The sequence below is a fragment of the Nicotiana tomentosiformis genome, chromosome 6 (assembly GCF_000390325.3).
Source record: "Nicotiana tomentosiformis chromosome 6, ASM39032v3, whole genome shotgun sequence".
NCBI classification, from domain to species: Eukaryota; Viridiplantae; Streptophyta; class Magnoliopsida; order Solanales; family Solanaceae; genus Nicotiana; species Nicotiana tomentosiformis.
In genome coordinates, this window is record NC_090817.1 from 147,566,738 (window position 1) to 147,638,826 (window position 72,089).

At 36.9% G+C, this 72,089-nt stretch overlaps 5 protein-coding genes across 5 annotated transcripts; 1 reads left to right on the plus strand and 4 right to left on the minus strand.

Annotated features, from left to right (window-relative positions):
* The first annotated feature begins 3,115 nt into the window (after positions 1–3,115).
* On the plus strand, positions 3,116–4,141 carry LOC108948761 (uncharacterized mitochondrial protein AtMg00810-like). Its single transcript, XM_018778075.1, has 2 exons — positions 3,116–3,271; positions 3,473–4,141. The coding sequence occupies exons 1-2, from the start codon at positions 3,116–3,118 to the stop codon at positions 4,139–4,141; spliced, it is 825 nt and encodes a 274-aa protein (XP_018633591.1).
* Positions 4,142–4,940: 799 nt separating this feature from the next.
* On the minus strand, positions 4,941–5,303 carry LOC138894915 (secreted RxLR effector protein 78-like). The gene has a single exon (XM_070179652.1). The coding sequence runs from the start codon at positions 5,301–5,303 to the stop codon at positions 4,941–4,943; it is 363 nt and encodes a 120-aa protein (XP_070035753.1).
* A 10,067-nt stretch (positions 5,304–15,370) lies between these two features.
* LOC104117651 (protein trichome birefringence-like 10) lies at positions 15,371–20,196 on the minus strand. The gene is made up of 4 exons (XM_009628722.4): positions 19,506–20,196; positions 18,376–18,765; positions 16,849–17,007; positions 15,371–16,143 (listed from the first exon to the last, which is right to left on the minus strand). Exons 1-4 carry the CDS (start codon positions 19,958–19,960, stop codon positions 15,768–15,770), a joined length of 1,380 nt encoding a protein of 459 aa, XP_009627017.1. The 5' UTR covers positions 19,961–20,196; the 3' UTR covers positions 15,371–15,767.
* Positions 20,197–35,809: 15,613 nt separating this feature from the next.
* Positions 35,810–38,109, minus strand: LOC138894916 (uncharacterized). The gene is made up of 5 exons (XM_070179653.1): positions 38,098–38,109; positions 37,405–38,000; positions 36,863–37,019; positions 36,736–36,761; positions 35,810–36,536 (listed from the first exon to the last, which is right to left on the minus strand). The coding sequence occupies exons 1-5, from the start codon at positions 38,107–38,109 to the stop codon at positions 35,810–35,812; spliced, it is 1,518 nt and encodes a 505-aa protein (XP_070035754.1).
* A 4,628-nt stretch (positions 38,110–42,737) lies between these two features.
* LOC104117649 (small nuclear ribonucleoprotein SmD1b) lies at positions 42,738–47,018 on the minus strand. The gene is made up of 4 exons (XM_009628720.4): positions 46,894–47,018; positions 46,727–46,803; positions 43,080–43,271; positions 42,738–42,955 (listed from the first exon to the last, which is right to left on the minus strand). The coding sequence occupies exons 1-4, from the start codon at positions 46,905–46,907 to the stop codon at positions 42,894–42,896; spliced, it is 345 nt and encodes a 114-aa protein (XP_009627015.1). The 5' UTR covers positions 46,908–47,018; the 3' UTR covers positions 42,738–42,893.
* Between the last annotated feature and the right edge of the window lie 25,071 nt (positions 47,019–72,089).

Below are 72,089 nucleotides of genomic sequence, written 5' to 3' on the forward strand. Positions count from 1 at the left end.
CACTCAAGGTTCTATTCTTATCTCAATTCAACTTCAAGGTTCTGAAAATTACTCGATTTGGAGTAGATCTATGAAAATTGTTCTTTACGGTGAAAACAAATTAGGATTTGTGTTAGGAACCTGTAGAAAGGAGATGTATGATGTTAGTCTACACGAGTTGTGGGATAGGTGTAATGCAATTGTGTTAGTATGGATAATGAACACAGTCTCTCCAAGTCTAATTAGCACAGTAATATATGCTTCTAATGCATATAAGGTGTGGGAAGACTTAAGAGAGAGGTTTGACAAAGTGAATGCATCTAGAGCCTGCTATTTGCATAAGGAAATTGCCACACTTGTTCAGGGAGTGTCTTCAGTATCTGTGTATTTTTTGAGATTACATGAACTATGGGATGAATATGAAACTCTGGATCCTCCACCCTCTTGTGGATGCCCTGAGTCTAGGCAATATGCTGAACATTATCAAGTTAAAAAATTGTATCAATTTTTGTCAGGTTTAAATAAGTCTTATGAGAATGCTAAGAATCAAGTTCTCATGATTAGACCACTGCCAAACATAAACCAAGCTTATGCTATGATTGTTAATGTTGAGAGCCAAAGGAAAACAAGTGGAGGGAATGCTAGTGGTGTTGGTGCTGAAATTGGAGAACATGCTGCATTCCTAAGCAATAGAGGAACACGTGGAGGTAGCTACAGACCTAGAAACAACTATGGGAATGGGAAGGTTCCCCTTTATTGTGAATACTGCAAGTTCAAAGGTCACACAAAGGATAGTTGCTATAAGCTACATGGTTATCCAGCTGATTTCAAGTATAAAAAGAAAGGATGAGGACGTAACAACTATGCCAATAATGTGATCAATACAAATTCAGCATCTTCAGCACCTGATATGTAGCAGAATCTATCTCAGTCCAGTTGTCAGGCTGCTGGGAGCTCTTTAACTACACAATTCTCATCACCTGCTCAATTCTTCATGCCAGAACAATACTCTCAGATTTTGCAAATGCTGAACCAAGGAAAAAAAGTTGAACTTGTAGCCAACACATATAAAGTAGGACCTGCAGGTATTACTATAGCTCTTATGTCTAATCTAGTCGACAATAACTGGATAGTTGACACAAGGGCTACTAATCACATGGTACACAACTTGGAGTTACTTAGTACATTCAAGGAGTTTACAGGTTTGGAAATAAACAAAGTACATCTACCTACTGGAGAACAAGTAACTATTCAGAAAACTGGTGATTCGTATATTTTTCAAGATAGAACTCTTCATAATGTTCTATACATTCCAGACTTCAAGTATAATCTATTATTAGTCTCTAGGATCACCAAAGAGCTAAAATGTCTAGCAACATTCTTTCCTGATTTCTGCTTATTTCAGGAACTCTTCAGTGGGAAAGTGATAGGGATTGGTAAGGAGGATCAGGGTCTCTACATACTGAAAGCCAGTTCACAAGTACGACTCAATTCTGATTCTGCCAGTAAACATTGTCTGCCTGCCTCATATGTAAATAACTCATGTGTAAATAATATTTTTAGTTTCAGTACTAAGAATAAAACTGAGGGTGAACATACATCTTGTGATAACATATCTTTGTGGCATAGAAGACTTGGACATCCACCCCTGAAGGTTCTGATAAGCATTAGTACTCTGAAAAACTTACATGTGAAAGATCACAATTGTACTGTATGTCCTATTGCCAAGCAAACAAGATTGCCCTTTTCCTTAAGTAATAGCAGTTCTACTTCTGCATTTGATCTTATTCATGCTAATATTTGGGGTCCATATAGAGTCCCAACATATGATGGTAAAAGATACTTCATGACCCTGGTAGAAGACTACTCAAGATATACTTGAATTTTTTTAATGAATAATAAGTCTGACTCTGTTGTTATTCTGAGAGATTTTCTTGTATTGACCAAGACTCATTTTAATTGTGTTGTCAAGTGTCTTAGAATAGACAATGGATCTGAGTTCTTCAATGAACAAGTAAATTAGCTACTTAAGGAACATGGAGTGATTCATCAAAGCTCTTGCATCTACACACCTCAGCAGAATGGGATGGTAGAAAGAAGACACAGATATATCTTAGATATGTCTAGAGCATTGAGGTTTCAAGCATTCATTCCCTTAAAGTTTTGGGGAGAATGTGTCACAACTGCAGTGTATCTTTTGAATAGGCTACCTACCATTCTTCTAAGGGGTCAATCTCCATTTGAGCGACTGTTTTCTAAAGCTCCTTCCTTACAGCATTTAAAGGTATTTGGTAGCTTATGTTATGCTACTAATGTGAAGAAAACTGACAAGTTCTGTCCTAGAGCAATACCTGTTGTGCATTTGGGGTATTCTGTTACTCAAAAAGGCTATCATTTGTATGATCTCAGTAGTAAAGATTTTTTTGTTAGCAGAGATGCAATCTTCAAGGAAGACATTTTTCCTTTCAGAGACATGAAGTCTCAAATCACACCTTTATTTCCTATTCTAGAGCTTAAAGTGTCTGATCCTGTATCTTCTGCCATTTCTAAGGAGATTCTTCCTTCCTCTTCTACCCTTGCTTCTCCTGGTATCTCTCTTCCACCATCTTCCTCTACTTCTTCTCCCAGTTCCTCATTACTGTATCCTTTTGCTTCTTCTCCCAATTCTTTATTACCCTCTCAATCTATGGTTCAGCCAGTTGTAGATGCTCTTAAAAGATCTTTGAGACCGTCTAAACCACATGTGTGGATGCAGGACTATGTAGTGCAGTCTAAGCTATCCTCCTGCCCTTATCCTATCTCCTCCTATGTTTGTTATGATTACCTCTCCCCTACCTATAAAACCTTATTGGCTGCTTACTCCGCAGTTCTTGAGCCTTCATCCTATGCTGAAATATGCAAATATCTTCTCTGGGTTGATGCTATGAAGGCAGAAATAACAGCACTTGAAGAAAACCAAACTTGGACCATAGTTGATTTGCCTCGGGACAAATCTTTCATTAGTTGCAAATGAGTGTTCAAGGTGAAATACAAATCAAATGGAGAGGTTAAACGATATAAAGCCAGGCTTGTAGCAAAAGGCTATAGTCAACAGGATGGATTAGACTATAATGAGACATTCTCTCCCATGGCAAAAATGGTTACAGTTAGGTCTGTGGTGGCTCTAGCAGCAGCCTCTCACTGGTACATTTTTCAGATGGATGTGCATAATGCATTTCTCCAAGGGGATCTTTCTGAAGAAGTCTTTATGCAAATTCCAGATGGCTTTTCAAGCCAGGGGGAGTATAAGAAGGTATGCAAGCTCAACAAGTCCTTGTATGGACTAAAACAAGCTCCTAGACAGTGAAACTTGAAGTTAACAGAAGCTCTATTGGATATGGGGTTCAAACAATCTCATTATGACTATTCTCTCTTTACACAACAAAAAGGATCAAATCTGGTGGTCATACTTGTCTATGTGGATGATCTCCTAGTAATATGAACTAATTTGAAGCTGATTGAGCAAGTGAGGAAGGACTTACAAGTCAGATTCAAAGTGAAAGACCTCGGGGAACTAAAATACTTCTTGGGCATTGAATTTTCTAGATCAGAAAAAGGAATTCAAATGTGCCAAAGAAAGTATGCACTTGAACTAGTTTCTGAACTAGGTTTGTTAGGTGGAAAGCCAGTAACTACTCCACTGGAGTTCAATCACAAGGTAACTTCTATGGAGTTTGATAAGGTTGTCACCAAGAATGGTAGTGACAATGACAATGAACTTGAAGACAAAGGGAAATATCAGAGAATAGTAGGCAGACTATTGTACTTAACCATGACTAGGCCTGACATAGCCTTTGTGGTTCAAGTACTTAGTCAGTTCATGCATGCTCCTAAACAGTCTTATATGACTGCTGCCATGAGGGTCATCAGGTATATAAAGGGAACTCCAAGTCTAGGTCTGTTCATGCCAGCAGATGGAAATTTGAAGTTAACTGCCTACTGTGATTCAGACTGGGGTGTTTGTGTGGAAACAAGAAGATCAGTAACTGGTTATGTGATCAAGTTTGGAAAAGCTTTGATATCGTGGAAATCAAAGAAGCAAGGAATAGTCTCAAGAAGCTCAGCTGAAGCAGAATTCAGAAGCATGGCCACAACAGTAGCAGAAGTTACATGGCTAACATGACTATTCAGAGAGCTTAACATTGAGGTTGAAGTTCCGATACAACTTTTCTGCGATAGCAACGCTGCTATTCAAATTGTAGCACATCCCATCTTTCATGAAAGGACAAAGCATATTAACATAGTTTATTACTTTGTGAGGGAAAAAATTCATGAAGGTCTGATTCAAACGCAGCATATTGGAACCAAAGAACAACTTGCAGATGTACTGACAAAGAGCCTATATAGTCCACAACATGATTACTTAGTGAGCAAGCTGGGAATGAAGGACATGTTTTCATCCCTCAACTTGAGAGGGAGTGTAGATAACTCTAGGTGTATGGGTGTACAGCTGTCAATGAGATGTAATTAACACCTATAATTAAGTAAAGATAGGTAGGTTGTTAGTTGTATAAGTAGTAGTTAGTTAGTTGGTTATAGGATTGTACAAATTTTATTTTTCACTGTTCTTCTTCTCTCTTCTCTCCGATATCTTCTGTGTTTGAACTCGATAGACTCCATAGCTGAGCTCTTCAACACTTTCATCTTCTGGACATGTGAGTTCTTAACTGGCCAACACTCATCCCCATACAACATGGCCAGTCTAACAACCGCTATACGGTGTGTGACATCCTCGTCGATCTCCCCATCCCCATGTATAACTGACCTAAGGTACTTGAAACAGCCCCTATTGGGGATGACCTGTGATTCAAGCCTAATTTCCAATCCTGCTCCATCGGATCGGCGTTGAACTTGCACTCCAGGTATTCCGCCTTAGTCCTGCTCAAAATGAAAACCTTAGACTCAAGAGCATGTCTCCAAACCTACAACCTCTCATTAATGCCGCCATGCATCTCATCAATCAGAACCATATCGTCAGCGAATAACATACACCATGATACCTCCCCTTGAATATAGTGTGTCAATGCATCCATCTCAAGGGAAAATAAGAATGGGTTGAGTACAAATCCTTGGTGTAACCCCATAACAGCCGGAAAGTGCTCTGGGTCGCCTCCCACTGTCCTAACCCAAGTTGTCGCTCCATCATACATGTCCTTAATCGCCCTAATGTAAGCAACCGACACATCTTTTGCCTCCAAGAATCTCCATAGAACCTCTATATGAACCTTGTCATACGCTTTCTCCAGATCAATAAACACCATGTGTAGATCCTTCTTCCTATCCATGTATTGTTCCACCAACCTTCTAATAAGGTGGATAGCTTCCGTAGTAGAACACCCCAGCATGAACCCGAACTAGTTTTCGGATATAGATAACGTCCTCCTCACCCTCACTTCTACCACCATCTCCCAAACTTTCATGGTATGACTCAGCAATTTGATACCCCTATAGTTATTACAACTATGAATATCACCATTGTTCTTGTATAACAGAACTACCGTACTCCACCTCCACTCATCCAGTATCCTCTTCGTGCTGAAAATAATATTAAACAGCCCAGTTAACAACTCCAAAATTGCTCTACCCACACACCTCCAAAATTCTACCGGAATTTTGTCTGGCCCGGTAGCTCTGTCCCTACTCATCTTACGCATAGCCCTCACGACCTCCTCAACCTTGATGCTCCTATAATATCTAAAGTCACGGTGACTCTCGAAATGCTCCAATTCACCTATCACAATATCCCCATCCCCTTTTTTATTCAGAAGTTTATGAAAGTAGGTCTGCCATCTCTGTTTAATCTGGTCCTCTCCTATCAATACCCTACTGTCCTCGTCTTTGATACACCTCATTTGGTCCAAATCCTGAGCCTTCCTCTCTCTCGCCTTGGATAGCCGGAATAACTTCTTCTCCCCGCCTTTGTTCCCCAGATCCTCGTACAGACGAGCAAAAGCCACAGTTTTAGCCTCCGTGACTGCCAGCTTCGCCTCTTTCCTTGCTACCTTATACCTCTCACTGTTCGCTCTCCTCTCCTCCTCGCCTGTGCTCCCTACTAACTTCAGGTACGCCGCCTTCTTCGCTTTCACTTTATCTTGGACCACTTCATTCCACCAGCAGTTTTCTTTGTGCCCACCAGAGTAGCCCGTCGAGACCCCTATCACCTCTCTCGCCGCCTCAAATATTAAAAAATTTAGTAATTTGAATTTGTCTCAAAATATTTGATCATTTAAAAAATATAGTAGTATTTCTTTCTTCATATTTTTCTTTCCTTTTCCAAATTTCCAATTGATGGATTATTAATCAAGTAAGATGTTTAAGGAGAGATAAAAGATAATTTAGCTAGATACTTTTATTATAATATTTTAGGCAAATTTCACAACAACAAGATATAAAAAAATATTAGGTATTTAAGTAAGCAAGCCCAAGAACCTAATGAGATAAGCTATTACATATGATATCAGAGTCTTGCACTTACAATCTTGTACAGTAGTAAGGGCAAATATAATGCTTTGAGATAATATGAGCGAAAATGATGAGCCCTAAGGGGTATGTAAACTCCTAAGCAAATCCATATTATCAAAACATGAAAAATTTATTGAATATTTAAGGAAGCAAACCTAAGGAAATATTGACACGTTTTAAAGTAATACAAGCTCAAAGGCGGAGCTGGAGTTCAATCTACTGGTTCGGCAGAATTTGATAGTTTTGTCCAAAATTCTATATTTTTGTTAAGAAATCATATAACTTATCCAGGACTCAATAAGTTACTTTTAATAAAATTCAAAACCCTTAAAAAAAATTATGGATCCATCAAGTTAGACCGTTACACTCATGATCAAGAGTATATGAGCGGGGCTGGTAGTAAGTAGTGAAAGAGGAGAAAGGCTACTGCTTGGCGCTTGTTCGTGATTCTATTTGAGCCAATATTTCTGTTCGCAAAGCTAAAATAGAATCAACTCCCAGACAGAAATATCTGAAAATGAAATAAACAAGATACAGCCACAGTTCAAACTATGGCAGATAATTAGTTTCCAAAATGAAACAGCGAACCACAAAACTTTTTCATATTAATCAGCGCTAAAGAAGTCAACAAAAGTCATACATTAATGTTGTAATATTGAATTGGCAGCCTACCTGTAAGAAATTGCAAAAGAAAGTATTATTTAGAGATCTTCTGCTAGCCCAAGATCGTTAACTAAAAATAGGAAGATTCAACTAAAGAAAATGAAGCTTTGAAAAGAGAAGGAAAGTTTTGGAGATGAGAACTTTATTTAGGAAAGAAGGCTTTCTTGATTTTGGCTTAGTTATAAATGCCTAAGACCACTCATATTTATACTTCTCTAAGGATGGTTCTAGATAATATTCTAGAACTTGTACAAGAAAAATCTAGTTAACCTTATCTTCTCATAATACTCTAGAATATCTAGATGTGTCTACTAGATAATATTATCTTTCCACAATATTCTAGAACATCTATATGTGTCTACCATAAAAATATCAAGGATACTACACTAGAACATTCTAGAGAAATCTATGTTTTTTCCAAAAAATTAACTTTACTTTATTTTTCTCACACTCTCCCTTAAAGTGATTTTTTGGAAACTACTCCAAGCTTGTCACGGGAGAACTCGAACGAAGCTTTATCAAGTGACTTGGTGAAGATATCAGCAATATTCTCCTGACTTCGTACTTCCAAAGTATTGATAGTTCCATCAAGAACCTTTTTCCGTATAAAGTGGTGTTCCACCTCAATGTATTTAGTTCTTGCATGGAATACTGAATTATTTGTAAACTTGATGGAACTTTAATTATCTCCAAAGATCACAGTTGGCTTTGATATAGGTAGATGTAAGTCTTCAGCAAGTCTTTGTAGCCATACACATTCTTGAGCAGTAAGAGCAACTGCTTTATACTCCGCCTCCGTGGTTGACAAGGAAATTGAGTCTTGCTTCTTGCTACACCAAGAAATACTTGTTCCATCATAGAGAAAAATATAGCTCGATGTAGATCTTCGGTCATCCAAATCACCAACAAAATTGCCATTTGTATAACCAGCTAACACCAAATCATTCTTCTTCTGGAAGAACAAACCCATATTTGATGTTGAGTTGATATACTTTAGAATCCTTTTTGCAGCTTCTAAGTGAGGTTTTCTTGGGCTTTGCATAAATCTGCTGACATATCCCACAGAGAAGGCAATGTCTGGCCTTGTAATAGTCAAATACAAGAGACTTTCAACAAGAGCTCAAAAAGGCTTGGGATCTGCAAGAAGTGAGCCTTCGTCCTACCTTAACCTTGTACTTATCTCAAGAGGAGTAGAACATATTTTGCTTTGCTTCAATCCAAACCTGTCAACAAGTTTTTTAGCATATCATTCTTGAGTGACAAAGATCCCTTTGTTCATGTTTGTCACCTCTAAGCCAAGAAAATGATGTAGATCTCTCCCAACTTTTGATGTCAAATCTTATGGAAAGCTCATCTTGAAGCCTAGCAACTTCATCTTCATTGTTTCATGTTATTATCATATCATTCACGTACAAAAGAACAACCATATGCAAGTCTCCTTATTTTTTAACAAATAAGATAGGATCTGAATGTGACACATCATAGCCACAGAAATGTAGATATTGAGCAATTTTACCATACCATGCTCGTGGAGCTTGCTTGAGGCCATAAAGGGCCTTCTTAAGTTTGCAGACATAATCAAGATGTAAATTAGAGATATACTCGGGTGGTTGGTCCATATAAATATCTTTGCTAAGCTCTCCATATAAGAAAGCATTATTCACGTCAAGTTGCCATAACTTCCAATTATGCGAGGCTGCCAAGGCTAGCACAATTCGGACTGAGATCATCTTAGTCACCGGACTGAAGGTTTCTTTGTAATCTTCGTCTTACTTTTGAGAAAATCCTCGAGCAACCAACCTTGCTTTATATCTATCTATGCTGCCATCTTCTCTTCTTTTGATTTTATAAACCCATTTACAGGAAATGAGATGTATATCCTTTGGCTTTTGGTACAAGGCTCAGGGTTTGAATTTCTATCAGAGCCTCCATTTCATCATCCATAGTAAGCTCCCACTCTTTGATTCCTTTAGCTTCTTCGAAGGAAGAAGGTTCTTCATCATCAATTGGTCCTGCAAAGAAACAGGAATCCGTACAGATAAAATTTTCATCTCTTAAGCGAGTTGGCTTGATAATAGCTCTTCTTGGCCATCCCAAACCACTTGAATAATCTTCTTGTTGAGTTTCATGTTGTTGAGGTCCAAGGCTCCCCATTTATCTTAACTCCTCGTCAGCTGTATTATTTAGAGAAGCACCTGCAATGGGCAGGCTTGAATCTCTATTATTTAAGGTTTTTGAACTCGCTGCATCCAATGCAGCTCCATATACAAAGACACTTCGTCGAATATGACATCCCTTGAGACAACAAAGAGATGAGTTTTAGGATCCATATACTTCCATCTCTTTTTTCTTTAATCATATCCGACAAAGATGCATTTCCTTGCCTTGGCATCCAACTTGCTCCATTGAGAATTCAGAATGTGAACATAACAAATAGAGCCAAAAACCCTGAGGTGTTTAACGTTGGGCTTTTCTCCAAATATTAATTCATAGGGAGACTTCATATTGTTTGGAGAAAGCGGCATCATGTTAATCACATACGCTACACATTTCATTCCTTCAGCCCATAAGGCTCTAGATAAATTCTTGGCATGAATCCAACTCTTACATGTCTCAGTTAAGTGCCGGATCTTCCTTTCAGCCACTCCATTTTGTTGTGGTGTATCAGTCCATGTGAGTTCTCTTTTAATGCCATGCCGACGACAAAAGGAAAGAAATTTATCTAAAGTAAACTCACCGCCATTATCAGTTTGCAGCCGCCTTATTCTGGAATTGAGTTCGTCTTCAACTGTTTCTTTGAACTCCACAAACTTATTAAAAACTTACTACTTGTGCTTTACAAAATAAACCCAAGTGAATCTAGTAAAATCATCAAAGAAAATTAGCATATAAGAATAGCCTGAGAATAAAGGAGTTCTCCTGACCCCATCAAGTCACTGTGAATAAGTTCTAGTGAGGTATTGCACCTTGACATGGATCTATCAAATGGAAGACAATGTGCCTTTCCATATTGACATCCTTCACAAACCTCTCCTCCGCCAAAATTTCTTAAGTTAGGCAATCCTTTTACCATGGCTTTTAATTTATCCATGCTAAATGTCCAAGTGTAGCATGCCAAAGATTTGTGTTATCATTGCTACTCGTCTTCTCAATATATGCATTAGAGGCAGATAAGACATATAAATCATTAACTCTCTTACCTGAGTGAATGATATATGCCTTGAGCACCTTGATATTTAGGAGAAACTTCATATCACGTTGGCCAAATAGCAAATAGTTTCCGGCATCTATAGCATTTGCAACTAAAAATAGATTTTTATTCATACCTGGAACATGAAAGACACTATTGAGTGTGCTAGTGTCTTTTTGTTTCTCGTTGATCACAACAATGCCTTCCTTCTCCACATTATGGACCGTATTATCTGCTGTAACAATGACATCATGTCCGTTATATTTGCGAAAGGTAGAGAATTTGGATTGATCTCCAGTAAGATGGTGACCACATCCTGAATCCACGATCCAGTCTCTTTCAAAATTTATGGAAGCCATGGAATTTATTGCTTGAGTCTCCGTTGCGAAGCACTTTCCCCAGTCTTCTTCTTTTTCTTCTTCTTTAGCAGCTTTCTTTGTTTGAGCCATATTTCTCTCTTTGGCTCGACCTTTTTATGTGTCCGACTTTGCCACAACGGTAATATTTCAAAGGCTTTTTACCGTTACTGGAAGACTCCCCCATCTTTCCTGGCGAGCTTGAACCACTTGAGAATCGAAAGTGCATGCTATCTCTTGATTTTCCTTTAAAGTTCCTCTTATTAGCGACAAGAGCATTTCCTTCCCCTTTTTTGATAGATACACCAGCCACCTGCTTGGCTAGTAGCTCCTGTGATGACAGCAAATTCTCAAATTTTTTCAAAGATGGTTGTTGAACCTATCCTAGAATCGATGTAACAAAGGGAATATATTCTGGCTGTAAACCATGAATAATAATTCTTCTTATTCATGCTTCAGAGATAGCCTCGTCCGGATTCAATAGAGAAATTTTGGAACACAGATTTTTAACCTTCAAAAAATACTCGATGATAGAGAGATTACCTTGAGTGGTGTTAGCTAACTCATTCTCCAAAATCTGTAGCTGAGCTTCATCCTTCTTGTTGAACAGCCGATCGAAGGTCCTCCATATTTCATGAGCTAATTTACACCTTATAATATGATCAAATAAATTAGGAGAGATAAACTTCTTTAGGATAAACTCCGTCTTAGCATTAATCTGCTTTCGCTTCTTACGCGCATTGCTATTTTTCGGTGCGTCAGTAGGAAGACTTGTCTTACTCCCATTGACAACAAATCCTCACCAACAAGGTATGACTCCATACAAGTCTTTCATACCTTGTAGTTGGACCGGTTCAATAACTCCATCCAAAATCCGTTAGCACGACCACCCAAATCTATTTAGAGAAACCAGTTGAATCAACCACTAACCCGACCTTTCAAATATATCTAGAAGCCAACTATGACTCTGATAACATGTAAAGAATAATAGAAGAAAAATATTATTTGGAGACTTTCTGCTAGCCCAAGATCGTTAACTAAAAATAGGAAGATTCAACTAAAGAAAATGAAGCTTTGAAAAGAGAAGGAAAGTTTTGGAGATGAGAACTTTGTTTAGGAAAGAAGGCTTTCTTGATTTTGGCTTAGTTACAAATGCCTAAGACCATCCATATTTATACTTCTCTAAGGATGGTTCTAGTTAATATTCTAGAACTTGTACAAGAAAAATCTAATTAATCTTATCTTCCCACAATACTCTAGAATATCTAAATGTATCTACTAGTTAACCTTATCTTTCCACAACATTCTAGAATATCTAGATGTGTCTACTAGAGAAATATCAAGGATACTACACTAGGACATTCTAGAGAAATTTATGTTTTTTCCAAAAAAATAACTTTACTTTATTTTTCTCACACTAACAATTAAAAAAAGGAAAAGACACTAATATCCCCTGAACTTATAGTTACACACTTATATTTTATGGGAGTCAATTACCTTCGTGGACTTTTTCGAACTAGAATAAATACACCATGATATTGTAGAGAAAATGTGTTCACTCTCTTGACAACATGTGAGAGAGAAAATAAAAGCTTAAAACTGATTTATATGTACACAAAAGAACTTTTTGACCACCTAAAAGATATTTATAAGTAAATATCCGTAATAAATCGAATAAGTTACTTTTAAAAAAAAAAGATAAATAACATATTATAACAAATAACATTGCACTGGCAATATAAACAATTTGTTATAGTATATAATATCAAGTTAAAGTCTAAAAAGAATAGTTCCCATTCTCGTGTGAAAAAAGGAATTTTGTAATCACTTAGTTTCATATGACAAATTGGCAATACTCTTTTTTTTAAAGTAATAATAAAAAAAATAACACCTTATTATATTTAGAAGTAAACTTATTTTAAACTTCAACTTTTATTTTTAATGTCATATATTTATAAGGACAAAAATGTCGTAACATATTTAAACTAATAATGTACAGTCATATACCGTTGAATTTTGCACGCCCTAGAAATAAAAAAGTAATCCATGTCCAACCAAATACCACATTCCGCGGAAGATAGGTAAAAAATCTAAACAAAGCTGACCAAATTTGGAAGCTGATGAATAGGAGCCGACGCTTTTCCTTTAGCATTGGCCCCTCAGTTTTATACAATCACGACTCAGTGGGAATTGGGAGAGATTAGAGCTTCTACTTTTTGAAAGTCCAAAGATTTATATGCCCTTACGTGTCGAAATACGAGCCAAAGTATCCACTATTTCTATCATTATAAGACTACGTTTCGTGTTTCTATTGGCTATAATTTGTGTTTCTCTCACAAAGTACACCACACTCTCGTCATAGGTTTCTTCTGTATGATGATTGCTCTTATAGGCTTGTAAAACGAACATGTAATAATCAAAGTAAATCTAGGTCTCTTTTTTCCCTTTAAAACTATACTTTGTAATGTTCTAGCTAGCTTGTGCCTTGTGCTTACTTACTACATGCTTGTTATCTCTTAACCAGCATAAATAAGAGATAATTTGTCTATCAAAACTCAAATGACAACAAATTACCTAATATTTTTATTGTTGCTCAGGTTTGAACCTAAAATTTTATAATTAACACTCACTTTGTTAACTACGAGGTCACCGTTCTTTTTGTCATGCGTATCATTTTCTTTCACATCAGCTACGTCCGAACTTGTACCATTATCTTTTACTAGGAGATGAAGACAATAATTTTGAGAGGGACCTATCTTTCCAAGAAATGTCATAGGACAAAGATTTGCTAGATCTTCTACACCGTGGTCACTGTCTGAATGTAATGGCTACAGTTACGAGCGAGCATCAACTTACTCTTAGGAGGAAAAAAAAACTTTGCTCTTTTCCATTTTTATATTCGTGATATTCGAGTTAGCTTGTGACTAATATTACAAGGATAACTTAATTTATTCATTAAAATTTAGACAGACGAAAAAAACCACATAATATATATAATTGCCTCCATTGGATATATGGGGAAAATTATTTATCGACTTAATATATAAATTGACGCTACAACTTTAACGGTTTTGTAAAGGTGGCCGGATGCTTAAATTTTTCTCTCTAACAAGATACCTCTACTTGACAAAAACATAAAACTATAGTAATAATAAATATCTTTGACCATGCGAGTTCTTCAATTATATCACAAAATTATCATTTATCCTTGATACTCGCATTGTTTCACTTTATGTAATTTTATTTGGCTGACTATTGAGTTTAAAAAAGAAAGAATGGCTTTTTAATTTGTTGTCTTATAGTATGTCATAATATTTGTATGACAATACGACTTTTAAAACTTGTAATTTTAAATGTTGGTCCAAGTGAAGGTTTGTTTTGAAGATTGACAAAGGAAGCTCAGGCATGAACCAAGTCAATCCCTTGTGTGCATAGACACGGGCAGATTCGAGCATGTGGGATACACGTGAAGGAGATAAGCTTAACCTGGTATAATTGATATCTCCTAATTGAAAAGGTTGCATAATTGATAAGGAGAAGGACTCCTTAATCAAAGAGAACACTATTCAAGATAAGGGAGGAGTTAGAAGTTAGAGATCAACTAGAACTCTTCCACCAAGGAAGAGTAGCATTAGAACTCTAGTTATTTCTTCATCTACTAACTCTATATATTGCAGGATATTCTCATTCTACAGGTATGCACAAAAGCAGAAGTTAAACGTGAATTGAGAGCAAAATAGCAAGGCATTTTACAAGCAATTCGTGCGTGATTCAAGTGTGCAAACCTGAAGCTACATGAACTACATAGAAGAATCAGTTCCAAGTATTTGTCTTTTATTCTAGTTCAATTGTAGTAGGTGTTTTCATATTGTACCTTTCAACTTTATCTAGAGGCAATTGTAATAGGTACTCAGAGTATTCAAGTTAGAGTTAACTTGAAGTTGTCGCAGCAGTTAGAGGCTGGTTACCACAACGGGGTTAGAGTTAATCCTAGGTTTACAAAAGTATTTTGTAAATGCAATTTTTGGCTCAGTGATTTAGTGGAGAGTTTGGAAAAATCCTACTGAGAAGTAGGTCGTGGTTTTTTCACCTTTTGAGCCAGGTATTTTCCACGTAAAATACTTGTGTTCTTTACTTTCCGCATTTACTATTTCAGCAATAGTATGTTAAGGAGCACTTAGAAGAACCAGGTCCTTCCATAATCAGTTTAAGCGAAAAATTGGACACCACATAAATTTCCATCCTCCCCCCGCCCCCCTACATTGAAGTTAAAACATCATATTAAACATGTCATAATAGTTGTGGCTTTAGAAGTTTGTCATTGAAGATAAAATTAAGTTAAATTTTTTTTATATTTAAAAAATGATCCCTTTTCTTTTAAATTTGATTAAATACGAAATAAATTCCCATAAAATGAAACGAATAGAGTATATGTTTTCTCTTGCAGTTGCAGGGTAATAAATTGTTGTTCCGTGCTGGTAATTGGATTGCTTCAATATCTTGACGTGTCGATTACTCATCTAATCACCCAAAAAAAAGGAATTTATGAAGCTGTACTACCCAAAAAACATTGTCTAATCAATTGACATTATGAATTAACATGATGAACATTGCATATGACAAAGATCAATTCAACTCAAGTTGTGGTAAAATAAAAAGATAAGTATTTACAATTTTGCAATTGCATCAAATGCACAGGATTTTGTATAAAAGTTAATGTCTCTGTATACAACACACAATGCTATGTACAAAGATTCTAAATAATCCTAAGCATACAAACTGCATAAGTTGTATATCATCAGCTCAGGAGAGAATGCCCCTACTAATATTTTCAAATTTAATCTTGAAAAAGGACAGATTCCTTATGTTTAATCTCCATAGCAATACACCATTTGGCGCAAAAGTTGAGGATTTTCTAACTCGAGTTTCCTTTCAGAGGTACGCAGTCTTATAGTCCTTGAGACTGAAAGAGTACTAGGATTAGGAAATCCTAGTACTTAAAGAATCAACTCCTCTTACATTTGGTACAAGACGTAACATTTGAAATGTCGGGGACAACTTGTTGACATGGTTTCTCTTTACCTATCATGAGGGAGATCAAGAAGTTTATTTGCACGAGCTAACTCCCGTTTGAGGAAGGTGGCATACAGAAGCTCGTTCCATGTATCAGGGACACCGGGGAGACACCAGTGGCTGCAGTCTTGGCGGTGGAGAGGAGCCGGTCCAACCTTAGGACCTAAGTAATACAAAGAAGAGTGACCATCTCTTCTCTGAAATGTCATTCCTGTTACATTCAGTAAATCCAAGTTCCACGCTTTTGATTTCTTCTGTTGCTCTGACAGCACATTAATCACTGTGTTATATTCAAATGATGTCTTCAGCGACTCTTGGGACGATCCTATATTAGGTAGTGTCTCCAGATGACAGTTACCACCAGTCTTCCAGTCCCCACCTCTATTCATCAAAGTGATTCATTAATCGCTTGTTGACTGAATAAATACAAGTAGATGTATAATGAAGCAATGAATAAACTAATCTGCATGTATATTATATCGTCACGAAATATGTTGCCAGCTCGTGAATTGAAAGATGTAAGCATGGACTTTGCCATCTGATTATTGAAAATAGCGTAGTAACAGCAGATATGTCCATGTTGGAAACAGAAATTCGAACACAATCAATGCCACTGAAATATGCATGTCGAGAGACAATTTGGGGAAGAGGAGGTTATGAATTATGACAAATTGGAGTGGAGATCTTTTGACCTATTATTTTCTTAAACTGTCTGTAAAAGCAAAGGAAACATTGAATGTGGGGTAGAGATACACACTGACTTGCGTACAGATATATGGACATGCATACCGGGTGTGTGTTTTCTCAAATTTGTATGACACGTACATACACTCAATATCTTCCATTTTTACAGTATAACACAAGTACAACCCCTACCAATAACAACTCAGACCTCACTTAATACGACCAATAGATACTAAGGATTATGAATCTCATAACCTTAAATGTTCTCATCTTCCTTTTCTTCTTCTCTTTTTATTTTATTTGTGATAATCGAGAAATCTCCAAGGGCTAGCTAGATCTAAACTCAGTACCTACGTCTTATAGAAAGTCACCTTCATTCAACAGATCAAGACCAAGACATACCTGAAATGGACAGGAGCATAAGTTCGAAATACAACATGCGTCTTGGTCATGTTCACTTCATGACCTATCCAATCAACCAATCTCAAAATCGACTTTTGATATGCAGTCTCAATACTCATGGTCATGTTGACTTCTCCACCTTCTTGAAAGTAACATCCCCTATCAAGTAAGCAAATCAAGAAGTCACAACTATATTAGACCTATTAGTATTACAGGTAATCAAGAGTTACATGATTCACAAAAGCAACAAACGTTGATAGCAACCTTAAAGTGCTTAATGTTAATACACTACTTAGTGATGAGAAGCAACAAATCTAAACAGCTTGAGGAATAATATTTACTTGATGAGGACAATAGAGAACTAAATCCAAGTCACCAGCTTCATACAAACCTCTTAAGCTACTTATCTAGAAAAATTACGTTGTTTTTCCCTAATAAATATTGCTAGGGAATACATAATAGTGGTAGCATTGTTTAGCTAATAGAATCCAACGACAAATCCTAATCACTCATACCTCACTGAACCCTTGCAATTTCAGAAAGAAGGCCAACCTCAAGGCTAACACAAAAAAGGCCAAATGAAAGAGCTAAAACATATTTAAAGAAGCTTCAATATGCGGATATTCAAATTTACCACCTTCAATTATGCATATCATGAATTCATGATAGCTTTTTTATATTTCCTATTGATACATGACGGAGGAGTCAAATTCTAAATCTTATTTTATGCTAAATGACAATCCATTACTGAACCATTTCCAGTGACTGCACTGCCAAACCTAATTTGCTAAACATATCCAGTACTTAAGGTACCTAGTTTAGATCAATTAGCTGAATCCTTCACTGCCAAATATAACATAAGGACGTATTTAACCATGAATGAGGGGACATCACACATCTTATGCAAAACATGCTTAGTGCATGGGCACAATCCAAAAACGACATTGAGCACCAATAATTTTCAATACTCTACCCCTCCCATCCGTTCATTTTTCCTTTCACAATGTGCAAAGAGAGCATTGGAAGATCTAAAGCGCATAGTAGCCGGGGTGCTCGCTAATGGTTATCAGTTATTTGGTCTTCTGTTGTGTACTATTCTTTTCCATGGAAAATCCTTGCCATAAAGTAGCTCAACAAATTTGAAGGTTCTGGCAATATGTGGCAAATGGTTATGCTAGATTTCACTATGTACTACATATCTTGTGGTTGCTAACAACTTTCTTATGTTTTACCAATCTTTTGCAGATTTTTAATTAATAGATTTTTTGTATATGTCTAGTTATTATGGGGCCGTACTTCTAGCTTTCTAAATGCGAAATCTAGAAAGGAAATATATACAACCATAGCAACAAACAGTATAATACAACTATTGGCTGTGATGGGAAAGATTCTAATAATAGCATGCCTATAATTTATTTGCAGCAGCTCTATTGGACTTAGTTCTTCACATAAAAATAAAATCAGTGTTCAATAGTTATTTGCAGCAGCTCTATGAGCTTAAATTGATAAAGAAAGAAAAGAGCTTACTCTCTAATAGTTTTTTCATGAATCCACCAGTGACCACTGTTGAATATCAAAACATCTGCCCCTTTCCACTGAGCAGAGCTCCAATCCATTTGATCTAACCTCAATGTCAATTTAACATTTTTGGGAGCCCCCGAAGGCGGACGACCCTGAAACACTAGGAATGGAGCTCTATAGTACTCAACAGTGCAGTTGAAATCCTTGAACTTAAAAATCAAGAAACCCATGTGCTTGGTGATCGGATTTCCATTGACTTCATATATCTTGCTTTTATCAGGAACTGCAGAAGACAACATGCAGAGAAGAGATTCCCACTGGTTTCTTCCAATTGAATCCCCAACAAATACAACCCGTCTGTTTCGCAGCTTTTCTAACATAACTTTTGCATTGAATCTGCTTAAAGTAATCAAAACACCAAAATTTGCATTCAATAATCATGGAAAAGATTATGAAAAGCTCTCACCAACTGACGGCAAAGTCCTCTTAAAATAACAATGTTAAATTTAAAGCATTAAGCTAACAACTTTAGATGATGCTCAACGAGAGCCAACATAGTAAGATTTTAAGTTCTACGCACAGACAGATGTACATATTCTTTATACACACCATCAGGTAAAATTGGCCTAATAGGTAATTCTTTATGTCAAGACTGAAATGGTAACTTGCAAAATAGAATGTGAACCTGCTACGACCAGTTAAATTGTGTAACAAAGTTTCCACTGTCAGTGTATATATCTAATTAAATTCACATAGTAATTCAATGTGGAAAACGTGAGTTTAAGTTCTATGCACTGAAGAGTAAACAATATTTACACAATCATGTCACTCATTAGTTAATTACAAGTCAACTAACCCGTTACCTGCTATTACGGGTTAAAATTCAGTACAAAAAGTTCTTTAAACTGTAAGTATATATAACTTAAATCCGCAAAACCTTAATCAGCTAGACGAGCAGGAAATGCTATGCAAGAAAATCAAATTAGGGGTTTTCTAAAACATATCATATCAACACCTAAACGGTTTAAGCAATTCTTTCACTTTCTTCTCTTTTAAATTCATTAGTTAAATTACCAGTAGAACTCAAGCAAAGTAAATAAAGTACTCAGTATAAGAAGAAAATTAAGTAAATAAACCTGGGCAAGTTGCAATCTTTAGGTTGCCAACGCCATTTAGTAAAAAAATTATCAGGTCTACCATTCTCAGAACAACGAAAGCCTTCATCCAAGAACTTACAATCCTTTGATTTATACAGTGGATAACTTTCATCCCAAACCCAATTCCCATAAAAAAGATCACAACTTTCTGCTCCCTTTTCCAAAAAATCCCACTTTTCACTCTTGTTATATGGAACAGACGATCCATTGAGCCCAATCCACGTAGCAAACAAGGATGTTTGCTGATACAAACGAGGCCCTTTGTTTACTTTTCTGTAATCCAACAAGAACAGACACAAGAATAAGCAAACAGTGAAGAAAAAGCAGCCAAGTACTCCTGGTGATGGCTCAAAAAGCTTCAAGCGTTTGAATTTCTTGAAAATTTTCAATTGGGTCATTGTGTTTAAGAATCTAGGAGATGGGGTTTCACTCATCTCTGCTTTAGACTTAAAAAAAGAGTGTCTAGGGATGAACACAATTAGCAAAATAGAATAAACAAGTCTTGAAAAAGCACAAAAGAATGAGGAAAGAATAAAAAAAGTTGAAAAATATTGGAGGGTTTTTGTTTTGAGAAGCGTTTACAGAGAGCTTTTTCAGTAGAATACAGCTAAGTGGGGTTCTTTAGAGAGAGAAAGAGTGTGTGTGTGTGTGTGTGTGTGTAAAAAAGTACAGAGTTAGAAGAAGTTGAGGATGATGAGGTGGGGACAGTTGTAGACAAATTAAAGACAAACATTCAAAACAAAACGGCTAAAATGGGTCCCTGCAGAAAATGCAGTTTACACACTTATTATTGCTATCTGGTAATAAGTGAGTTTTTATTAAGCTTCTAGTGAATAAAAACAAAAGGTGAGCTTTAAAGCTTTGCTATGTTCTTTTCGAAGAAACGGACAACAGGGAGAAATTTCCATGGCTTCTTTTACACATTTTTAACCTTTGAGTACTATTTGTTTTTTACTGAATTTTTCAGTACTATTTTTTGGCGAAGATGTCGGAAAAGCGGTGAAAAGAAAGTGTACAAAGCCGGTGGAACCGCCGGGAAGTTTAAGGGAGAATCTCTGGGGAACGTGGGCTTAACGTGGGATGTCAAAAAAGAACGGAATTTCCTATTCGTGGAGCACTTCACTTTCACTTACAAAATGCACAAATTTGTCTCCTAAACTCGAATTTCTAAGTAGTTAAGTGGATCTCAAAATTTTACGAGAATTGATATTAGTACTGCATTCCAATATTAGTCATCTTAGCAAATTACGTACTAAATTTGTGCTAAAATATGTCTTTTTCAATTTATAGACTATTATTGGGTAAGTAGTAAGAAAAAAGAAATTTTACTGATTCACATAACCAACGTTACTTATATGAGTCTAGTTTATTTCTTGACAAATAGACTCATGTTCCTACTTACTTATTTTAAAGCATAAACTAAAAAAGACAATATTTAAGTGATGGGCAGTAAAAGGAAAAAAAAAATCTCCCAAGATCAACGCTTTGATAAGAATTTTTTTTAATTGAAAATCTTATTTCTTCGAAATTACAAGTTTTATTATTCAAAACATGATAAACTAATGAGTACTTTTTAATTGAAAATTATTATAGTTCACATTTCTAATTTTCTACTTTCTTTCACCTGTCATATTAACTGGAGTGGAGTACTATTTATTAAAATTTTCTTTGGTTGAATAGCTCAAGATATGGTGCATTAAATTTTACAAATATGGAGATTGCTCGTACCTTTAATTTTTACTTGGATGCTAAAATGCAAGATTTTCAATAAAAAAGTTTTTTATGAAAGAGTATACCTAATAATATACCGTAATAAGATAATAATATAATGAAAAAGATTTTTCCCGTTTTATTTTTCTTTTATTGGCCACCGGTTAAGCCTCTGATTAGGAAAAAAAGTAGACTTAAACATTGACTTTTTTTTAGCTTATGCTTTAAAATAAATAAGTAGGAACATGAGTGCACTTGTCAAGAAGTAAACTAGACTCACATTAGTAATGTTAGTTATGTGACTCACATAGTAAAATTTCTCGAAATAAAGGATTGATTAGACAAAACCTGGATTAATGCTAATAGATGTCTTTTTAAAAAAAAAAAAAGATGTAAGAATTTTAAAGAGCAGATATTATTAATTGGAGGTAATATTATATGTAATACTCTTTTGCAGCAAAGGCATGAGCTTTACAGATGAGATGAACCGTCAAATAAAATTGTGGACTAGACTATTCCTTCTATTTTAATCTGATCAGATGATTTAAGTTCGGGTCAAGATAACGGTGTAAGAGAGCTACATAGTGCAAATAAAAAAACAGAAATAAGAGTTTATTTCTCAAATAATCATCTCAATTATTCTAAATTGTCTACTAAAGTCATCTTCCTCTCGTTTGTAACAACAAAGTCACTTAACTATATCAATAACACTCAGAAGGTCACTCAAGTAGATTTCTCAAATTTTTGATCGCCAAATATCTATTTTAGCCTCTAAATTATCAACTTTTATCTTCTTTTTTATTATTTTTTTTTAGCTTTCTAATATAATATTTTTTTCACTTTTTAATTTATATTATGGACTTACCTTAGAATAAATAAATTTTATTTATAATTAAAAAAATTAAAATAGTATTTAAGCATATATAGTGTTAGAATAATAAAATATTGAGCATAATAGAAAGTTAATTAGAACAATTTATTCGTAATAATATTTTTGATATTAACAAAAAAAACTCAAAAATTTATTTACATAATTGAGAATGAAAGAAAATAAAGTTCTAAAATATATATTCCATGCACGTACTATAGAAAATAATTATTTAAAATAAAAGTATTTTTTTAATATACATTACATATTCTTGAATATTATGCTCAATTATATTATTATTTCGATATTATAATGCTAGAAAAATAATTTTTTAATTTTTTTAAAAAAATATTTTTGTTCTATAGGTAAGTCCATAATGTTGATTAAAAAGAGAAAAAAATCATAATATTAAAAAAGCAAAAAAAAGAAGAAGATAAAAGTTGATAATTTAGATGTTAAAATAGGTATTTGGCGATCAAACGTTTGATAAATGTGGTTGAGTGATTTCTGAGAGTTATAGACATAGTTAAGTGACTTTGTTGTTACAAATGAAAAAAAGATAACTTTGATAGATAATTTTAAAAAATTGAATAACCGTCTGAATACAAATAAGTACAAAGCTAATGGAGTGATTAATATATGGGATCCGAATGCTCGCATTGCATGTGCCTGCGGCTGAAACGTTCATTCGTTCTTAATAGAGGGTACATTATAAGTCGGGGAGTAATAATACAAAGAAATATCAATACGTGTAAAGAGTATCTTTTTATTGAATATTTAGTAGTTAACAATTCCTAAATGTTACTTAAACTATTAGAGATAAAAATTTGAAAATGTACATCACATTAACATCAATAGCAGTAGCTAAATTTTTTGATTTGTTAAACGAATGGCTGTAACCGAGATAAGAAAGTACCGAAATGAGTGTTAATTAATACAGCTAATAAGTAGAAGACATATGTCAGCCAACTTAAATTCACCCACGATGCCACAAGTGTTGTTTATTGTTTTGTGCTTGTAAAAAAGAGAGCTAACTTTCGAATAGGGTGTTTGACTAAGTTTATAAGCTGGTTAAACTGGTTTATAAGTATTTTTTGGCTTATTTACGCATTTGGTAAATACCCAAAATGCTTATAAGTGCTTATAAGCTAAAATCAGTCATAAGTCATAAGTTGGTCACCCTCAACTTATGGCTTTTTAGCTTATAAGCACTTTTAATTTGATCAAAGTTTTTACTAGTTTATCCTTAATAATATTTTCTAATTCACAAAATATTTTTCCCAAAATAAATTTTCTAACTTTCTTTTCATTCCATATTCATTGTTCATCTTTTTCTTTACAAAGAAACTTTTTAATTTATAATCTTTTATAAAGTTTTTAAGGATATTTTAGTCATTTTAATAAAAGAACAACTTATCAGCACTTTTCTACCAAACACATCAACTGCTTATTATCAGTTTCATCCCGTCTATCCAAACACGTAAATGCTTATTTAAAAAATCAGTTTCAGTACTTAAAATAATTTTCAACACTTCTAGCTTATCAGCTATTTACAATTAGCTAATCCAAACGGGCTCGTGCTGCACCTGTCACTGGCGGATTTAACCTTTTCACTATGGATTCAATTAACCTATGAATATGAATTTACATATAAAAACTTACTAAAATCTCAACAAGTATTAGATTTGAGCTCATAATTTAATATGAAAATGAGTTTAATGCTTGAAATCTTAAAAACTGAACCCATTAAATTTAAATATTGGATATGACTCCGCATGTCCTCCTCACCATTTCATTAACTGAAAAGTGATTAGTTGCTATTCAACTGTCTATAACAGTCCTCAATACTAAAAACTAATTCGAGATTTTTAGTGAAACTGAATTTGTTTCAAAATTATTGGCGTTTGGATATGCATATTATTCATGTATAGCCCGTGAATCTGGTGAGATTATGCGAAATTAAGTTGTCAAATCGAATTTAATGACAGCATCCTTTCAACAATCTCTGTCTGTGTGTGAAAAATCAGCAAAAAAACAGTTTTCCAAATTCTTATTTGCTGCTATATGCAGTGTATCCACTATAGACAATCTTTTAGTATATTATTTGATGTATGATGGATCAACAACAACACGTTAAAAGTCTAAATCTCCTTTTGAGATTTGTGATTTGTTAAGGGTATTCATGTATATAAAATACAAATTTACCATTACGGAAAGAGAAATATGAAGTGAAACCATAGACAACAATCAATAAACAATTATTCCTCTTGGTGATTCTTTTATAGGTGGAAAGGTGGTAAAAATGTATGTAGAGATGTGTAACACTGTACAGAAATATTGTAAGAGGAAAACTACTCCCCACACGTTATTATTTAAGACAGATTAAAGAAAAAACCGGACTGTTGGGCAGAGATGACATCTAAATGTGGTATGTTGTAAAATGAGATTTAAACAAATATAGTTTTAAAAGACCCCTAATTTGGCATAAAAACATTATTTTTAAACAAAGTAGCATTGGATTTTTGTATGTCATTAATCAAATTCTTTATAATCTTACATTATGTATCATTTTTGGTCTTGTGTGACATCTTCTCAACGAATTACTTTCACATTTCCATTTTCAAAAGATAAAGCGTAATACATATCAACATAGCAAATACTTCAAAAGCTTATATTAAGGACAATCTAATAACATCCTATGAATACCAAATCAAGTTAATGCAATCTTTCTAAAGCTTATTTAGTCCGTGACATTCTCTCTAATTAACTTTAAGCATATGTTTCAACACCAGCAGGTAGCTGAAATTCCAACTTGAATCGAATTAGTAACTTTTGCAATACTTTTTTTTAATCTCGCAAGGGAAATAGTAACAATTAGAAACTGAAATATTTTTTGAAGAACCAGAAAAACAGAAATGAAGAAGTCACCACATTAGTAATACACCTAAAAGTTGTTTTTACTGTATTACCAAGTTAAACGATATATATATATATATATATATATATATGAAGAAGTCACCACATTAGTAATACACCTAAAAGTTGTTTTTACTGTATTACCAAGTTAAACGATATATATATATATATATATATATATATATATATATATATATATATATATATATATATATATATATGGAGTTTATAGCCCAAAAATTAAACCGAACTCTAAAATCAGTTGCTTTTTTCGGGAGGATCAACATCGACCTGAGAATTATCGACTTCTGAAGTTTGATCGGCGTCATCATCGTCGGGGTCACGGGAAGGGTCAGACTTGTCCATGGCAGCTCGAGCTTTATCAAGCCACGGTTTGAAAGCGAGCTCAATTGCCAGCCATCCAAAAGCTAGGGCTCCGAATACAACTGCTGTCGATTTCAACGAGTTATTCTTCGCCATTGATGATTGACCGCCAAATTCCAATTTTTTTGCCGTAGAGACGAGGGTATTAGGTCGCAGCTCTCGAGACAATTTACTATTACTCTTGAGTCTATTCTTTATAGTGAGACAAAAGTTTCGGGTTAGCGCTATTAAGACAGAATTCAATTGGGCCCGATTACTTGGGGGCTCAAATTCCCAAATTTTGTCCAAATTAAGTACTTAGGGGTTGTTTGGTGGGAAAAGTACAGAAATAGCCAATTTAAACTCAAACTTATCAATCTCTAGCCCAAAATTAGACACTTACCAAAATTAGCCAAAAATTAGAGATACACGCAAGGAAGGATTCTTCCATTCGAGAATCACGCTAAAGATCTTCCTTCTTTCCCTGTTTTTCAAGCGTATTAATTTCACAGAGACCTACATTCTGTAAATCACGATATTATCTCCTAAAATATTCTCAAAAGGAGCTCTAAATTTCACTCAAAAATCGATCAATTTCACTGTAGAAGCAACAATTTTCTTTCGCGATTTCTGTGTAGATACATCTTTGATGAAGGAACTACGAACTACAATCAAAATCAATCAAGGAATTAGTGAGTTTTGACCTAATTTCAGCTACTCCAATGGCAAATTTACCAATTTTTATTCAGTATGGTGGCCGATGGAATGTTGACAACAGTTTTGTAGATTACAATGCCGATGTTGTAATAGTTACTCCAAATATAAGTTTTGAAGATTTTGTTGACGTGATTTTGAAATAACTTATGATAGATACTTCATTGAATGTTATTGAAATCAAATACACTGTCCAAAACGGTTCTCCACCAATAGTGATACATAATAATATGGGTGTATGTGTATATCTTGAGCTGAAAAAAAGATCGAAATTTACAATGTATCCCCTTTGTATAACATCGAGTGAAAAGGATATGGATATGATCTTCTACAATTCAAATCCTACTGTGATTTTCTCAGAGTGTGCACAAAGCTCAGTTATACAGGAGAGATACAATGGCGATACAATTAACATAATTGAGTTTGGGGATGGAGAAGACTGGCAGGATATAAAATCTGATAAAAATACAATAATAACTGACCCTCAACACATAGATGTAGAAGAAGGTCAAATTTATAAATACAAGGCTACGATAGTCAAAGTCATGAAGCAGTTGGCGGTAAAGGAAAAATTCCAGTTTAAGGTAAATAGATCAAGTGAAAGCAGGTATCAGAATATTTACTGTATAATTATGTATCTCAATGTATATCGTAGTTGATGTTAGAAGCATAATTATGCAGAAAATAAGTTGTTGCTTGTAAGCCTGTGATTGTACACTTTTAAGCTGTGGTTGTCACCGTGTAGTACTGTATAGTTGTATTTTTTCATGTAGTATTGTTGATAGCAGTATATATCACTATATATCATTGTATTTCATGTCGCTCTATTTATTGATGAAAAAGTTTATATCCTTCCTGTAGGTACTGCCTAATGTGTATCAACAACAACTGCGATTGGTATTTTGAATCTTCGAGCCTGAAAAAAGTAAAACTTTTCAAGGTAAGAAATTTCAGCAAACTGCACTCATGCCCACTGAAAGACAAATCTTACGAACAACGTCAAGCTACTGCAAAACTCATCGGCAGTCTTCTGATAAACAAGTATAAAGACCCAAAAATAATATACACTCCTAATGACATAATTGGAGACATGAACAAGCAGTATGGTCTTCAAATGACATATATGCAAGCATGGAGATCGAAGGAATATGCAGTTCAACTACTGAGATGGAACCCGAGCGAATCATATGAAAAGCTGCCAAGCTACTTTTATATGCTGGTTCTTACAAATCCTATATCGGTGGTAAGTTTGAAAAAAATAGAGAAAGACATATTTATGTATGCTTTCGTTGCACTATATTCGTCTATAAAAGGATGGCAGTATTGCAAATCGGTTGTTGTTGTAGATGGAACCTTTCTTAAATCGACATACAGAGGAACATTATTGATATCATCCACACAAGATCCAGCAGGTAAAAATAAGAATAATAATATATTTTGTGTGTGTGTGTGTGTGTGTGTGTGTGTGTGTGTGTGTGTGTGTGTATATATATATATATATATATATATATATATATATATATATATATATATATATATATACATATACATATATATTATTCATGTATATACTCAAATGTGTTTATATGATTCAATTTATTAGGTAGTATCCTACCACTCGCATATGCCATAGTAGATTCAGAGAATAATGTTTCCTGGGAGTGATTTTTCACGAGGTTCAAGGATTCATTTGGGGAAAGGGAGGGAATGTGAAAAGTCTCGGACAGGCATAAAGGCATTGAAAATGCAATGGCAACATTGTATCCACAAGTACCTCACTGTATCTGCATATGGCATCTATGGAATAATGTAAAAAGAATTGCAAGAAGAACCATTTGCAGCTCAAAGACATATTCTTTGCTATGGCCAAAGCATAGACAGTTGAGAAGTTTGATTACCACATGGCTGAGGTAGAGAGAATTGATAAGAGGGTCAAAGATTACTTAATTAACGTTGGGTATGAAAGATGATCCAGAGCACATTCCACTGTCAACAAAACATTGACAATGACTTCAAACATTGCAGAGTCGATCAATGCATCGCTCATGGCTGCTAGGGAACTCCCAGTACTGCCTTTACTGGAGTACATAAGGCAATTGATCGGATGATGGAACGTTACAAACCAAAAGAATGCAATAGAATCATTTATTGATCTTGGGAAAAAATATGATACAATACTGATGGACAATCTCGAATTGTCACATCGGATGAATGTATGACTAGAATCTGTAGATACTTGTGCATATAATATGTAATCATATCGAATTCATGGATCTGTTATATCTTGAACCCTTTATGTGATTATGTTAAACTAGTGTCCACCTGCAAGGCACATGGAGACCAAATTGATTAAAGCTAACGTTTTCTAATATTCATTGTTTGCACAAAGACAATATTATAGTGTTCAAGTAATTGAGGGTCTTATCTCTGTTACCCGAGGCTTCAGATTTTCTGTTTCTTTTCAAAGCTGGTTGGTCTACCTCTATTCTCTGTTTCTTCTAGGGCATGCAAGAAATTAGTCATTATGTAAGCAAATTGCATGTATATAAGGCTTTCAATTCAATGTAGCATCTATGCCTACCCCACTGCTGAAATATTGGTTAGTTTGACATCATATTAAGCTATTTTGAATCTTGTAGGCTCTCAAGTATATGTGTTTTGAGGGTATATGCTTTCTTGCCACTAATGGTAGTTGATAAATTTTGTAGGTGACCCCTTCGACGAGTTACTTATATTAAGTACTTGACAAGGGTAAGTAAAAAATGGTGCTCCTAAAAGATCGAACTTGCAACTGTAGAAAGGTTTCAATTGGATGAGCTGCCATGTGCACATGCTTGGGCAGTATTAAAATACAAATACATTGATCACATTGAGTATTGCTCGGTGTACTACACCAGAAAGTACCTATTGAAGACCTATGAAATTCTAATTTATCCGGTTCCTGATGAAAGCACATGAAAAATTCCTGTTGAAGTTTTAGATAAAAAAATCTTGCCACCAAACGTGACTAAATCAATAGGAAGGCCAAGGAAGGGGAGGTGTAAGCCAATATCTGAAAGGGAACGAAAATTATCGATTTTATGTGGACAATGTGGAGAATAAGATCACAATAGGAAAACTTGTAGATATAATCCAAAGAGAGGATGAAATATGTCAAACTTAGAATTAATTGTTATTTTACTTTACTGAATATCATAGAGATTTAGAAGAACCCAATATATTAAGAACTGTATCAATGCAGAATGTCATTTGAATTTTAGATATAAACAAATATTTGATCTATCATTTAAAATCGTGTTGCAAGTGTATTTTTTAAATTATACATCTGTTTGATTAAAAAAGAAGTTGTATCAGCTATGTATCATATTTGTATCTCTTGTGTATCACCTATGTATCTATGTGTATCGGTAAATTATACATCTGTTTGATTAAAAAAGAAGTTGTATCAGCTATGTATCATATTTGTATCATCTATATATCTCTTGGGTATCAACTATGTATCTCTGTGTATCGGCTCTTACTCATGTCTGTATTTGTGTAATAACAAAGCTAACTAATGGAAAATAGTCGTAGCAGCTAGAAAACTGTGCAAATAGTTTTAGAAATTTGCAAATAAGAGTGTGGCATCATCAATACGTATTTTGAAACCAAACAAACTGCTGAACTCATTGTGAAGAAACTAACTGTGCAGCAATCCAAAATGACTGTATCATTTATGTATCATATGTGTATCATACCTGTATCATGCGTGTATCTGGAAAAGACAGTGTATCACAAACTACCATATATTTTTTATATCTTGAATTCACAATACAAAATCAAGGGAGAAAACACCACAATAAACTAAACTGCAATACTCCAATATTGCATTAAAACTCATTAAACTTTTATAACAGAGCAGACAACTCATTTGTCGTACAAATCTTAAAAGTATTCATAAAATTCAAATACAAACAAATCTAATTCGTCTTACAACAATGACAACATAACAGAACACAATACAAAACGAAATTATTGCGTTCATCCTACAACAATGACAAAGGTAACTACTTCTTCCGCTTCCGCGACTTATTCTATCGACCAATAATCTCATCATCACTTTGCGCGTTCAGTTCCACCCTCTTTCTAGCATAATCCCACAAGAGAGGACCAAATCTGCGTTGGTGTGCATAGGCATTGAATTTTTTAGGAGACGTCTTGCTCTCAATGAAATACTCGGCAAATGATGTCGCAAATATACCGCAATCACTACAAAAATAAAAATAACAACAATTATCAAACTGCAGAATCTAAAAATAAAACAGATTGTGTTAAAAGAAATTCATACGCTTCGACTTGTTGAGGCAGTCCTTCAACCAGTTTTACATCAAAAGGGGTAATCAAGTCCTTTGATTTGTAGACACTAGTGCGCCAATTGATATCTTTTTTGTTTAAATAGAAATGCATGTGCACGAAAAAATGAGGCAGCAACACAGAATACTTTCGCATTGTGTTATAAACTTTGGCTTGATGAGCAGCTCTACCGTGCATAGGTCATACACATAAATGCACCTATCCTTGAAGGACATCACAACCATTATCCAATGCCATTGTTCTGCAATATTAATTGGCATTAAGACGTGATTGACATTGTGCCATGGAATATTGGCATCTAAGACATACCCCTAAATATACTCTACAATGACATGTTTCAGATTGTACACTTCACTATCTCCATCCGTATCAATAAACGCTTGACACAACTCATTAATTTTCTCGTCGAAGTACCAATCTGTGGTGGTGAATGTTACAGGTAGGTCTTTGTCATACTTCTCCTCCTTCCTCAAATAATAGAACAAAACATCAATGTGCTGAAACAAAACATAACAAATAATTAATCACTGAAGGCTCGTAAGCTTTAAGCAGCTATGCTTTTTCAAACTAAATTCACAGAAAATAAAGGAAAATGAATGCTCACTACTTCTCTTGTGCCAGGCAAGATAACAATTAATAATCTGTTCTAACTTAAGAGTCCTGATCACATGTACACTGGCTAAAATTAAAAAAAAATTATAAAAGTAACTTCTTACATACCGCGTCATCCAAAGGCTGACCATTATATGCCAAAGTGTAAAATTATTTTTTGTCTTCAATATGATATACCCCAAGATCATAAGTAGGATTGAGTTCACTAACATGGTTCGGGTAAATTTCATTCCCGGTAACAGATATACACAAAGAGATACAGTGATTTGATATAAAATAATGCTACAAATGACAATATATTAAAATATAAAACTGAACAAAACTCAGAAGTTGGAAACATTTCTTTCTGGACTTCCCTTCTTCTCCCCACGCATCAAATACATTCAACAAAGAGTTGTTAACACCAGTTCAGATTTTGCTTTGAAAATGATGCTTAACAATAAAAAATTGCTTTTTTTCTTTCGCTGCAACAACACCAGTATTGGATCCTGAATCAAATACAATAATGAACGGAGACTGCACGGCCTTTACAGGATATCTCTTTCTTTTTTCCATTTGCGGCAAAACTTCAGAAAGTAATTCAGGCTGGTACAGAACAATCTGAGATTCAGGAAGCTCTTTCTCAGATTGTTCCTTCATCTCCCCTGCCGCTTCATCAACACTTGCAGTCATACAAACAACGCCAGTATGAGATTCGGGAACCTTTTCTTTCTCAGATTCTGCCTCCATCTCCCATGCCGCCTCATCTGCATTCTCACCAATAGCGCCAGCATGCGCTACATCTGGTGTGAAAGTTACTTTAGCGATGAACATGTTAACTTTCATACCAGAAGGTTCTTCTATGATATTGACACTTAACTGATCTGCTGCATCGATCACAATGTTATTATGATGATGTGCACTGGTATATCCTTGAGAATGTGGAACATCTTTGCCTTCACTTCCACCGACCTATTTTTTTTTTAAAAAGAATCGAAGTATAAAAAACAACAAAGAAAATAAAAAGGAAAAGTGCAGAATGCATAACTAAACACACCTTACAACCATCCATGTCAACATCTTCATTGCCACCAAACTCCATATTGCTCACAAAATTATTATTGTCTTGACGACCATTCGTGTCTTTCTATCGATGTGCACCATATTTGTCTTCGTTTGCACCAAACTATTTAAAAAAAAAGATACAGTAAGTTAACTAAAAAAATAAAAGAAAATACACAATGGAAAAGAAACACATACCTTGAAATTTATCAACTCAAAGACTTCCTTGAATTTATCATAAACATATTCCATGAAGGACTTTAACTGCTTACGGAGATACAAAAGAAGGTAACAAATAAGAAAAATAATAGACTTTGAATATACATTTTTAATAAAACTTTCAAAAATAATATATATAAAAAAACCAATACAAACCTGTTTAACATCAGCTTTCAACTTCTGCAACTCACGGTCATAATAAACAGGTTGGACACCCGATGCCTTTTTTGGTGGGACAGGCTCTTTAATCTGTTTCGGGGGTGGCGTGACAAAATTATCACTATCATCAATAGGAAGTTTTTCCCTGTTACGTGATGTCAAATATTTCTGATACTCATCATTAACTTCAACATGCGAAGTAAATCTCCCCTTTTTAGCAAATATACTACTAGGTGGTACACCTAACAGCTAATATACTAATAAATCCCAAATTGGGGCTGAATTACAAAAAGTAAATAATAGAAAATTGCAAAAGATGTCTATTGCTACCAAATATTGTAGCTTTAACCAACAGAAAAATTGAAGCTAGACAATTTTTAATGTAAGACATCCAACTGATAATGATGTATATGAATTCACACACCAATTGCAAACAACTCTATGTAGCACCTCCAAAGCTCTCACCAGGCGCCATGTTTTGCAATCCAAAGGAGTAAGTAAGTGTAAATCCATAACAGGTACAACATAACAGATAAAATAGCTTCATTGTATGGTGTAGAAGGTTGAACTCCAGTATCAGTGTTGATATAGAACACAGATGTTTGATATTTCTTTGCTTAAAACCCAGCTTGCAGTGGTAAATTGTCGTAAACATACCAGTTAAGCACAACTGAATCTGTGCAAGCCAGAAGGAGCACTGTAGTTTCTTCCCACATGGTGATATATCATACCCAGAATGAGCATTATAGAATGCTAATACCACTGGAAAATCACACATCTCCATACAGTTAGTCAACTGAATCAATCTATCCAGCGCAACCATTGAAAGTAATTCCCTATTGTAATCGAGGATCATCTGATCAACCTTCTCATGTCCATATACTCTGTCAATTAAATGTATGTTATGACTTTAGTTATGACCCAGCGCTGAATGATCCATTACAAATAGAATGTTCACCATGCTCATGAATAAGCAATGCAGTTCCTTCATATTTGTTACTATAGCATGCCCATAATGAGCATTATAAAAGCTAATACCACTGAGAATTGAAACAGCTCCAAATAGTAAGTATACTGTCGACTGTTTTCCAGAAAGATAGATGTAGTAGATGTTCAAAGTGTACACTGATCAACGTAGTATCTAGCAGTGTTGATAACTTTGATGTAACTGCAGTTATTTCCTCTTGAAGCATATGTAGAAAAGGGAGCCTCTTCATATACAGTAATTATATTTAACCAAAGGAACAACACTGGTGATTGAAGCCACACTCCGATGCTTGGCAGGTGTGTGATGTCTTCGAGAATCCATTGTGATTTTGTGTGAGTCAGCTGAGTGACTGTAGTTGAAAAATAGCTGAAGGAGGATATTGAATTGTCGATGTTGTGATAATGTATGAATTTGTAGTATTCTGTTTGATCCCGTGTGCAGCCTGTGTGATTATATTCCTCTATTTTTTGTATTGATCCAGCATTACATCAGTTTGGAGCCTTCCTCTTTGCTACCCTTATCCTAAGGTTAGGGATATGGGCCTTATCTAGGTTGAGTATTCTCCTACCTGCACTTGGCAACTCAATGAATGAGTGAAATGTTATTGTACCTGCATAAGAAAAAGCCAGGTTAGCTAAAAAATCTGCCAGTGTATTTCCCTCCTTTGAGACGTGTTGGAAGATCACATTGAAATTGTCCTTGATTCCTTTGATCATATTCACATCCTTGCTTATGCACCAGGGTGTTTTCCATTCACCTTTTATTATCTTTTTCATTACCAGTGAATCATTCTCAATTATAAGAGGATGATGTTGTTGATGGACATAAAATGTCAACCCTTCAGCAATTGCTTTTGCTTCTACAATCATGTTGGTTGTATCTGCAATTTTTTCTGCCCTAGCAAAAACCAAATCACCTTTCCAATCTCTAACATAGTAAGCGTAAGAGCTTTGTCCATGATTGCCTTTCGATGCTCTGTCTGTGTTACATTTGAACCATCCTTCATAGGGTGAATTCCATGCAACTCTCTTTGTTACCAAAGATGGTTTATATCCTTCAAAGAATGCAATCATGTCTGGACATTGAAGTGGTATGTTTTTTAACCAGCGATATCTGAGCTTTGCTAAGTTATGTAATGTTTTATTCACTTCACGAATAACTCTGCAGCAAGACACTAATCCACCATGCTTCATGACATTTCTCCTTTTCCAAAGTTCCCAGATTATCACTGTCGGGGCTGCTTGGAATAGGGGCTTCAGTTTGGGACAGCATGAGAGATTCCACCAAGTTCTTATGGCTTGATGTACCTTCACTAAGTTATCAACAATACCTGCAGCCTGCCCAAAGAATTTCCACACTATATCTGTTGTTAAGCTTGTTAGGAATATATGTTGAAATGTGTCACTCTCCGGTTGAATGCAACACCAACATTTTGATACCACCATGTATTCATTCCGTCTCCACATATCATCTGTTGGTATTTTTTCTTTCCATAATCTCCAAAGGAAGAAAGAAATCTTGAAAGGTAATCCCTTAGTCCACAGCTGCTTGTACTCAGGATTTGTTGGTGCTTTATGCCTAACTAATTGCCATGCAGTGGATACTGAAAATCTCCCTGATGCAGTAGGCATCCATTTAGGTGAATCCCAATTTTCACAACTATTTTCAAAATGTACTTTCTGTGTTATATGATCTGCAATGTCTGTTGGGAAAGTTAAGGCCAGAAGATGATGATTCCAATCATTTCCTTCTCTCGGGTCAGATGCATCCTAAATGTTTTCATTGATGACAAATTCTGGTGGAACAACATGATATAATGCCCCTAGGCCTGTCCAATTTTCGTGCCATATGTTGGTTGTGCCTCTGTTCATTTCCCATAAGATTTTATGTTCCAATTCTTCCCTTGCCTCCAACATCTTTCTCCAAACATGTGAGCCATGCCTAAACTGGACAGTAGTGGGCAGTTCTTTTTTGCAGTATTTATTCCACATGAAATTTTCCCAGAGTGATTTTGTTGTCCTGAACTTCCACCACAGTTTGCCAAACAGTACCTTTGAAACATCATACAGAGATCTGAAGCTAAGTCCACTTTCCTCCTTTGGTAAGCATAAATTCTGTCACTTACTCCAATGCCTGCTCCTTCCTTCATCTTTGTTGCTCCAGAAGAATCTTGCAAATGTTTTATGTAAATGTTCCAGAACGTTGTTTGGTGGATCAAGGACTGATAGTATATGAGTAGGTATACGCTGTAGTACACTTGAGATTAAAGTTGCTTTTCCTCCATATGACAAAAGTTTACCCTTCCATGAATGCAGTTGAGCCTTTACCTTTTTAATTAGTTCACTGTAGTATTCTTTTCTTCTTTTTGTTTTTGTAAAAAATTAGACATCCAAGATATGTGAATGGAAATTCTCCTTTTGAAAATCCTGCAAGGGCTCCAACTCTGTCGAACAGTGCTCCAGCAGTATTGGAATGCATATAGTAAGATGTTTTTGCTTTGTTAATTAGTTGGCCAGAGGTTTGTTCATATCTGTTCAGGACATCCACAATCTTTTGTATAGAATATTGATCAGCAGAAGCAAATATGATAGTGTCATCTGCATAGGCTAAGTGATTTAAGGGCTCAGTCCATTTAGGCATGCCATATCCTATGAAACTCTTGTCTTCAAAAAGCTTATTCAATGATCTAGATAGTACCTCAGCTGAAAAGATGAACAAAGCTGGAGATAGTGGATCACCTTGTTTGACACCTCTTGTTGAGTGGAAAAAGTTTGTAGCTTGACCATTTATAAGAATTGAGTACCAGTTATTGGATATTAAATTCCATACCATGTTGATGAAGCATTCTACAAAGCCCATTTTCCTCAATACATGCATCAAATACCTCAAAGATACCCTATCGTATGCATTTGCGATATCAAGTTTGAAAACTACATTGGTAGGTTTACCCCTTAGTCTTATGCCAATAACAATTTCTTGAGTTAAGATGATGTTTTCAAATATGCTTCTCCCTTTAACAAAGCCTGACTGATTGGAGGAGATCAAAGAAGGTAGAAACTTCTCAAGCCTGTCATGAAAAACTCTAGAGAAGACCTTGTTTATAAAATTTCTCAAACTTATAGGCCTGAGGTATGAGAAAGTGTAGACATTTTGTTTTTTGGCAACAACACAAGGTTTGTATGGGTTATGGATTTAGGCAATAATCTCCCTCCATAGAACAACTTAACCAATGTGTAAATGTCTTCACTAATTATATCGCAGCATACTTGGAAGAACTAGTCAGTGAAACCATCTGGACCATTTGCACTTTCCCCACTTAAATAAAAAAATTGCTACCTTGACCTCCTCTGATGTAGGAACTTTACATAGCTCTAAATTCTACTCAGAAGATACCATTGTTGGAACATTGTTTAGCATGTCAAAGTTGGAAGGCTCATCCTCTTGTGTGAACTGCCTCTGGTAGTATTCCCCTGCAGCAGAAGCTACAGTTTCCTGTGAGTCAATCCATGTACCAGCATTGTTCTGAATTCTTTTCAACTGGAGCTTTTGCCTTTTACCATTCACATGATTATGGAAGAATTTGGTATTTCTGTCCCCTTTTGCAAGCTAAGTCATGCATGCCTTTTGTTTCCAATATTGTTCCTCGATGCTCAGATATTTTTTCAATTCAGCTTGAGCCTTCTGTAGTACAATTCTATTCTCAACATGTTGGTCTTTCTTCAAATAAAATTTCCTTTACTCTGACCACATTCTCTCTCAAAGTAAGTTGTTTGAAGATATCCCCAAAAGTAAGTTTGCTCCATTTTGAAAGAGCTGTCTTGACTCTCTTCATTTTCTGTTTGAACACCTAGAAGGGATCTCCTGTAAAATATGCTATCAAGTTCTATCTAACCACTATGATAAAAGATTCATGTTTTGTCTAGAAGTTCAAGAACTTGAATGGTTTGGCAATTTGCATAGTCTGATAACCACAACTCATCAAGAGAGGTGCATGGTTGGAGCCTGTTCTAATATGATGCTCCACTTCAGTACTAGAGAATAACGTTTGGAAAGGTAAGTTGATAAAAACTCTTTCCAATCTATTAAATATGCATTCTGCATTTGGCCTCCCATTCCACCAAGTAAATGGGCTTCCTTTGTAACCCATGTCAAACAGTCCACAGGAGTTTACACAGAAAGTAAAATCTTCATATTCTAGAGGGTACACTGGCAAGCCACCAATTTTCTCTTCTTCATTAAGAACTACATTGAAATCCCCTCCAACAACCCAAGGAAGTTCCATGTCTCTGGCAAGGTAGTAAAGATTATCCCACAATTCTAATATGTCCAGAGATGAACACTTTGCGTACGCGAAAGTCATCATGATATGCTTACCAATATCTTGATGATAAACTTTGATAGTTAGTTCCTGATCAGTGTCACTCACCAAATCCCACTGAACAACAGAGTCAAGAAAAAGCCATATCTTGCCATTAACATTTGAGACTACAGTTTCAATGCCTAGTCTCCTTCTGTAGTTCTGAATAAACCTCTATTTTTGGAAATGCTCCATGAGTGCTATAATGAAAAATCCATGTTCCCTGTGCATGTTGATAACTCTCTGAAAGTCATGTTGAGTCTTTACAGACCTTATGTTCCATATGAGTGTCTTAATCATCATCTAGTCGTGGAGGCTGCCCTCTTGGGCAGGATTCTTGTAGGTGGTTGTTGTTCTTTGTGTTGAGTTAACTTCTTTCCTTTCTTCCCATGTTTAGCTGTAACCCTAGGTGACAAATCTCCTTCCCTTGCGATAGCCTTGAAGTTCCCAGCAGTAGTTTCATCATCACTGTCATCTTCCAGCTGCTCTTTGTTGGCAAAAGCTTCATGAATTTGCAAAGGTAGTTCGTTGTGAGTAATAATGTCATGCATTATCTGGTTAGGAGATTTTAATGGTGCATTGATTTGAATCTGCATTGGAGATATAGTTACTGATGCACATGCGGTAGGCAGTGTCTCAATTGCAGTAGATTCCATAGGGACCATGGCTGACCCCGGTTGCTCATACATAATCAGTGAACCCTTCACAGTGATATTTTTAGATTCTGACCTAAATGTATTTTGATGTGGCTCTGCATCATGATTACTGGCTTTCTCCTTATCTGAAACTATTGTAAATTCACAACCAACATTGGCAATTACTTCCCCAGTTGTGTTATTGTGTAAAGGCTTCCTGGATCCATATTTATGACCTTGTGCTGGTAGTGAGTTCTCCCTTCCATCATCAGAAATTGGTGTAGGATGTACCTCGGTAATGAAACACATCTGCTGTATAGAACCTGTAGTTTTTCCATCTGATTCAGGTGAGTTCACAAATGTCTGCAATGGTATGTCTTGACAAGAACGGTTGAGGGGCACATTAATATGTTCCTTGTGCATGCCAAAGCTCCTCTGAACCCCATCAATTGTCTTCTCTTTTGTAGCAATAGCTTTTTCACCTGTTGCATTTGAGTCAATGGTTTGTGAAGGAATTTCTTTGCACGATTGATTTGTAGTAACACCTTGCCCAAAAGTTCTAGTAACCCATTGTGATGTGGACTCCTTTTGTGATGCTGACTTATTCCCTTGACCAACAGGAGTAAACTTAGTAGCTTTATGGTTAAGTTTCTTGGTTGGAGACCTAGTGACTTGTTTCCTTGTCGAATCAGGATATTTCTCAGCCATCTTCTGCACTTCCCTAGCTTCTTCCACCATTGTGACTTGTGGATTCTAGTCAATGTCTTCCATTCCCTCTTCAAGTACTGCAAATTTATTTGCAATTATCACAGCTTTATTAGTTGTTGTTGCCGCTGCTACATCAGTTATAGCCTCGATCAGAGCAAGTTCCTTACCAGTAGTGTCTTTGTCTTTGCAAGTAGTGTTTGCCTTTGGTCTACTATCTTTGACTTGGTTCCATGTTGCTACAGGATTAACAAACTGAGCAACACCTACTGCCTTGTTCCCTACATTTAACTGAACAAGCTCCATTGAAATAATGGCAGCAACTTTGTCTGTAGCAGCCTGGTGGACTCCATCTTTTTGCCCAGATTTTTTTGCGTTTAGTAACTGTCTAGCGTCTCGCTTATATTGCTCAACATTATTCATCTCATTAAGTATACCCAGTACATTATCTCCAGCCTTTTCAGTTGTATTACTCTTCCCATGCATCACACGACATGATCGTTCATCATGCCCTTGATGTTTACAATACGAGCAATATTTTGGTAGATTATCGTACATAACCTGCTGATAAAATACAAAAGCTTTCCCAGTTATTTTATCAATAATTTTTAACTTAACTTGATTAAGATGTTTGTCCAGTAAGTCAAGTAGCACCTTAACCCTTACGGCACTCGGTCTTGTACGATGTTTTGTTGCTTTGTCCACGGCCAGTGGCTTTCCGACTGCTGAAGCTATTGATAGTAGCGATTGTTTTGCAAAGAAGTCGGGCGGCAGTTCTGGAAAGGAAATCCAGACAACTGCTTTCGATGTTTCCTCCCTAGGATTGAATCCTAGCGTCCATGGAAAAGTCCGAAAGAAAAATTACTCCCCTTTGGCTTTAACATATCTTGTCGACCTTGATAAGAACTGAACATAATATTCATATAAATCAAATTTTACTAGTATATGATGAAATTCAAGTTACATAATATTCAAGTCGCGCAGATCTGGTTTTCCGTAAGAAAATTTGACGATGACGGATTGGTGTAATCCTTCTGAGATTGTGAACTTACTAACTTCTTCCATGGTAAATGCAATTGTTGGTTCTCCGTGGATGATTTTAACCGCATTCAAGTCAGTTTTTTGAATTTTTGTATCAGATTTCGGTGGCAGAACTTGGGCAGCATATGATTGATGGCATTTTATATTTTGGTTTGGTTCATTTGTGTTTTGGATCTGCTCTCCCACAGTTAAAGGCTGGGGAGAGATCGAAGCAGCCATGGCTGCTCAAATTTCCATCGAATCGCCTAGAGAGAGGAGATTAGCTCTTCAGTTGTAGGAGAAATATTTTTAAACTGCGAATGTAACAAAAAGTGCTTCAGTCCTAGATGTATCAAAGATGTATAAAAATTGTATATTTGATGTATCACAATGAATTACAATGTATCATATATGTATAACCCATCAATACATAAAAGCTGGTACCGTATTCCCTGTGCTGTTGAAAAACCAGTAGAGACGTCCTCACGCGTTGGCTTGTCTGTCGTTTCCCAATTCAACATGCGTGGTGTATGATCTCCAACGCGAATAAAAAACTTTTGATCAACTACAGTGCAACATTCATAGAACCACACCTGTAGTGCAAGACTTTCAAATCAACTTATCCCTCACCGACTTCATTAAAGCTCGAAACGCAATCTTACCCGAGGGAAAGGACACATACTCACCACTCTCGACAAGATAGAAATCACGTTTACTTATAAATGTCTTCTGAGCCAGAGTGGACATTAGAAATGTGTTTATGAAATAAATGATTGTAATCTTAAGTGCGTCTTCATCAGACTGCCATTTCTTCTTCTCAAAACAATCAATAAGCGACTTCTTTGACACCGCTTCAAAACTAGAAAAATAAGTATCCACTAACCTATTGGGTCTACTAAAGTTACCCTCGACATGTTCATTGCCACAATAGTTTAAACCACTTACAACACCAAATTCCCAAAGACCAAAACATAAAACACATTCGTCATTCAATTTCACATAAAATTGATCACACTTATCTTGAACCAACTCCCTAAACATTAAAGAACGAATAAGTTGTGTCTGGATAGCAACTCGAGGTAAATCAAGAAAATAGCCAAAACAGCTTTCCCTAAACATCTGAAGCTGGACATCAGTCAGCTTTGACTGTAAAACTGATACGATGTCCACATTAGTGTATGATGTCCAATGAGTAATAGGAAAAGGCTCACCAACTGGAATATAAAGCTTCCTAGGCTACAAATAAATTACACGAATTAAAAACAAACAAATACAAACTAAATCCAATTTTAAAAGAAGATTCAATAATAGAAAGAAAAAAAATATAACTGAAATTGTATGTACCTTACAAACTTTGTCAGGAATTTTAACTTTTTTTGCCTTCTGAACCTTACCTTTTTTTTTTTTTTAGTTTGACACCCAAATTCACTTCGTCCTCCACGACACGTTTTTTCTTACCTTCAGCATCATCCACTTTAACCAGTTTGCTCTTCTTTTTCTCAGATTGTCTAACAACATCCTTTCGAGATTCTAACACTTTAACATTGTCAGAACGAATTTGTCTTCCCATATTTCGTTCATCAATCGATTTCTCAACCAAAACTGGGGTTAAATGAGGAGATAAACTCATCGACCTAGTTTCTCTTCTCATGTTGTTCAATTTCTCAATTGAAACCGACTTTGAATAAGGTGATGAACTCATCGAACGAGTTTGTCTTGTCATATTACTCTATTTCACAATTGAAACTAGGTTCAACGAGAATTTTTTAAAACAAAATTATACGAACAAACGGTTACTGAGTTTTGTGAAGAAATTGATACAAAACTCGACCTAAACTAACAAAATCGTCTATAACAGATACATACGACGAACTCTAACTAAACAATTATGATATAAACAATCCTCAGATTGCTAATCCTGGAATCAAAACTATAATCCCTTATCCCACCAACCAGACTCATTTTCATTAAGAGAGAAAGCACTACTATTGGCTATTGTTTTCACGGTTTGGTTAAAACGTTATTGGGTGAAATGAAGCAAAATGCAAAAATACAGCTTGAAAACCAAAATGAATTACAGAATGTTGATTTATAGATTGAGCGCTAGTTGATAGATTAATAGTGTTGACAGATAAACAAGTTAGGAAAAGAAAGCCCAGATACACACATGCATAAAATCCTTTACTGTAAAAGACTAAATTATGAAGGAAAATGTGTGCCGGTCTGCAAACACTACAGACAACTATATCACTAACTCAATTAGACAAATGCTACTGATAGAAATGTTTTGGCCTTTCTCCTACTTCAGTAACAACTGTACTCAACAGATCAGGCCGATGTCCCAACAGTCCTTTTTTTCTTCCTTCAAGTGTTAGCACTATGGAGGTTGGGTAAAGGTTAATGCAGTGAAAAAAGCTTAAAGTTTATAGTAAGGAAAATAAAAAGGGAGGAATGCACCTGGCCGGATGCAAAAGTAACCATAATTGTTCTGCCTTGTTTAGGCGGAGCAGAAGTGAACGAGATTGGGTAGTAATGTTAGTGGTCCATATGATGCAACAAAATAACAGTCTCTGATTTTAAAGATCCAGAATAAATTGTTGCATGAGATTAATCTCTTTTCCGCTGGAAAATTAAGAGCAAATCTCTCCATCCATACATATACGTTAACATAGACATACTGCAAAAAATTAGAAGAGCTGGAATGCATTTAGCGGCCTCGACCACGTCCACGCCCGCGACCACGCCCGCGACCACGTCCCAAAGGCTTTCCTGAAGAGGAAGAATCACAGGAAGGGGATATTAGTAGGATGACCAAGCATCAAGGAAATTTAACCCATACAGCTAGAAGGCATAAAAAAACTTTTGAACAGAGTCCTTGAGAATATGACAATACCAGCTGTTGGCTTCTTCAGCTTCACCCTAGGTGTTTCTTCCACCAGCAAAGTCTCAAGATTTAAGCTGTCAGGGAGAATGTAATAACGGATGTTGTTACCCCTCACACTCAGGTGATCCAACGTCACTGGATTCTTTCCCTTTAGAGTAAGTTTGACAGCCTTCAGGTGTGTGTTCATGCTAACATCCACACCTATAAAAATTAAACTCTACTTAGAAACTAACTCGCAACCCTTAATTCAGCAGTTCTAATAAGGAGACAGACCAGTAGCCATTGTGACTAGTTAATACAAAAACACATAACAATGGGCTAGAGAACATATATCTATATCCCAAATATATCTAGCAATTTTCTATTAGCATAAGCAACCACTCACAGAATAAAAATCACAAAGCATGGAGAGGTCATCCGACAGATTATGGAAGAATTCATAGAGGTCTATAAATATGAGAATAGGGCAAATATCTATTTTAGACCACCCTCGTTCTCCAAAACAGAGATAGCTTTCAAACTGCAATACAGAGATAGCCATCAACTAGAGCTTCCGTGCAAAATTAGGACCCGTGATTGCATGGCATGCCTATTTAGCATGGTAAAGTTCTTATTTGTTCTGTTTATTTTTTAAATCGTGTATGTGCTTTTTATAGGAAAGAGGGGGGAGGGTAGAGAAGGGGAGAAAGAAAGCAAATGGCATCTCTCATATTTTTTGATAAAAAAACTCTCTTTTGATAAGGAGTACATGACATCACTATTTTCACTAGTTCTACATACCTAAATATCAAATACCACAAGCCTTAGTACTCAACTTGCTGTGTTAAGCTTCTGTCCTTACGTACCTAAAACTTTAACCTCGAACATTAAATAATAGCTTACTCACACCTCACATAGACAATGACAATTCACACAAGTTAAAGGCATCGATCATCATGTTATTTTTTATAAAATCAATTTTACACCATAAAGTTATGGTATAGCAACAACTAGGTAATCAAGTTTTTCATACAGATGAAATGACCATTGAACATAAGATTGTCAATCAATGTCATATTTGTGGAGATAAGAGCAACTAATGCACATTTTGGAGAACAATGCGGTGAAGGAACATGGTTCTGCACAGCAAATGAGAAAGCTCTTGGACCAAATGATTGAGCATAGAATTTTTCACTTGTATAGAAGACTAAGTGCAGTGGTCTCAAAATAATCTATAGCGACATGCAAAACATAGTTGACTTACATCACTTAATTTCCTGAAGAGCATTACATTATACACCTATTGTATCAACAAAATAATGGTTATGGACCTTTTTATAGTGTGATATCTGGACCAGTTTGCGCGTACTTCGACTATTCCACCGTTACCTGTTACCTCCAAACAGCATAGGTATCAGGTAACTCTACCTACCAAGACTTAGGAAGATGGAAAGAAATCACGTATCATTTTTGTCTCTACCGGGATTTAAACATATGTTACTCAATCCTCCAAAAAAACTACCGGTTTGTATCGGGTAATCCAAAAGTAATGCAATTTTGAACGACCTGACACGGGTGTGGTGGAACCTTTGGAGGATAAGCAACATAGAGTTGAACTCTAGCCTCCGAGGTTTATACACACTCCATTGACCACTAGGTCAAATTGTTGGACGCTCTTAACCGTGAAAATTTAGAAGTATTTGAAATACTATATCTCAAACTCAAGTGGCCATTAGATTTAGATGCAACTTATACACTGTTTGGTTCTATAATGGGATGTGTAGCATAAAGGAGATAGATCATACTACTCAGCTCCCTTAAGTGAAGAATCGGTTGTCTGCTGATTTTCCTCCCTTAAGTGCAGGGTAGCCATGTACATCTGGTTGTTTGGATGGTTGGAAGAGAAGAAAGACAAATACGTTTCATTTTTCCATCAAATTTTAGATAGACTATGTAATATAGATAGAGGGATATGCACCCCTCTACTTTCGCTTCCTGTACATTTTTACTTAAAAAGAAATGATTCGTAAGTTTCCTCTTTTATTTGCATTCCTCCTAAGCTTCTTTGTTTTTTTTTCCTTTTTACCCCAACCAGACATAGTTTTAAATATTTTTGTATAAGGTCAAAGTTCATTAAGAAAGTACCAAGATAGTACCACAGATTTTTTTTTTGAACAAGAAGATGGTACCACTGAATTACACAGGGCTACTGGGAATGTCCATGCAATAAGTTACAGCATCTCCCTAACAACTCCGGAAACCCCATACAATGATCTTCGTCATCAACTAGACTACTTTTACACCAAAGTGAAAACACTTACTTTTAACATTTCTGTCCATCAAAACAAACTCTATATCTCTTCAGCCAAATAGTCCAGAATATGCACAAAGGAGTGCCACCAATTTTAAAGAAAAGATTATGTGAAATGGAGTTAAATCATTAAAGATCTTAAGAAAATAACAAAAAGCATGCTATGAATACCATGTTCATGCCACCAAGTTCCTCGTTTTTAGTTTGCTTAGAGATTTGTATGTCAGTGTACAGATAAGTGTGAATTAATGAAATAGTCTGAATAGCGCAAAACAGATATAGCGAATTCATCATTCGTATAGCCAACCCAACTATTTGGGAGGCAAGATAGTTGTATTTGCACGCACAAAAGGTCATTGATGATTAGAATTTTCATGTGGGTCCGTACATATTTTCTTGAGAAGGATATTATATCGGTGTTAGAAAGCCTAAAACAAAGTCTGCCATAGTACTGGGAAAAAAATTTCTTAGGAAGAAATTATTGAACAATTAGAGTAACTATAGAACACATCAATTTCTTTCAACTTGTACAGCCATGAAAGAGAAGTAGAGATCTTACTTCGTTGAGTCTGTGCTTATTTCATCAAATTCAACACCTGGTAGCTTTTGCTTAGACCATATATATGTATTAAGCAATTCACTAAATATCTATAAAACTCATGTAATATAGTATATTAACTTGAGACGTTGTAGAAATCCATAAACTTCAGTCATGCCACAGAATCTGAGAGGCATATTTGAGTTGGAATCTTTGGAAAGTTGATAAATTCATCAAAAAGATGTGGCTTATGATCCCTGAAATTATTTTTTGGTGTCTATGGAATGAGAGAAACAGAAGATGTTTTGATGGCATCTCAACTCCAAACCACTCACCTAAAGACAAATGTTTAACTACTTGTTTTTGCTAGACAAAATTGTCCCAGTAATTAGTATTGGACACTTTTTGGTACTTGTTACCACTCCTGTAATTAAGCTCCTTGTAATCCTGCATTTTCTTGATGCCTTTCCTTTTAATGAAACAAATCACTTAATCAACAAAAAGATCCATAAACTTCAAATCCAGAATCAAACTCTGCTAGTGGTGGTAATGACGGAGAGTGAGGTAAGCTATTGCAGTTACCATTCATGACGTATAAACGAACTTAACATGTGACGTTAACCAAAATTCAGTTCAGCAACTTGCATATTCCTCCCAGCAACTACAGTATCGAATTGGCGTGACTAATACGGCTATTAGGAAAGCGCAGGTTTTTCTTTTTAACTTAAGAAATTAATTATGGCCATACCTAGTAAGTAAACAGCTATAAGAATTATATACTAAGAATAAGAAGCCAAAAATAATTGACAGAAAGGTAGAGAGAGTGACCTGTAATGGTTCCATGAACAACGGTGCCGTTTTTGAGCTCAATTGATACGGTCTCGTTGTTCAACTTCATCAAAAATCTGCACAGAAACTTAAAGTCAAATCCATGACTTAAGCTCACCGTAAGGGAAAAAAAGAACTTGAGAATAAATTGAAGATTTTAAACTGACCTGACGAGCTTCATTTTGTTGCTGAAGAAATTGAAGAACACGCTAGGGCTTAAGTCGAAGCAAGATCGAACACGACCACCACGGTTTAGGGCAAAGCAGCGCCAGGGTTTATTCAAAAATGAAATAAGCTCCCGTTATAACGGCGTCGTATTTTTATGTGGCCATAGAACTTGGGCCGTCGAAGGCCCAATCGACAAAACCTGGGCTTTATTTCTTCTTTATAGCTTGTTATGGGGGATTTGCATCTATACCCAGTTTTTGGGTCACAATTTAATTTATACCCACTTTGCAAAAATAATTGCAAGCGTACCCACTATTCGGATAACTTTAGACATACGGGACCTGAAGTAGCAAGAATTTATGTCTGAAGTATGAACTTCAGAATTTTTTGCCTGAAGTGTGACCTTATCAAAGTAAAACTTCAGATTTTTCGTCTGAAGTTTGGTCTGACTTGCAAAAGCAATCAAAAGAACTTCAGTTCGTAGTACAAACTTTAGACAAATTAGTCTGAAGTTTTTCAATTTGAGGTGCAAACTTCAGACAAATTAGTCTGAAGTTCTTCAGTTTGTAGTGCAAACTTCAGACAAAATCAACTTGTTATATTTGAACTTTAGATAATTTTTCCTGGCATGATAGTTGCAAACTTCAGACAAAATTTAACTTGGTAATGTCTGAAGTTTGGCCCTGTAGTCCCAAACTTCAGTTGATGCTTCTTCGAGTTTTGACAATAAACTCTTATTTTATTATTTACGTACTTTGTGTTGGGGTGCAAAGTTCAGACAAATTAGTCTGAAGTTCTTCAGTTTGTGGTGCAAACTTCAGACAAAATCAGCTTGTTATATTTGAACTTCAGATAATTTTTTCTGGCATGATAGTTGCAAACTTCAGACAAAATTTAACTTGGTAATGTCTGAAGTTTGTCCCTGCAGTCCCAAACTTCAGTTGATACTTCTTCGAGTTTTGACAATAAACTCTTATTTTATTATTTACGTACTTTTGTGTTGGGATATATTAATATTTGAGAGGCAGTGGCGAGTCTTTCTTTCTTCTTGATTTGTCGCTTTGTCCAATTTCCAGAAACGATAACATGTGTAACTTACAGGATAACATGTTTGAAAGAGAAAAGAAGAAGAAGAGGAAAAGAAGAGGAGGAAGAAAGGAGCGCATAGGTCGCGGGATCTGAAGTTGTCAAAATTAGGGTATAGGTTAAATAATTTTAAAAATATGGGTATAGGTTAAATGGGGACGACCAAATAGGGCGCCCCATGCAATTTTTACCCTGTTATGCCCTCCCACATTCTCGTTCATCTCTTTCCTTGCGACATAGCAATAAAAAGGCAAAATACCTTAAAACCCCCGTAAACTTGGCACGTATTATTGATTACATCTTTGAACTATTTGTGGTCTTAATTATCCCCTTATACTTGGTTATTCGATAGTTGTTACTCCCTTGGACGATCTCTTCCTAGGAAGTGGCATGCACTCGCTGCCACGTGAATTTTCCTGTCCATGTGGCATTTTTTAAAAAATAAAATATATTTTATACCTTTTTAAATGTGTTACTTTTTTAAATCATCTTTTTCTAATAATATTTATAATAAACCTTGGTTAAAACTACATTATTTAGGCTAAAAATAATTATTTGGCTAAAAAAAATAAAGTTTTAGTTATTGTTTTTGAATTTGACCTGAAAATAAAGATTTATACATTTGAATTAAATAGTCAAGGCATCTAAAAATATATAAAAATACATAGTTTGATTTTTATTATTTTGACTATAATTTTTTATATAGCTCTAAATTATGGAGCTCTAAAAATATTATTGTTTCACGGATATTAATTACCGGAAAAAGTAAAAATACATTATCGAAATAAATAGTCATTGCATCAAAAGAAGAAATAAAAAGAGTATACGGTTGCAAGTTCATTATTTTCGCTATACCTTTTTATTTGGTAAAAAATAATGGAGTTGTAGCCATTTTTTAACTGATTTGACTCGAAAATAAAAATAAATAATTAAAATAAATAGATATTATTTCTAAAGAAAATAAATAACAGAAAATACACAACTAGTACTCCATTATTTTTAATAAAGGTTTTCTATTTGGCTAAAATGATGGAGTTTCAACCAAACTTTTACAAATTTGGCCCAAAAAAAAAGGAAAAATATGCTATTGGAATAAATAGACATTATATCTATAGAAGAAATTAAAAAGAATAAAAGTTAAAGTAAACTCCATATTATATGTCAAGATGAAGCAAGAAGAAATACATAGTTATAATAAACAAATTATTATATATGACTATATGCAATTAAAAGTTAAAAAATAATATACTTGTAAGCTGATTTTTTAATTTTTCTTTACTCTCACACGCTTAAAATTAAAGAGAGTGCGCCCACACTCTTTGCCACATCAATATCCAGGGAGGTAATGGCTCTCAAAAGGCCAAGTTCAGGGGGTAATTAAGACCACGAATAGTTTAGAGGTGTAACTAATAATCCGTGTCAAGTTTAGAGAGATTTTTAGTTATTCAGTCCAATAAAAATTGAAACAATAAAGGAGTTTACGATTACTCGACGTGGGTAAAAATTCACAATATTATTAGCCTCTTAATTTTTGAACCATAAGGGATTTTGCTCAATTTTTAGATTTTTACCGTTTTGATTGAAGTTGTTTCCTGAAATATTATGTTTATTTTTCAAAGCGTAATATGTGCCATGGTTTGATGCTATTGCAGCCTAATAAGAAGAAGAACCGATCAATATTAAGGAAAAGTACAGAGGAGGAGGAGGAGGGGAATAATGCAAATAATAATAATGAGTTTTACAAGCTACCTGCCACTACTAGAAAACTGGTAAATTTCGTCCAAGACATTTCGCCCGAATTTCGGTCGGAAAGAAATACTGACCGAAATCGATCTGAAATAAAATAAAATGGTCGAAAAAATCAAATAAAAAATTGTAAATAAGAATACCGACCGATATCGGTCGGTTTATGTAGTCCCACAAAAAAAACAAAATCCGACAGCCTTCGGTCAGAAAATGGTCAATCTTTGACCAAAGACTGGTCAGACTTATATACTATCTACAAAAATAATAATTAATTAAAAAATATATAGAATACCGACCGATGTCTGTCGAAATTTTTAATTTAATTTTTGCCCGCCCTACGTCAATTATTTTTTTATAATAAATAATTATTTATCTTATAATTATAAATTTTCCGACCGATATCGATCGAAAATAGTAAATTGTATATGCATATATTTATTTATTTATATACATACATACACACATACATACGCGCGCACACTCATGCACAACACACACACACACACACACACACACATATATATATATTCTCAAATTGTGTGATTTGATCGAGTATATGTTGTTATTGCTACAACTTATGTTTTAATATAACACTACATCTTATAGCACTATACATTTTATTTTTAAATAAGTTACCGACCGAAATCGGTCGGTATTAGTGGTCAAAATAGTCAAATACTTACACACACACACACACACACACACACACACACACATATATATATATATATATATATATATATATATATATATATATATATATATATATATATGCGTGTGCGGTGTGCGTGTATTTAAACAAGATATATGTGTGTGTATGTGTATATATATTTGTATATGTTGTTGTTGCTACAACTTAAGTTTTAATATAGCACTACAACTTATAGCACTAAATATTTAATTATTTTTTTAATAAGTTACATATATAAATCGATCGGTATTAGTGGTCAAAAATGGTCAAACACTTATAGATTATTGTTACTTACAATCTACGTATATATAATATCCCAAATTCAATATATATTTATATACATACACATACACCCACACATATAGACACACACACATATATTAGTTAAGCTAATCACATTTTGTTGTATGTATTTTTTTAATTACTTTTATATGGACAACACATACACACACACACACACACACACACATACACACACACACATATATATATATATATATATATATATATATATATATAAGTCAAATATTAAATATTATAAATTGACAAAAATCAACCGACTTTGGTCGGTTTATAATTAAATTAATTATAAAAATAATTTAAAAATTAATTACCGACCGATTTGGGTCAGTTATGTGTAGTCAAACGGTCAAAATTAACTTAATGATACCGATCGAATTTTCCAATTAAGGGCACATAGCACGGGTTTCTTCCCCGTTTTTCTCTTTACTCTTTCTCTCAATCTTTCTTCCACATCCGAAAATCCTTCCCAAATCTCACCCAAATTGCCTCACCATTCCCTTCTCACCCAAAATCAAACCCCCCACTTCGTCTCTCCCGCGCCACCACTGCTTCACCGTCACCACTGCTCCTCCGCCACTGCCGCGCCACTCCCAAAATCATACCCCTCTCTTCTCTTTGAAGATTAGTTATCCACATTTGTTAATTTTAGTTATATAAATTCTTTCAACTGTATAAATTAGGGTTTACAATTTGGGATTTTGTAACTAAAGTTTATTATGTAATTTAATTATATAAATTAATTTGAATTAAGATTAATATAACATATAATCCTTCGAACCGTGCCGACGATGAACCTTCTAGTAGTGAAGATGGACATGATGCAATACAAAATACTCATTGAATGGTGTATACTGCTAAACATATTTTTGAACTTGTAAATATTTAGTTGGGAATAGTTTTGAATGTTGATTGTATTGTTGATATTATTTTGTTATTGAATATTTGTATAGTTGTTGTTGTGGTTGTTGTTAGTTAATCATAGTTGTTGTTGTAGTAGTTGTTGGTTAATTGCGGTTGAATGGCAGTAATGTAATGATGTCATTATAGGATAGATATTAGTTGTAATTGGCAGGTCGTGTAGCTTAAAAGCAAGCATATTCTGCCTGGTTTTACCTAGAAAATTGACCGATTTCGGTTGAAATTCTCATACAAAAACCCCAAAATTGAAATTTTCGACCACGGTCGGTCGAAAATAAATATTTTTATTTAATTATTATTTTTGTTTCCGACCAACTTCGGTCAGTTTATTAAAATTAAAATTATTACATATTTATAATTCCGACCGAAGTCGGTCGATAATTTAAAAAATAAATAAATAAAAATTTAAATAATTCCGACCTATTTCGGTCGGTATAATTATTTTTGTCTGTCAATGCGGTCAACCAACAATTGAATTAACCGATCGAAATCGGTCGAAAAATTTCGACCGCCGTCGGTCGCAAAGCCTTAGAGACCATTATTCTTCCGACGAATTAAAAGCGGTCGAAAATCGGTTGCTTTTCCTTTAATTCCGACCGATCTCGATCGAAATTGGTGGTCAAAATTTGGCAGTTTTCGAGTAGTGTGGTGATGTTATAAGCTCTATTTTTATAAGATGCCCCGTGAATACGTTATCTATGTTAAGGTGCGCATCTAAGTCGTGGAATAGCTTGATTACTAGTCCTTTTTTCGTTCATTCTCACCTTGAACATTCAACGGAAACTGCCCAACTTCTTTTTCTGCAAATCAATTATTTCCGACGGTCAGAAACGTGCACGCTACAGTTTGTTTCCGTAGACATGGAAGGAAAGGTAAAAAGCAATGAGGTATACTCTGTCACTTTACGTCATTTCCCTCTCCCCGTATCCGGTTTCCATGTATCCATTGGTTTAGTTTTCTTTTTATCGGGTAATAATTGCATTTATTTGTGCAATCATGTCATGCAACAATTCTTTAAATTGCCGAAATGTTCACCTACTGTGTTAAATGGAAGTGACAAATTTGGGTTTGGATATCTTCATTCCACTAATGAATACAAAGTGGTGCTTATTTTCGATGCAAATCCCGTGTTAAATGATTGGAATCCTCAGATAAGATGCAAGGTGTTTACCCTAAATGGGGTTGGTGGCATTTCTAAATGATGGAAAGAAATTGCTGAGATTTCTCCGTGTAGTCCGTTTGGTCCAGGACTGCTAGTAAATGGATGTTTGTATTGGCAGGCTAATATGCCTTCTTTTTGCGATCGAATTTAATCGTTTGACTTCAAAAATGAAAAGTTTCTAACTATATCTCGCCCATCATCTTTTGATGAGATGATGGAATTGAATTTGATGGATCTGAAAGGGATGCTTTGTGTGTTGGACATGGCTCAGTACTACTGGAGTTCAACTCTAGACCTGTGGATACTTAAAGATAAAATAAGTTGCATTTGGGTGAAGGAGTATAGCATCAATTTGGTTGAGCCTAGGTGTTATTCACCTATCTTCAGGTCATGGAATGAAGAAATAATAGTTAGTAAGTCAAATAGGTTTGTCTTCTATGACCTAAAAGGAAAATACTTTAGAGAAAGGAGAATTGATATTGGAATTTGCCGAGACACAGTGGGTTTTGAAGTTTACCAGAAAAGCTTGTGTCACGACCCAAAATCCACTATAGGTCATGATAGCGCCTAATGCCGCCATCAGGCAAGCCAACGATGATTGGTCGATTTAATTACTCATTTTGATTACTTTAAAATCATAATTCCCATTAATCAAATAGTATAAAAGCTGGTACTCGTACTAAACCCATGATTTTATTTTTTACTTCCTGTATAAAAATATAATTTCAAGGTAAAATATTTGTATACGGTCAAAACCGGGCTCGCCCCTTATGTGACCAATCGAGACTGAAATATGATCGGTTAAGGTTCGATGGCGAATTATATCGAACTAAGGTGAGTTTTGACCCCGGGATCGGGCAAAATCGAGACCAGGCAAGGTCGAGGAAAATTTGCCGAGCTGGATAACAAAAAGATAAAATATCCGCGATCGGTTGTAAATCATGGCAAAAATCTCGGCGCGTATCAAGGAGGGGCCGAATAATTAACAAATCATAGGATTTTTACCTTATATAGAATTGTACCAAAAGTAGGACACCCCTACTATATAAAGGGGGTCGGATCATTTGTAAAAGAGAGGACATCAACGCAACATAAAGCAATATACGGACACTTTCTAGCTTTTATTATCTTGTTACTCTATTAGCCTGTTCATACTTCAGTTGAAACATCTTTGGTTCGAAGGTGATCAAACTCAAGGCCAAGGCAATTCGATACGTGTGATTTGCATTTATTTTTCTATTGTCAATTTCAATATTAATCTATCTTCTTAATTTGTGCCAAGTTATATCACGTATTCTTAAAACCACGTATAAATTCAATTGTTATCCGTTTTTTAGGGTAAACAATTTGGCGCCAACTGTGGGGCTAAGGATAATAGTGATTATTTGGTGCAAACTTTCATAACATACACTATTTTAAACTTGTTCTTTGGAGTATTTTTGATTCTAGGACCAAAATGTCGAACTCATAATCGACACCCCTTCACGTGGACAATGATTCCGGCCACCACAGCGAGAATGACATCATAGCACAAGGGAACGACGTACCTCCGGTCGATCTCGATGGAGTTCCGGCTGTAGATTCGGTTGATGTCAGTTCGCATATAGCCATCAACGCAAATTTGGCCGTCGATCCCGAGGGCAGTGTCCATAGGGATGTTCAATTGGCCGCTCAAAGCACCTATGGCGGCGAAGAGGGTGGGATCAGCATGCGAGTAATCTTCGAAATGTTACAGGCTCAATAGGTAGCGATAGCCCAGTCCCAAAACCAGAATCTCCCACCGGACATGATCGAGACCGAGCCATCCCAGGAAGTTGTCCACAGGGTCGAATCAGCTTCAAGGAAATCGAACGAGAAAGAATCGGGGACCGACCCTGCAATCATGAAGATGCTCTAAGAGTTGACAAAATGAATCGAGTCGGGGGCAAAGAAGATCGAGGCAAACGATAAGAAGGTGAAAACTTACAATTCCAAGGTCGATTAAATCCTGGGGGGCATCACCATTATTGAAGGGTCTGGACTCCAAAAGGTTCGTGCAAACGCCTTTCCCCCCGAGCGCAACTCCCAAGCCGATTCACAAGAAATTCTGAATGCCCGAAATTCCTAAATATAACTGAATGACCGACCCGAACGAGCATGTCACCTCTTATACATGCGCTATCAAATGGAATGATCTAGAGGATGACGAGATCGAATCAGTCTTGCTAAAGAAATTCGTAGAGACCCTGTCAAAGGGGACTATGATATGGTACCACAATTTGCCACCTAATTCTATTGACTCGTTTGCTATGCTTACAGATTCTTTCGTAAAGGCACACGCCAGAGCCATCAAGGTCGAAACCAGGAAATCAGACCTTTTCAAGGTAAGGCAAAAGGACAACGAAATGCTTAGAGAATTCGTATCTTGATTCCAAATGGAATGAATGGACCTGCCACCGATCGCTGACGATTGGGTAGTTCAAGCTTTTACCCAAGGACTCAATGTTCGAAGCTCGGTGGCTTCACAACAGTTGTAGCAGCATTTGATAAAATACCCGGTTATCACTTGGGCCGATGTACATAATCGGTATCAATTGAAGATCAGGGTTGAAGACTACCAACTCGGGGCTCCTTCCAGGCCCGTTTATCCTATCAGACCCATCGACAGAATTAAGAAGGATATCGATCGAGAATCGAGGTCGAACAGAGAACGATATCAGCCATATAATGGAGATCGCAGGAGCGGCGGACCTGGGCGGAATCCTGTACAAAATGAAAGGAGAAGTGATCGATGTCAGAGCTCTCGAGGGCTCATGAGTAAGAACAGCTTCGACAAGCCCATCGGACCCAAAGAGGCACCTCAGTTATCAGAGTACAACTTTAGTGTTGACGCAACCGCCATCGTATCGGCTATCGGACGTATCAAAGATACCAGATGGCCTCGACCTCTACAAACCAATCCAACACAAAGGGATCCCACCCAAATATGCAAATATCATGGCACACATGGCCACAGAATGGAGGATTGTCGACAATTGAGAGAAGAAGTAGCCCGATTATTCAATAACGGACATCTTCGAGAATTTCTGAGCGACCGAGCTAAGAATCATTTCAGAAACAGGGATTCCAATAAATATAATGAACAAGACGAGCCCCAACATGTCATTCATATGATCATCGGAGGGGTCGATGTTCCTCAAGGTCTGATGATAAAATGCACCAAAGTATCAATCACGAGGGAAAAACGGATTCGAGATTACATACCAGAAGGAACTTTATCTTTCAATGACGAAGACGCAGAAGGAATCATGTAGCCCCATAATGATGCACTAGTAATTTCTGTACTCATGAATAAAATTCGAGTTAAACGTGTGTTAATTAATCCAGGTAGTTCGGCCAACATCATTCGATCGAGGGTCGTAGAACAACTTGGCCTACAGGAGCAAATCGTGCCTGCGGCCTGAGTGCTAAACAAATTTAACATGGCTTGCGAAACTACTAAGGGAGAAATAACGTTGCCGGTAAACATAGCCGGTACCACCCAAGAGACCAAGTTTTATGTGATCGAAGGGGATATGAGGTACAATGCCCTGTTCGGGAGGCCATGGATCCACAACATAAGGGTTGTGACCTCGACCCTTCACCCGGTATTAAAATTTCTGACACCAGAAGGGATAAAGATGATTTAGGGAGAGCAACTTGCCGCAAAGGAGATATTTGCTGTCGATGAAGTAATTCCGATATCAACACTCTTATCGACAAAGGACTCAGGTTCGAAAGCTAAATAGGAAGCCAAATAGCAATCATCGATGCCAGCCTCGACCCAATCGGACAAGCAAGGGATTGACGAAGACGACGATTATGGGGTTCCTCGATCCTTTATAGCTCCCGATGAGTCCGATGCTACTAAATCGACGGTCGAAGAGTTGGAGCAAGTCATACCTATCGAACATCTGCCTGATTGAAAGGTATACCTAGGCACAAGATTAGGAAAAGACTCATTCAATTTCTTATTACTAATATGAGTTGTTTTGCTTGGTCCTGTAATGACCCAACCGGTAATTTTGACTTTTAGAACCCTGTTCCCCTAAATAAAACTCCATGTATGTGCTTTTATTAATTTATGACTTGCGGGGATGGTTAGTTCGGGATTTGGAAGTGTTCGGGTTGAAATCGGAACACTTGGTTCCTTAAGTTGGCCTTAAAATGCTAAGTTTGACTTCGATCAATATTTTTAGAAAAAACGACCCCGGAATAGAATTTTGATGATTCCAACAGCTTCATATGGTGATTTTAGACTTAGGAGCATGTTCGGAATTGTATTTGGAAGTCCGTAGTTAAATTAGGCTTGAAAAGGCTAAAATAAAAATTTAAGTTTGGAAGTTTGACCGGGGAGTTGACTTTTTGATATCGGAGTCAGAACCCAGTTCCGAAAATTGTCATATCTCTGTTATGTCATTTATGACTTGTGTGCAAAATTTGAGATCAATCGGACTTGATTTGATATGTTTCGGCATCAGATGTAGAAGTTGGAAATTTTAAGTTTCATTAAGCTTGAATTGGAGTATGATTCGTGGTTTTAGCATTGTTTGATGTGATTTGAGGTTTCGACTAAGTTCGTATGATGTTTTAGGACTTGTTGGTGTTTTTGGTTGAGGTCCCGAGGGACTCGGGTGAGTTTCGGACGGCTAACGGATCATTTTTGAACTTTGGGAGATAACTGATAGCTGCTAGTATTTTTCTTCTGGTTTCCTTATACGTGATCGCATAGGTTCATCCGCGATCGCGTAAGCTAATTTGGGGCAGAGGCGACTTTGTTCTACGCGATCGCGTGAAATGGTTTGTGATCGCGTAGGCTTGTTTGGGGCAGTGATGATTTTTGTTCTTCGCGATTGCATGAAGAGTGACGCGATCACGTAGCTGTGGGAGTTTGTTATTCGCGAACGCGTGAAGAAGGTCGCGTTCGCGTAGAGTAAGTGGAGCAGAAGTGGAGGTCACGCGTTTGTGCCTCGCGATCGCGTGGATAAGTTCGTGATCACTTAGGCCTGTAAGTTTGAGCTTCACGATCGTGCGGACAAGTCCGCGATCGCGTAGGATTAATTTGGGCAGTGGAAAAATTTGTGCTTCGCGATCGCGTGAGAAGGTTCGCAATCGCGTAGAGCAAATGACTGGGCAGAGAGTTTAAGTTCTGAAAATGGGACGACCCATTTTCATTTTTACCGATTTGGAGCTCGAATTGAGGCGATATTTGGGAGATTTTCAGAGAAAACAACAGGGTAAGTGTTCTTAACTCAACATTGGTTCAATTACCTGAATCCATCACTGTGTTTATCATTTAATTGGTGAATTAAGTTGGAAAAGTTGAAAACCCTCTTGGATAAATATGAGGATTTGAGGGCCGAATTGTTATCGAAATTTAGTAATTTTGGTATGGGTAGACTCGTAGTTGAATGGGCATTCATATTTCGTAATTTTTGCTGGATTCCGAGACGTGGACCCCACAGACGATTTTTGAGTTAATTTCGGATTTTTATTGAAAAATGTAGTATTTTCTTATGAAATTGATTCCTGTAATTTTTGGTGATTGTATCGAATTATTTTGGCTAAATTCAAGCCATTTAGAGTTGGATAATCGAGAAAAAAGGCCTACTAGTGGATTAAATTGGAGCAAATCGAGGTAAGTCTCTTGCCTAACCTTGTAAGAGGGAAATTACCCTATAGATGATTTAAATTAATAATTGTTGCTAATTGTGGGTGCTACGTACGCACGAAGTGACGAGAGTCCGTGTGTAGCTACTATTTATGCTAAAGTTCGGGTAGTTTAGGACTCAAATTATGAATTACGTGTATTAGTTGTATACTTTATTTAATTAAAGTATTTGAACTATACTGTGAATTGTTAGGGAAAATAGTAAAAGATTAAAATTCATATACTTGAATTTTTGTATAGATTAATTAATTATTAAAAGAAACTGTACACCCTCTTGTATATATATATATATATATATATATATATATTATTCATCCTATCGAATTAATCTTATAATAAATATACCCTCATTCCGGAGGTACATAAGAAAATGTCCTCCTTTCTTGTGGAGCGGGCCGAATGCCTCGGCAGTATAGATGCATCTATGGATCGCGCCGCACGTCCCTCGGCAGCGTATACGACACTCTGGATTGGGTCGTACGAACTCAGCAGAAATCGTGCCTAATAATAATAATTACACGATACCTTGATATTTTAATTGCTGCTTGTGAAGTTAATTAATAAATTGAAAATTGTAGCATTTGAAGGAATTTAATTATTTCTGCTAGTTAAAGAATTTTTTTTGTAAATTCTATAATTCATGTTGATTTAAATATTTCTATTGTAATATTATTGACTCATAGTGAGTGTTAAAGTCGACCTCTCGTCACTACTTCGTCGAGATTAGGCTTGATACTTATCGAGTACACGTTGTTTATGTACTCATGCTACGCTTGCTGCACTTTTTGTGCAGGACCTGAGACAGGTACTATCGGAGGACCCATCAGCGCGCATCCACGTTATCCAGAGGCTTAGTGGTGAGCTACCCTTTCTGAGCCATTCTGTAGCAACTAGTGCCTCTTCTTGTGACACCAGGTCTTGGCACACACTAGTAGAATTTTCGAATTTAATTATTTTACTTGGGTTTTAACTTATCTTATTTCTCACATTGTCTTAATTTTTACAAGTACTCCGAATTTTATTACTCGGATAATTTTTAAAGAAATGAATATATGTTTAAATCATTAGTTGGCTTGCCTAGCTGGATGTTGGGCGCCATCACGACCTATAGGTGAATTTGGGTCGTGACAGGTCTCATCTCGATATGACAGGGATTCCACTGGAGATCACCACTCACAAACTAAGCCCGAACCTTAAATTCCATCCGCTCAAGCAGAAAAGGAGACCGTAATCCGAGATCCGACATGCTTTCATCAAAGACGAGGTAACTAAACTCCTTAAAATAGGGTCAATCCGGGAAGTCAAATACCCGGAATGGCTAGCAACGTAGTGGTAGTCCCTAAAAAGGGAATAAACTGAGAATGTGTGTGAATTATAAGGATTTAAATAAGGCATGCCCCAAAGACTCTTTCCCGTTGCCTAACATCGATCGTATGATCGACGCCACGGCCTGCCACGAGATCCTCAACTTTCTCGATGCCTATTCCGGTATAACCAAATACGAATGAACCCGGATGATCAAGAAAAGACCCCTTTCATCACTAAGTACCGCACATACTGTTATAATGTAATGCCATTTGGGTTAAAAAATGCATGTTCCACTTACCAACGCCTAGTAAACCGAATGTTCGAAGAACAAATAGGGAAATCTATGGAAGTTTACATTGATGATATATTAGTTAAGTCCCTACGAGCAGAAGACCATTTAAAGCATTTGCAGGAAACCTTCAGTATACTAAAAAAATACAACATGAAGCTGAATTCGAAAAAATTTGCATTCGGAGTCGGATCGGGTAAATTTCTTGGGGTTCATGGTATCCAATTGGGGAATCGAGATCAACCCCGACAAGATCAAGGCTCGAGGATATCACGATAGTGGACAACGTGAAGGCCATACAAAGTCTAACTAGGCGCATAGCTGCCCTGGGACTGTTCATCTCGAGGTCTTCTGACAAGAGTCATCGAATTTTCTCATTATTGAAGAAGAAAAACAACTTCACATGGACCCTGGAATGCCAACGGGCCTTGGAAGAACTCAAGCGGTACCTATCGATCCCGCCACCGCTTCACACACCGAAGACGGCCGAACGGCTATACTTGTATTTGGCAGTATTAGAGATATCGGTAAGTGGAGTCTTATTTCGGGAAGAACAAGGTATGCAATTTTCTATTTATTATGTTAGCCGGACCTTTGGTGAGGTCGAAACTAGATATCCTCACTTGGAAAAACTGGCGCTCGCTTTGCTAAGCGCCTCTAGGAAACTAAAACCATACTTTCAGTGCCACCCTATATGTGTTGTGACAACTTACCCATTGCGAAATATAATGCATAAGCCCAAAATCTCGGGGCGACTGGCCAAATGGGCCATAGAAATCAGCGGGTACGATATTGAATATCGATCCCGGACGGCCATTAAGTCTCAAATTTTGGCAGATTTTGTGGCCGACTTCACGCCGGCCCTAATACCCAAGGTCGAAAAAGAGTTACTGGTAAACTCGGGGACGTCTTTGAAAATCTGGACCCTCTTTACGGACGGTGCATCGAATGTAAAAGGTTATGGACTTGGCATCGTACTGAAGCCACCCACATGCAACATAGTTAAGCAATCTATTAGAACTGTGAAATTGACTAATAACGAGGCCGAATATGAGGCCATGATTGCAGGTCTCAAACTGGCGAAGAGCTTAGGGTCGAAGGTGATTGAAGCTAAATGCGACTCCCTCATTGTGGTAAATCAAGTTAACAGAACGTTCAAAGTCAGAGAAGAACGGATACAAAGGTACATGGATAAGCTACATGTAACATTACATCGATTCAAAGAGTGGACCTTGCAGCACGTACCTCGAGATCAGAATAGTGAGGCCGATGCACTTGCAAACTTAGGCTCTTCGGTCGAGGATGATGAGCTCAAATCGGGGGAAGTCGTACAACTCACGAGATCGGTAGTAGAGAAAAGTCACGCCGAAATAAACTCTATAAGCCTAACTTGGGATTGGAGGAATAAATACATAGAATATTTGAGAACCGGCAAAGTACTCGCAGATCCTAAAAAGTTGAAGGCCCTGCGCACAAAAGCAACTCAATTCTGCTTGACCGAAGACGGAACCTTGTTTAGAAGAATGTTCGATGGCCCACTAGCTATATGTCTGGGACCGGGAGATACCAAGTACGTTCTAAGGGAAGTCCACGAAGGCACCTGCGGGAACCACTCAGGAGCCGAATCATTGATTCGAAAGGTAATCAGAGCCGGTTATTACTGGATCGATATGAAAAAAATACAAAGGAGTTCGTACAAAAATGTGATAAATGTCAATGGCATGCTCCGATGATTCATCAACCCGGAGAACTGCTACATTCAGACTTGTCATCATGGCCATTCATGAAGTGGGTAATGGACATTGTTGGCCCTTTTCCATGGGCACCAGGTAAAGCTCAATTTATCTTATTTATGACTGACTATTTTTATGAGTGAGTTGAAGCCCAGGCGTACGAGAAAGTCAGGGAGAAGGATGTCATTGACTTCATTTGGGACCACATCATATGTCGGTTCGGGATACCATCCGAAATCATATGCGACAACGGGAAACAATTTATCGGTAGTAAAGTTACCAAGTTTCTAGAAGATCATAAGATCAAAAGGATCTTGTCCATACCATACCACCCCAGTGGGAACGAACAAGCCGAATCGACCAACAAAACCATAATCCAAAACCTTAAGAAAAGGAAAAGGTTGACTGGCGCTAAGGGAAAATGGAAAGAAATCCTGCCCGAAGTTCTTTGGGCATATCGCACAACTTCGAAGTCCAGTACCGGGGCTACCCTATTCTTATTGGTTTATGGCGCCAAAGCTCTAATACCGGTCGAAGTCGGTGAGCCGAGTATTAGATTTCGATATGCAACAAAGAAATCAAATGACGAGGCCATGAACACAAGCCTGGAGCTATTGGATGAAAGGCGTGAAGCCGCCCTTGTTCGATTGGCCGCCTAAAAGTAATGGATCGAGAGGTATTACAATCGAAGGGCCAACCTTTGATACTTCAATGTCGGGGACTTAGTACTAAGGAAGGTCACACTAAGCACCAGGAATTCGAACGAAGGGAAATTGGGTCCGAACTAGGAAGGACCATACCAGATTCTCGAGGTCACAGGGAAAGGATCCTATAAGCTCGGAATGACAAACGGAGAACAGCTACCGAACAATTGGAACGTAACTCACCTATAACGATATTACTGTTAAGGTACGACCCCATTTCATTTCTTTTTATTTTCGGACTAACACTTGCAAGTGGTCGACAAGGAGCGGCGCTAAGTCTTTAGGTCTGAAATCACGCATTGCGCTCTTTTTCCCTTGAACCGTTTTTGTCCCAATTGGGTTTTTCGGTAAGGTTTTTAATGAGACAATAGTGGATCGTGCTAACTTATAATCAAAGGTCGATCACGAATTAGTGTCGAAGACAGCACTAACAGTATCCGAGGTTCCTCTACAATCAACCTCGAATACTGGGGAGCATTACCCTTGGATATCGACTTTTGCGAGGAAATTACTTCGTAATAGAAGGGTCTCGATAGGTAAGATTCGTTGTAAGATCCAAATGGTCAAACGAACCATGCCCACATAGGTTGCTCGAGCCCTGGCATAAAACATGTACGAATGTATAATGTTTTTTCACAAGAATAAAGAGAAGTACTTTCCTTGCAATTATCTTATGTCTTAGAAAAATTTCCTTTTTACAATTTCGTACTTACGAGATCAAGGGCCGATTATAACCAGAGTTCGGATGATCACTCCCTCACTCAGGGACTGCCGTCCGAAAAACAAACTCGAACAGATCGAACTATTAAACATCGGGGGGCATAAGACCTCTAAGGCAACCCCTGAAGTTTAAAGGCCACAGTCATACCCACTTGGGGACTGTTAACTTAGGCAAGCCTGAGTAACTCGGGAAAGCAAGCTCACTAGGCTACACCCGAATTAAAAGGCTAACAACCATATTAACACGGCTCGGAGATGTCCGAGAACCGTAATATAAAATAGGCCTTCGAAATTTTCATAACCGATTTTAAAGGCTACCCTCGGCAAACTATAATCTGAGTTACTTACTTTGGGATAAAGTTCACGGTAACACCGAACCTCCAAGATGACTCAAAAATAAAAATAATGTAAAGGCAGGGTTTGTTCGAACTTACACAACCTAAGCTATTTTATGCTAAGGCATTCCGACCTTTGTGAATACAAGTAATAAAGCAGAGAAAAAATTCAAAAGCCAAAAGGGAAAAGAAAGCCTTGTATATATTTACCCAATAATCTTCTTACAGAGGCCAGAATGTTACAATGGCCAAAATGGCCTCAAAAAGATACAAAAGAAAGCAAAAAATATAAAGGCCTAAGTGGCCTGGTCTTCATCGGAGGCAGCATTTCCGCCCTCGGGATCTTCCCCACCTTCAGACTCACTTAAACTCTCGGAATCTTACTCAGGAAAGGCCAACTTCCGGGCCCTGGATTCTTCTGCTTTGGCGTTCTCGATTTTAGCCAGTATATCGAGGTCCTGAGCATGAACTCCCTCGAGGGCTTCCCTTCAAGCTTGCCACCTTGCATGATCCACCATGCTCGTGGCCTGCACCTGGATGGCCTCGACGTCGACCTTGAATTGGGACACTTTAGCACCGGCTTTGGTATTGGCCACGACCACGTCAGATTTGGCCGCCTCGAGTTCATTGGCCAAGTTTGCCTTATCAGAAATAGCCAAGTCCAATTGGGATTGAAGCTCCTCAATTTTCTTAACCTACATCGAGGCCTTCTCTTTTGCAGCTCGGAGCTGGGTCTCGGCCGACTCCAGTTGTGCTTGGGCAGCTTCCCTTTTCGAGGCTAAGATGTCCATATTTTTCTTGAACTCCTCAGCCTCAGCTTGAATTGTATCTACATGTGCCTGAGGCTCCTCGATTTGTTCAAGCCTTCACCGGACCTGCAGGATCGGATCGTTAGTCACTATCTTCAATTCATCTTCACTATCATGAAGCACTTGAAATACCTGCTCGGCCATCTCGGCATGCTCATTCCGAGCCGTTACTAAATCGACCTGAAGCTTCTCACTAAGAAGCTTGTAGGTTTCACTCTTCTCAGTAAGATCTCGAACCTCGGCCTCGCGGTGAGTTAATTTCTCCCGGTACGAAAGAAAGTCTCATGATGCAGCACCGAAGCCTGCAAGCATAGGGGGAGGTGTTATGGTTATTTACAACTTTAAATTTAGAATATATGAGAAGAAAAATACACAAAGTTACCCGATTTAATGCTTTTTGGGCTTCATTGAATAGGCAGGGGGTTTCCACCTTATTCATCACTGCTTGATCTTCTTCGGCCACCAAGCACCGAAGGTAGCTAGCAACCCCCACGGGGGTAGAGAAAACCCGGGCATCCTCCGAGATAGAGAAAGCTATTGACTGTCTTCGGTCAAGATCGACTCTCGGGGCCGGGAACCGGTTCACCAATTTTGGGCTCGAGGAAGATCCATTGGCTCCCGGCGATGGTACCTTCTTTAGTACCGGCAAGTCTCTGAGCCCAGTGACATCCTCGAAGGCAATGGACTCAAATCCGTACAAGAAGTGGTGGATATCAGTCGCCCCCTGAGGCCGCTCGTAAGAACGACTTTCTAACATACCTGCCTCGCGAATCATGAATTTTGAAATCTGAGGGGACCCGGTAATGTCGATCGCCCCAAGCTCGTCTCTCGGGATACCTTCCTCTGCTCGAGAAATATCGCCCCAGGTCTCTCTCTCGACCCCTTTAGCTGGGGGTGGAGTGGCCTCAACCCCTTATGGTTCGGGAGTTTCGACTAAGACTCCCTCATCGACCTCCTCATGTCGGGACAATCTGATTTCGGCATCTGCCGGTTCAGAGGACCCTTGCATCACAACACCTGCCCGCACACGGGCCACCAACTAGGATTTCTCTTATTCTTCTTCTTCTTCTTCTTCTTCTTCTTCTTCTTCTTCTTCTTCAAACTCATCCCTTAATCGACGGATTGAGTCTGAGGATAGAGCGTCGATGCTTCCCTTGGGCTTGCGCGACCTCTTCTTTGGTTTCTTTTTTTCCGAGTTCGGGGAACTGGGGACCCTTTTCCTCTTCTTTTCATCACCCTACTTCGGAGCAGGGGACTTGAGAGGCACATCCTCCTTACCGGATGGAGGCCTCATGGCAATATCTTTGGGGAGACATACAAAAGAAAATAGAAAGATAAGAATTCGACTGTACGAGGAGGGAATTAAATATTACATCAAAAGAGAAAACTTACCATGATTACGGGCCTCCCATCGACCCTTCGATAATTCTATCCAAGCACACTCAGAATATGATTTTTGTGACACAAGGCCCTCGACCTATTCCTTGAGTTTAAGAACTACGTCCGGCACCTGGGCCACAGCTGTAACACCAAAAATATCGATAAGGAAGGAGATAAGAGGTAAAACAACAAGATTGAACATTCAAGGCGAAATACTTACGATTCGTGTTCCATTTCTCAAGAAATGGCATGTCTTCGGTAGGGATCAGGTCCGAAGTCTTTATTCGAACATATCGGCCCATCCAACCTCGGTCCCGAGACTCGTCTATACTCGAGAATGGGGCCTTGCTGGACTGGCGAGCAAGCTTGATTAGCCCTCCTCGATAGAGTTAGGGACTGTATAGGCGCATAAGGTGATCGAGGGTAAAGGGACATCCCTCGATTTTGCTTACAAAAAATTGGAGAAGAATCACTATTCTCCAGAATGAGGGGTGGATCTGGCCAAGAGTCACATCATACCTCTTACAAAAGGCAATAATGATTGGGTCTAAGGGACCCAACGTGAAGGGATAAGTGTAAACACTTATAAAACTCTCCATGTGGGTAGTGATTGATTCTTCGGGCGAAGGAACTACCATATGCTTATTGACCCAGCTGCATTCCTCTTTAACCTTGGTGAGGAGACCATCGGTGATTGTGCATATGTACCTCGAGACCGACTCACATCGGCTCGGTACCGAGGAGGTCTTTTCAACCTTAAAATTGGTAACAGTAAGGCACCCTGTCGGAACGAATTCCTCAGGGTGAGGTTCCGCCGCAGCCCCGCCACCGGCGGGTCGTGATGAAGAAGCGGCCTCCTTTTGCAGTGCGGTCTTAGAAGTTTTCGCCATTGAAGAACAAAAGAAAAGAGAATTAAGATGGTATGCGGTTTTATGAAAGTTCAAGGAAGTGGGTGCAAGAGTTACGAAGCAAAGGGATTTTTGAAGAAAAAACAAGAATAGGAGAAGCTTTGAACGTAAAGTTTGAATAAAGAAAAACTAGGGTACTTATAGATTGCTAGTGACGGTTTAGAACCGGTAGTGGCCGACCGGTGACTGACAGGCATTTAATGCCTTGATAACTGGACCGACGGGATATTTCGATATCCATTTATCGCTTACGTCATAGTCAGGTTCGTCACTTACATCATGGCCCATCGAGATGGGATTTGGAAGTTCATATCGTTTCTCGTCATCTTCTCTCCGAGAAATGAGGGAACTATCTGTATATGGTCAAAATCAGGATCGCCCCTTATGTGACCAATCGAGACTGGAATATGATCGGTTATGGTTCGACCGCGAATTATATCGAACCAAGGTGAGGTCCGACCCCGAGACCGGGAAAAATCGAGACCAGGCGAGATCGAGAAAAATTTGCCGAGCTGGATAATAGAAAGATGAAGTATCCGCGATCGGTTGTAAATTATGGCAAAAATCTCAGCGCGTATCAAGGAGGGGCCGAATAATTAGCAAATCATAGGATTTTTACCTTATATAAAATTGTACCAAAAAATAGGACACCCCTACTATATAAAGGGGGTCGGATCATTTGTAAAAGAGAGGACATCAACGCAACATAAAGCAATATACGGACACTTTCTAGCTTTTATTATCTTGTTACTCTATTAGCCTGTTCATACTTCAGTTGAAACATCTTTGGTTCGAAGGTGGTCAAACTCAAGGCCAAGGCAATTCGATACGTGTGATTTGCATTTATTTTTCTATTGTCAATTTCAATATTAATCTATCTTCTTAATTTGTGCCAAGTTATATCACGTATCCTTAAAACCGCATATAAATTCAATTGTTATCCATTTTTGAGGGTAAACAATGTTAATAATTACATGAACTACAATAATAAATAACCAATAGGAACCCCCAAAATCCGATGTCACAAGTGCATGGGCATCTACTAAGGAGCACAATAATAATACAACAACCGTCTGGAATACAAATTAGACGGGAAAAATAAATAACTCTGATAGAGACTCTGTATGCTGCGGATCGTAACAAGGAAATGTAGCTCACTGTAAAGTCCCCGCAAAAGTCGCGCCTATGCACCCAGAGGACCACCAAAAACACATATACCTGTACAATAAGTGTAGCAAGTGTAGCATGAGTACGTAAATCAACGCGTACCCAGCAAGTATCTAGCCTAACCCCAGAGAAGTAGTGACGAGGGGTCAACATCGACGCTCACTAGTGGTCCAATAAGACAGATACAATAGAAGTAAACGCAGAGTAAGTAAACGAAATAAACAAGTATAAATACGTGGTACTATCCTCCTCTCACAATAAACTCAAGCTCTCAATTAGCAGTTACCTCCTCAACTAGAGTATATATATAATGGACCTCGCCAGATAGGTCGTCACAATTCAAATTTGAAAAACTCACAGATACACTTGCTTCTTGTCAAATATTACCCACAATTCCATAAGAGTATTTTTATAGAAATTCCGAGGCGTACGACCTGATCCCATCATAATGTGTGCATTGCCGAGGGTCGAACGATACGAACCATAGATGCATCTATTATATTGCCAGGGCAAAAGGCCCACTCCCATGAGAGTATGATACTACCGAGGCGAACGACCCAATCCTATTAGAATGAGAAGCTTTAACGGGTCCTTGACCCCACTCACGAATAAACGTGTGAGTTATACATTTTAAGGAAACCTTTGAGTGAAAGCGCATAGCGCGGGAGAAATTCGTCAGAGGAGTATAATTATTCCGCGGATTATTAAGTAGCTCGTCACATATCTAAAATAGTGAGTCTATCACCCTATGCAAGTCTAGTCTCAAGTCGTACAGGAAATAAAGGAATTAGACGAGCAAATATAACTCAAATCGTATAGTTATAGCATGGTGTGAACCTAAGTCTACCCGGACAAAATCAGAAATTCTAGCATACGCACGGACACCCGTCAACTCATACGTGCGTAGCTTCCACAACATGTAGCACATACGAATATAACACCTACGGGGTAAATTCCCTATCACAGAGTTAGACAGGAGACTTACCTCACTCCAAAATTCTGTAATCGGCTCCAACGCCACTTTAACACTTCAAATCGATGCCCATCGCTCCAAAACTAGTCAAGCAATGTGCAAACCAATAAAAATATACTCTAACACTCATAATAAATCAATTTTTAACAAATCCCCAACTCCGCTCGAAAAGTCAATAAAGTCGACCCTCGGGCCCACGTGCCCGGATTCCAAATATTTTTGAAAATAAATATTACCCATAAATCATATGGTCTATATCCATAAAATCATCCAATTTCGTCCATGAATCGACCCTCAAATCAAGAATTTATCATTTCTTATTTTTGGGGCTCAAAATCTCAATTTCTACAATTTAAATACGGATAAAAATAATAACCAATAGAAATAATCATGGAGAAACATAAAAACAAAGGTCATATATTTACCCCCTTATTGAGACGAGAATAACGCCGCAAAAAATACCTCAAACGGAGCTCTAGAACTCAAGATATGCCCAAAATACTAAAATTCTCGGTTTAAAACACCGTCCAGATAATTTTTTTTTCATCGCCTTCGCGAGAGAGAGCAATTTTTTGCGTTTACCGGTCAACCCAGAAATCCTTCTTCACGTTCGCGGAACCTCTCTCGCGTTCGCGAAGAACAAAGCCTCGCACCAGAAATCAACAATTTTGTCCGACATAGAAATGAGAATAACTCTCTCAAACGACATTGAAATTCGACGATTCTTATTGCTATGGCTCCGTAATTATGATACATATCTAATGATTCAATCCAATCACAAATCAAAGGTCGTTTTCTCAATATAGTTCCCTTTATGCCCAAAGAAACGACGCCGAAATATCAAATAAGAGCGTGACACAACCCAAACACCTCCGAAACACACCCAAGGCCCCCGGGACCCCGTCCAATTATACAAACCAGTCCCAAAATATAACACAAACCTGATCGAGGCATCAAATCACACCAAACAATATCAAAACTATGAATTGACGATCGAAACCTTTCTTTAAACTTCCAAACATTCAAACTTCGACGAACGCATCTGATTCATACTTAAACAATCCGGAGCGATGCCAAACTTTACGCACAAGTCAAAAATTACGATACGAACCTATTTCAAGGTTCGGAACCTCAAACGTATATCGATAACACCAAAGTCCACTTCAAATCAAACTTAAGAAATTCTAAAACCTTCAAAATGCCAACTTTCCATATTAAGCGCCGAAATACTCCCGGATCACCCGATACTCAACTCGAATATACGCTCAAGTCCGAAATCATCATACGAATCTATTGGAATCTTCAAATACCGATTCTGAGGTCGTTTACTAAAAAGTCAATCCCTGGCCAACTCTTCCAACTTAAAGCTTCCGAATTTAGAATTTCTTTCCAAATCAACTCCGAATTTCTCGAAATTCAATTCCGACCACACGTATAAGTCGTAATACATGAGGTGAAGCTACTCAAGGGATCAAACTACCGAACAATACGCTAGAACTCAAAACGACCGATCGGATCATTACAGCTTATTTTCATTAGGAACCACATAGGTCCTTCCTATTTATACCCCTTATATGTTACACGATAAACTATCCTTATTCCTAATCTTAGTAGATATTGCTCTCGTATCTTATTGCATATGAAGCATTATTGGTGAACATTGTAAGACGGGTTAATGTTATTTTTGATAATCGAAAAATGAAATGATGACTTATAACTCTTCAGCAGCAGCTATTTGCATATAAATGGGATTGAGCTATTTAGTTGAATATTGATGGATTAATGATTCAGTTCCATGGTTAGAACTCTGATTCCATCCTTCATTATTGTTGGCCTTTACTGACATATGTTCTTGAACTTTGTTACACTCCTTTTCTACCCCAAAAAATATATGTGTCATTGATTATGGTGGGCTAAAGCGTTTTTCCAATTAAAGTGACAAATTTGAGTAGGAATTATTTTATTTACAGAGTCGTTACTTGGAATTGATTTTTTGGGTGTTCCAAGTCACCTTTTATTTGAATCCCTAGTCAAAGTAAGATTTGACTCTAATATTATTGGTCTGCAAAAATAAAGTCCGGGCAAGGAATTCTGTTGACCGAGGAGAAGGTGTAAGGCATTTCCCGAATCTCGTGGTTCTAGCACGGTCGCTTAATTAACTACAACTTGGCTTGAATTAATTTTGGATAAACTGTGATTTATTGATTTTTATATTTTATCCATCCACTTTTAATTATTAAAATATGAAATTATCTTTGAAACGAATCACGTGTGTGAATTCGTTTTGTTTATTGTGCCAAAATCACGTCACGCATATGTGTAAATAATTAATCACGCTTTATTAATTATTAAGATTGTTTGGCCAATGTCGCGCGAACACGTACATTGATTTATTTTGGGATCAAAATATGTCACGCGAACATATACATAATCACGATAATAGATTTAAAGCACGCCTAAAGCATTCTGCGAATTTTAAGAGTTATTTTTCTAAATCTAATTTGAGATTATTGTAAGGCCAAGAGTTATGAATTTATTGTGAAGAAATGACGTGACTTAATTATTGAACTGATGGGTAAAGATATAGAGGTAATTGGTATTCATTTATCAACTGATGTAGGCTAGCTTTTAAATTTTTACTTTGAGCCAAATTGAGTTATCCGTCCCAACTAAAAAATTGGAAAATTCAACGATCTTTTCTTTTTATAAGAGTACAAGGATATAGTCCCATGACTTAAAACCAAATAATCAAATATGATAATAATCACATGAAGCCAATCAACAAATGAAATATCAAAACATTATGCCATACAAAACAACGAGATAGTGACTCAGTAGAGCAACCAAACGATTCATGGAATTTAACGAAATCATGACATTAACCCATTCATGAACGGAAATGAATTTAAGAGAAGAGAATGGACCTTTTGATGAACAAAGCTTTCCCCTTTTTATTATGGAACCGACTGATTTACATAGATGCGAACAAAGACCCAAAGCGAAAACACGAACATGACCAAAGAAACGGGACTTCACCGTCGACCTCGAGTCGCTTCGACCATAATTGAGAACGACCTCTCCGGCAACCTCGAAACTCGATTTTGATGCTGCTGTTTTACATCCAAAATAGGGGCTGTTTTGAATAGTTTCTGCTGGGTTTTGCCGGTGGTTTAGAGCTAAGGTTTTGAGTGGTTTTTTAGAGTTGATTTGCGACTGGTTTTTGGGCGGAAAAAGGGGTCCGGTCTTGCTGTTTAGCAGAGGTTTTTCTTTTTCC

Excerpts from the sequence above, each read along its gene's own strand:
- LOC138894916 (XM_070179653.1), bottom strand. Across the intron at positions 37,020-37,404 it reads CAAATTGCCAAACCATTCAA|GCAAAAGCTCCAGTTGAAAA; the intron begins GTTCTTGAACTT and ends GAATGGTAAAAG. Across the intron at positions 36,537-36,735 it reads TCACTGACTAGTTCTTCCAA|GCTTGAGAAGTTTCTACCTT; the intron begins GTATGCTGCGAT and ends TTTTCATGACAG.
- LOC104117651 (XM_009628722.4), bottom strand. The coding sequence starts at position 19,960 with ATGAGTGAAACCCCATCTCCTAGATTCTTAAACACAATGACCCAATTG. Across the intron at positions 18,766-19,505 it reads AAAGATTGCAACTTGCCCAG|ATTCAATGCAAAAGTTATGT; the intron begins GTTTATTTACTT and ends TACTTTAAGCAG. Across the intron at positions 16,144-16,848 it reads TATGCTCCTGTCCATTTCAG|AGGTGGGGACTGGAAGACTG; the intron begins GTATGTCTTGGT and ends TTTGATGAATAG.
- LOC108948761 (XM_018778075.1), top strand. The coding sequence starts at position 3,116 with ATGGTTACAGTTAGGTCTGTGGTGGCTCTAGCAGCAGCCTCTCACTGG. Across the intron at positions 3,272-3,472 it reads GCCAGGGGGAGTATAAGAAG|CTGATTGAGCAAGTGAGGAA; the intron begins GTATGCAAGCTC and ends ACTAATTTGAAG.
- LOC104117649 (XM_009628720.4), bottom strand. Across the intron at positions 43,272-46,726 it reads TGTTCATGGAACCATTACAG|GTGTGGATGTTAGCATGAAC; the intron begins GTCACTCTCTCT and ends TAATTTTTATAG. Across the intron at positions 42,956-43,079 it reads GCTGAAGAAGCCAACAGCTG|GAAAGCCTTTGGGACGTGGT; the intron begins GTATTGTCATAT and ends CTTCCTCTTCAG.
- LOC138894915 (XM_070179652.1), bottom strand. The coding sequence starts at position 5,303 with ATGGATAGGAAGAAGGATCTACACATGGTGTTTATTGATCTGGAGAAA.